The sequence below is a fragment of the Sinohyriopsis cumingii genome, chromosome 2 (assembly GCF_028554795.1).
Source record: "Sinohyriopsis cumingii isolate HCF-2022 chromosome 2, ASM2855479v2, whole genome shotgun sequence".
Taxonomy (NCBI): domain Eukaryota; kingdom Metazoa; phylum Mollusca; class Bivalvia; order Unionida; family Unionidae; genus Sinohyriopsis; species Sinohyriopsis cumingii.
Window position 1 is genome coordinate 58,723,320 of NC_142962.1, and position 72,089 is coordinate 58,795,408.

General features: G+C 38.1%; 14 non-coding genes across 14 annotated transcripts; all 14 read left to right on the plus strand.

The window, feature by feature from the left end:
* Positions 1-2,244: 2,244 nt before the first annotated feature.
* On the plus strand, positions 2,245-2,317 carry Trnar-ucu (transfer RNA arginine (anticodon UCU)). Its single transcript has one exon. It is a non-coding gene; the product is annotated as a tRNA-Arg (tRNA).
* Positions 2,318-3,196: 879 nt separating this feature from the next.
* Positions 3,197-3,269, plus strand: Trnar-ccu (transfer RNA arginine (anticodon CCU)). Its single transcript has one exon. It is a non-coding gene; the product is annotated as a tRNA-Arg (tRNA).
* Positions 3,270-8,782: 5,513 nt separating this feature from the next.
* Trnar-ucu (transfer RNA arginine (anticodon UCU)) lies at positions 8,783-8,855 on the plus strand. Its single transcript has one exon. It is a non-coding gene; the product is annotated as a tRNA-Arg (tRNA).
* An 879-nt stretch (positions 8,856-9,734) lies between these two features.
* On the plus strand, positions 9,735-9,807 carry Trnar-ccu (transfer RNA arginine (anticodon CCU)). The gene has a single exon. It is a non-coding gene; the product is annotated as a tRNA-Arg (tRNA).
* Positions 9,808-14,667: 4,860 nt separating this feature from the next.
* Positions 14,668-14,740, plus strand: Trnar-ucu (transfer RNA arginine (anticodon UCU)). The gene has a single exon. It is a non-coding gene; the product is annotated as a tRNA-Arg (tRNA).
* Positions 14,741-30,408: 15,668 nt separating this feature from the next.
* Positions 30,409-30,481, plus strand: Trnar-ccu (transfer RNA arginine (anticodon CCU)). Its single transcript has one exon. It is a non-coding gene; the product is annotated as a tRNA-Arg (tRNA).
* Positions 30,482-35,990: 5,509 nt separating this feature from the next.
* Trnar-ucu (transfer RNA arginine (anticodon UCU)) lies at positions 35,991-36,063 on the plus strand. Its single transcript has one exon. It is a non-coding gene; the product is annotated as a tRNA-Arg (tRNA).
* An 879-nt stretch (positions 36,064-36,942) lies between these two features.
* Trnar-ccu (transfer RNA arginine (anticodon CCU)) lies at positions 36,943-37,015 on the plus strand. The gene has a single exon. It is a non-coding gene; the product is annotated as a tRNA-Arg (tRNA).
* A 5,571-nt stretch (positions 37,016-42,586) lies between these two features.
* Positions 42,587-42,659, plus strand: Trnar-ccu (transfer RNA arginine (anticodon CCU)). The gene has a single exon. It is a non-coding gene; the product is annotated as a tRNA-Arg (tRNA).
* An 879-nt stretch (positions 42,660-43,538) lies between these two features.
* Trnar-ccu (transfer RNA arginine (anticodon CCU)) lies at positions 43,539-43,611 on the plus strand. The gene has a single exon. It is a non-coding gene; the product is annotated as a tRNA-Arg (tRNA).
* A 5,550-nt stretch (positions 43,612-49,161) lies between these two features.
* Positions 49,162-49,234, plus strand: Trnar-ccu (transfer RNA arginine (anticodon CCU)). Its single transcript has one exon. It is a non-coding gene; the product is annotated as a tRNA-Arg (tRNA).
* Positions 49,235-50,113: 879 nt separating this feature from the next.
* On the plus strand, positions 50,114-50,186 carry Trnar-ccu (transfer RNA arginine (anticodon CCU)). The gene has a single exon. It is a non-coding gene; the product is annotated as a tRNA-Arg (tRNA).
* A 5,566-nt stretch (positions 50,187-55,752) lies between these two features.
* Trnar-ccu (transfer RNA arginine (anticodon CCU)) lies at positions 55,753-55,825 on the plus strand. The gene has a single exon. It is a non-coding gene; the product is annotated as a tRNA-Arg (tRNA).
* An 879-nt stretch (positions 55,826-56,704) lies between these two features.
* Positions 56,705-56,777, plus strand: Trnar-ccu (transfer RNA arginine (anticodon CCU)). The gene has a single exon. It is a non-coding gene; the product is annotated as a tRNA-Arg (tRNA).
* Positions 56,778-72,089: the final 15,312 nt, after the last annotated feature.

The following is a 72,089-nucleotide window of genomic DNA, read 5'->3' on the forward strand; positions in this document are numbered from 1 at the left end:
CATACAATGAGCAGTCAGGTCCTGGATTAGGGCATTTCACTGATCTGGTAATTCTAATGCTGATAAGGGTAACTGTCAATGCTGCCCTGAGGTATATCAATCTCATGAGGTTAACTTTGAAGAAAGGGTTCTATCAACCTTAACTCTGAAGTCTCATTTACAAAATTGGAATGAAGTTAGGCCTAGACTGAACAGGTTATTCATTATGCCGTACTTCTATATGATGTCAAAAAATTTCACCAAGTCGAAAAAGCGGGAACTATATGTTCTTTCTTTATGAAAATATCTCTAATTAATACATTTGTCATGTCTGACAAGTTGGTCAATTGTGCTTCTTTGATTTCTGATTCCACGCCGAACCTCTGGTACTATGCCATTTAATATAAGGTGCTAGTTTAGTTGGTTATTTAGCATCTATTGAATGGTTTTGCAAATAAATACAGCTTCTTAATGATACCGGACGATTGATCCGTGAATAATTCCTAGATTTAACAAGGGTGTAATCAGGCGGACAAATAGTTCTAAAATATCAGCACATATTTGGGGGTGGGGGGTGTCTGACTTATGGGACTAGAAATATTTAATGACTTTCAAAACACTGTCCCTCTAGCTTCAAGTAGGCCATTATATAGAATATTTGGTGGAAACGAATGAATAACGAATATACTTGACTGAGTGGGTGAAATCCTCAGTGATTTCACTAGTGGCGACTAGTGTAGTTTTGCAGCCGCGAGAGGAAATATATCCGTCATTCAGTCGGAAGAAGCAAATTTTCGTTTTAGTTAATGTCCAAACATATAGGCAGCTTTTGGATTGATTGACCCACGAGAAGTTGAAATCAGTACATCCTAGGTATAAACGAAAACGATCTTCACTCAATCTGACAGTTGGGACATGCATGTGTGAACCATGAGTAAGAAATTGGTTTCTCGGAAATTGTGCAGACTTGTCTGCCTCTAAACGTTCTGATTTGGCATGTGTCTAGGAAGAAGCTGGTGACAATTAAGTTGACTTAAAGTTGGGAGGAGAGGTGTCATGAAGATCATGAAAGAAATTTGATCAAGTATACAGAGCAGAGGGATACATGCAAGAGAATGGAAGTCTTGGTTGTTGCGAGTAGAGGTGGGTAGGGCAGGGTTTTGTAATGAATCAGACTGTAAGATGCTGAGCGCTCTGAGGATAACAGGAACAAACTGTCAAGTGTAGATTCAAACATTTGGCAAAACGTCTGATTATGGATGAAGCGTTAGGCCGAAATGCTGGCTGCCTACTTCCAAACAGGTAGTGACTGACCAACACTGTTTTTGTACTATCAGAATGGTGTTCAGGATAAGTGGAGAAAATCAAAGTGATAGATGGTCCCTGCTGAAGATGTTGGTGCTATTGCAGGAGATGTGCTCTAGTATGTACGTACGTACGTATGGATGTATGTATGCATGAGTACATGTATGGATGGATGGATGTGTTTGGAAAATCATGAAAGCTGTAGAAATTTTGAAAGAGATTTTAATTTGAGAAATTCATTTCGATAATAAGACCCCTCCCCACCTAATGAAAAAACGAATGTCTGATTATCTGTCCGTATATAGCAGTGCTTACAAGAAGAGTAACAACTCCTCGGTAAATATTGATACCCGAGGTTAGTTTGACTTCTAAATAGCTGAATATAAAAATGAGAAAGTTTCGGCCTCAGTTACATTTATTGAAAAGGACCATGTTATATCTACCAATTCTTAGATTTCTTCTTCTAATTAAAGTTCAAGGCTCTTCAATAAAATTAGATCGTTCTAATAATATCATCGTTCCTCTTGAATACGAAATAAAATATGGAAATATATGAGGACCTTATAGATTCTCTTTCCAATGTATATATAAAAAGCCAGCAAAACCCAGTTTACTTATTTATTTATATATTTTCGTGAAAGGGGTAGAAATGGCATCTTTGACAATGTTGCTGAGGCTGTTAATTGTTATTTATCGTTGTTATTGTTTTCGTCTTCGAGAATAATAATAATAATAATAATTGTAGTGACAATAGCAACGACTTCAGCAACAGGAATAACAAGGTAAATAACACTAAATTTGCATAGGGCGTATTGCGTGTGCACAGTTATTTATGTTATTGCTTAAGATTAACATTTCATCATAGAATGAATATTTGTCAGATGATAAATCACAGACAGATCAAATTATCTTTAAGCAACCATCACAGACAGATCAAAATGCGTTTAAACAGCCATCAATGTCTCCGTGGCCTAATGGATAAGGCACCGGCCTTCTAAGCCGGGGATTGCGGGTTCGAGTCCCGCCGGAGGTGGGAATGTATTTTGGTGTAGGTGTATTCTAAAGCTTCCTTCAGTGCCAGTTCTGATCACTTCTTAATTGAGATTCTTACCTGTAAATTGGATGAGAGTGGCAGCCACATTCAAGGTACATTCTTGTAGAAAAAAGATTTCTATATTTTTCTTTTAAATGTTAAAAAAGGAGACAGAGGAAGATATAGAAATAACTTAATTTGGTTTTATTTGAACGGACGATTTTAGGCTATAAAGAGCAAACTGAGAAATGTCAAAATCAAATAGGGATTTCCAACCGAGTCATACCAGAGACTTATAAAAATGTAGTCCGAGTTCCCTCTGACACTTGCCGTTCCATTTGTTTGATATTTGGACATTTATGCTGGGGTGTAGGGCCAGAGTCTATTCCGAATCTAAAAGTTGGAATGTGCAGACAGCATTAGGTGTTGGCATTGGGTAGCCGTTTACTAGCCGGCCCAGGAAACTTGTACGACCTTTCATCAAAATATATCTGGTACCTTAGGTTAATCTGACTTGTAAATAGCGGAATAAATAAATGAGAACGTTTCGGCCTCAGTTACATCTATTGAAAAGGACCATCTTATAACTACCATTTCTTAGATTTCTTCTTCTAATTAAAGTTGATGGCTCTTCATTAAAATTATATCGTTCTAGTATCATCGTTGCTCTTGAATACGAAGTAAAATATGAAAATATTTGAGGACCTTATAGATTCTCTTTCCAATGTATATATAAAAAACCCAGTAAATTTGCAACGAGCGTATTTCGTGTACACAGTTGTTTATTATATTGTTAAACATTGACATTTCATCGTAGAATGAATTTTTGCCCGATGATAAGACACAGACAGATCAAAATATGTTTTCAAAGCCTTCAACGCCTCCGTGGCCTAATGGATAAGGCACCGGCCTCCTAAGCCGGGGATTGCGGGTTCGAGTCCCGCCGGAGGTGGGAATATATTTTGGTGCAGGTGTATTTTTAAAGCTTGCTTCAGTGATAGTTCTGATCATTTTCTCCATTAAGATTCATACCTGTAAATTGGAATAGAGCGGCAACCACAGTCAAGGAACATGCTTGTGGAAAATATGTTTCTAAAATTATATTATCCGTACGTAAGATAATCATCGAAATTGTCAATGTTAAAAAAAAAAACAAAAAACAACAGAGAAAGATATACCAACAACTTAATTTGGTTTTATTTCAACGAACGATTCTCGAGCTTTAAAGAGCAAACTAAGAAATAGCCAAATCAAATAGGGATTGTTCACTTGTCCAAAGTCGATGCTAGTACTGGTAATTCGGCATGATCATCAATTTATATTATGCATGCAAACCATACATTTGCAAGCCAAACATTGACGTTTCTGTTTTTGCCACTGGAATCACAGGCTTATTTACAATAAGGTAGCTTTCGAACAACTGTAGTTATATAGGCCACTTGGGCCTCAAAAGCGTTTTTATAGAAATAGTACCCCGAAATGTATGACCTCAAACGGCAAATTAACATGGGTGACGTCACGGAACTGATATGTAAAGCAATTAATAAAAAATCAGCACAAAACATGTTTCTCAAAACGTATGAGAGCATTGTTTTTGTAAAAATATTGGGTATGAACGGCCTGTCAAATTTAAAATTCTGCAGGGCTTTTATTGTGGAAAAGGAATCCGGAAAGATGATATAATTTGTTTTTATTTATTGGTTTCAATATAGCTCAAAACTTCGTACCGCTGCAGTGGCCTAGTGATTAGAGCGGCCGCCTCAGATGCGGGAGGTCGCGGTTTCGATCTGAGTCATTCCAGAGACTTATTAAAATGTTGTTCGAGTTTCCTCTGACCCGTGCCACCCCAATTTTTTGATATTTGGACGTTTATGTTGGGGTGTAGGGTCAGAGTCCATTCCTCCATTCCCTGCCTAAAAGTTGGAATTCGCAGACAGCATTTGGTGTTGTCATGGTGTAGCGGCTTACTAGCCAGCCCAGACTTGAACGATCTTTCATCAAAATATACCTGCCTGAAATCGATAGGAATATGATTTAAGTTCTCATAAATTGCGATCATAGCATTCGTTATGTTTTTAATCCGCTGACAGACGTGACTACACAACTCTTGCACCCTACATGTCAATGATATCAAAGGTCATACAGTCAAGTGATAACAACAATACACCAATTGTAGTGTTGCTGTAGGAAAACAAATCGAACATATAAATGAAAGTCACGTAATATTTATAAAAAAAATGAAAGAAAAAAAGCATAAACATCTCAAAATATTTATTTTGAAAACAACGACCGAAAATCTGTAAATGTTTCAGCAATTTGAAGAAAATCAGATTCTTTACGCAGAGAGCACATGTCACTGTGGTTGTCATGTGACACCAACAAACACATCGCTAACACGTGATCGGCACTTCTTGAGAATGTTAATCTCGTCCCTGCTGCGATACCGACAGGTGTCTGGCTGTTGTTCTCAGAATAAATGTATTGAGAATTAAGTGTGCATTATATTTATTTACACACATTAATTGACTTCTACATAATATGTCCAAGTTCTATGTATAACAACTTCGAAAATTTGCTTATTGTCGAAATCACGTGACTATATGACCGCTGATGTCATTAACATGTAGGTTGCGAGATTTGCATAGTCATATGACTCGGAATGCAAATGGCAGATCCAGGTCAAATTTCAGCAACAACGTACTTTCGTCACGTCTGTCAGCGGATTAAAGACATGACGAATGCTATGTTCACGAGTTTTGAGAAAATTAATCATATTCCTATCGATTTCATGCAGGTATATCTCGACGAAAGGTCGTTCAAGTTTGCTGCTCCGGCTAGTAAGCGGCTACCACATGCCGACCCCAAATTATGTAGGCGAATTCCAACTTTTCGATAGAGAATGGACTCAGACCCTACACCCCAACATAAATGTCCAAATATCAAAAATGGCGTGACAAGGGTCAGAGGAAACTAATAAAAATAGTACTAGCAGCTGCCTCGAATGTCGCTCAGCATTAAGAGGTTATTGTCAGGAATAGTATTCCTGGCGTCAGGATAATGTGACTGGGTGGGACATCATGCTATGTGCATGCGGCATGATGCCCCAGTACTAGACATCATTTAAAGCTGTCACACTACCGATATCGTAACGGTATGACTGAGAAATTATTAAAGCTACGTTAAAATTCCAAATCACACCCACCCACACACTCAAAGCTTCGTGTATGACTGTAGATTCTACACTAATAAGTGTGGCTTTATCCGGTAAGCGGCTATTGATGATGACATTGCTTGTCACTGGCAGCTACAACTTTTGTTTACGTCTTTCTAACTGTCTGAATATATGGACATATGGGTACAATGATAGGCTCTGAATTCGATGAATTTACTCTGAAAAGGATATGAATTGTTGAAGACTTTATGAATTCTCACAAGTCAAAAAAAAAAAGAAAAATTTGAATGTTTTGATAATCTCGGTGCTGATTTGGGAAATTAAGAGTTAAAATTATTTTTCAATGTTGCATTTTGCTGTTTGAAAGAGAAGACGAATCCGTTCGTAAAAAGATGGAACAAAATTTGATTTCGGAACGTAGAAATTTGATATATGGAACTAAATGCTACATATGCGGGTATATCTGGATTGGAAGATAGTTTGGTAGCATACTGAAGGATCAGTTTCATTCGTCTGAGATATAGTGATAGCTCATTTGCCTGATAATAGAGGAATTCGGAAAAGGAAGTTTTAAGTGTATATAGCCAGAGTCAAAGTCCCTGACTGTGTATCGGACCAAGGATTTGAACGTGGGATAAATAACCTGATCCGTACACACACGATCCATAGTCAAGTTTGGTTTTTACTAATGACCTTCTGTAGCTGGAGCAAGACCTTCCTATCAGCTCCCGAGAATGTGAGTTGGCTAAGGTCGTTTTGACATTTGTTCCTGAGATATCTAATATGTAGACAAAATATATTTTACGTCGAATATAAGGCCAATAAATATGTTCTCCACCACAGCAGGAACAAGACAATCTTCAAGATAAAGCTTTGGATCATAAGGAATGCGATGTTATCGGCCGAAATGCCTTCGGTTAGATTTTGATGTCGAACATTTCAACTCTATTTTACTTCCTTCCATTTCTGAACTCAGTTTATGTTCATCTGTGGTTGACGTTCAATCGTATGCATTTTCTTTGGTTTATAGCAGATCAAAAGGTCTTCAACATACAATGAGCAGTCAGGTCCTGGATTAGGGCATTTCACTGATCTGGTAATTCTAATGCTGATAGGGGTAACTGTCAATGCTGCCCTGAGGTATATCAATCTCATGAGGTTAACTTTGAAGAAAGGGTTCTATCAACCTTAACTCTGAAGTCTCATTTACAAAATTGGAATGAAGTTAGGCCTAGACTGAACAGGTTATTCATTATGCCGTACTTCTATATGATGTCAAAAAATTTCACCAAGTCGAAAAAGCGGGAAGTATATGTTCTTTCTTTATGAAAATATCTCTAATTAATACATTTGTCATGTCTGACAAGTTGGTCAATTGTGCTTCTTTGATTTCTGATTCCACGCCGAACCTCTGGTACTATGCCATTTAATATAAGGTGCTAGTTTAGTTGGTTATTTAGCATCTATTGAATGGTTTTGCAAATAAATACAGCTTCTTAATGATACCGGACGATTGATCCGTGAATAATTCCTAGATTTAACAAGGGTGTAATCAGGCGGACAAATAGTTCTAAAATATCAGCACATATTTGGGGGTGGGGGGTGTCTGACTTATGGGACTAGAAATATTTAATGACTTTCAAAACACTGTCCCTCTAGCTTCAAGTAGGCCATTATATAGAATATTTGGTGGAAACGAATGAATAACGAATATACTTGACTGAGTGGGTGAAATCCTCAGTGATTTCACTAGTGGCGACTAGTGTAGTTTTGCAGCCGCGAGAGGAAATATATCCGTCATTCAGTCGGAAGAAGCAAATTTTCGTTTTAGTTAATGTCCAAACATATAGGCAGCTTTTGGATTGATTGACCCACGAGAAGCTGAAATCAGTACATCCTAGGTATAAACGAAAACGATCTTCACTCAATCTGACAGTTGGGACATGCATGTGTGAACCATGAGTAAGAAATTGGTTTCTCGGAAATTGTGCAGACTTGTCTGCCTCTAAACGTTCTGATTTGGCATGTGTCTAGGAAGAAGCTGGTGACAATTAAGTTGACTTAAAGTTGGGAGGAGAGGTGTCATGAAGATCATGAAAGAAATTTGATCAAGTATACAGAGCAGAGGGATACATGCAAGAGAATGGAAGTCTTGGTTGTTGCGAGTAGAGGTGGGTAGGGCAGGGTTTTGTAATGAATCAGACTGTAAGATGCTGAGCGCTCTGAGGATAACAGGAACAAACTGTCAAGTGTAGATTCAAACATTTGGCAAAACGTCTGATTATGGATGAAGCGTTAGGCCGAAATGCTGGCTGCCTACTTCCAAACAGGTAGTGACTGACCAACACTGTTTTTGTACTATCAGAATGGTGTTCAGGATAAGTGGAGAAAATCAAAGTGATAGATGGTCCCTGCTGAAGATGTTGGTGCTATTGCAGGAGATGTACTCTAGTATGTACGTACGTACGTATGTATGTATGTATGCATGAGTACATGTATGGATGGATGGATGTGTTTGGAAAATCATGAAAGCTGTAGAAATTGTGAAAGAGATTTTAATTTGAGAAATTCATTTCGATAATAAGACCCCTCCCCACCTAATGAAAAAACGAATGTCTGATTATCTGTCCGTATATAGCAGTGCTTACAAGAAGAGTAACAACTCCTCGGTAAATATTGATACCCGAGGTTAGTTTGACTTCTAAATAGCTGAATATAAAAATGAGAAAGTTTCGGCCTCAGTTACATTTATTGAAAAGGACCATGTTATATCTACCAATTCTTAGATTTCTTCTTCTAATTAAAGTTCAAGGCTTTTCAATAAAATTAGATCGTTCTAATAATATCATCGTTCCTCTTGAATACGAAATAAAATATGGAAATATATGAGGACCTTATAGATTCTCTTTCCAATGTATATATAAAAAGCCAGCAAAACCCAGTTTACTTATTTATTTATATATTTTCGTGAAAGGGGTAGAAATGGCATCTTTGACAATGTTGCTGAGGCTGTTAATTGTTATTTATCGTTGTTATTGTTTTCGTCTTCGAGAATAATAATAATAATAATAATTGTAGTGACAATAGCAACGACTTCAGCAACAGGAATAACAAGGGAAATAACACTAAATTTGCATAGGGCGTATTGCGTGTGCACAGTTATTTATGTTATTGCTTAAGATTAACATTTCATCATAGAATGAATATTTGTCAGATGATAAATGACAGACAGATCAAATTATCTTTAAGCAACCATCACAGACAGATCAAAATGCGTTTAAACAGCCATCAATGTCTCCGTGGCCTAATGGATAAGGCACCGGCCTTCTAAGCCGGGGATTGCGGGTTCGAGTCCCGCCGGAGGTGGGAATGTATTTTGGTGTAGGTGTATTCTAAAGCTTCCTTCAGTGCCAGTTCTGATCACTTCTTAATTGAGATTCTTACCTGTAAATTGGATGAGAGTGGCAGCCACATTCAAGGTACATTCTTGTAGAAAAAAGGTTTCTATATTTTTCTTTTAAATGTTAAAAAAGGAGACAGAGGAAGATATAGAAATAACTTAATTTGGTTTTATTTGAACGGACGATTTTAGGCTATAAAGAGCAAACTGAGAAATGTCAAAATCAAATAGGGATTTCCAACCGAGTCATACCAGAGACTTATAAAAATGTAGTCCGAGTTTCCTCTGACACTTGCCGTTCCATTTGTTTGATATTTGGACATTTATGCTGGGGTGTAGGGCCAGAGTCTATTCCGAATCTAAAAGTTGGAATGTGCAGACAGCATTAGGTGTTGGCATTGGGTAGCCGTTTACTAGCCGGCCCAGGAAACTTGTACGACCTTTCATCAAAATATATCTGGTACCTTAGGTTAATCTGACTTGTAAATAGCGGAATAAATAAATGAGAACGTTTCGGCCTCAGTTACATCTATTGAAAAGGACCATCTTATAACTACCATTTCTTAGATTTCTTCTTCTAATTAAAGTTGATGGCTCTTCATTAAAATTATATCGTTCTAGTATCATCGTTGCTCTTGAATACGAAGTAAAATATGAAAATATTTGAGGACCTTATAGATTCTCTTTCCAATGTATATATAAAAAACCCAGTAAATTTGCAACGAGCGTATTTCGTGTACACAGTTGTTAATTATAATGTTAAACATTGACATTTCATCGTAGAATGAATTTTTGCCCGATGATAAGACACAGACAGATCAAAATATGTTTTCAAAGCCTTCAACGCCTCCGTGGCCTAATGGATAAGGCACCGGCCTCCTAAGCCGGGGATTGCGGGTTCGAGTCCCGCCGGAGGTGGGAATATATTTTGGTGCAGGTGTATTTTAAAAGCTTGCTTCAGTGATAGTTCTGATCATTTTCTCCATTAAGATTCATACCTGTAAATTGGAATAGAGCTGCAACCACAGTCAAGGGACATTCTTGTGGAAAATATGTTTCTAAAATTATATTATCCGTACGTAAGATAATCATCGAAATTGTCAATGTTGAAAAAAAAAAAAAACAACAGAGAAAGATATACCAACAACTTAATTTGGTTTTATTTCAACGAAAGATTTTTGAGCTTTAAAGAGCAAACTAAGAAATAGCCAAATCAAATAGGGATTGTTCACTTGTCCAAAGTCGATGCTAGTACTGGTAATTCGGCATGATCATCAATTTATATTATGCATGCAAACCATACATTTGCAAGCCAAACATTGACGTTTCTGTTTTTGCCACTGGAATCACAGGCTTATTTACAATAAGGTAGCTTTCGAACAACTGTAGTTATATAGGCCACTTGGGCCTCAAAAGCGTTTTTATAGAAATAGTACCCCGAAATGTATGACCTCAAACGGCAAATTAACATGGGTGACGTCACGGAACTGATATGTAAAGCAATTAATAAAAAATCAGCACAAAACATGTTTCTCAAAACGTATGAGAGCATTGTTTTTGTAAAAATATTGGGTATGAACGGCCTGTCAAATTTAAAATTCTGCAGGGCTTTTATTGTGGAAAAGGAATCCGGAAAGATGATATAATTTGTTTTTATTTATTGGTTTCAATATAGCTCAAAACTTCGTACCGCTGCAGTGGCCTAGTGATTAGAGCGGCCGCCTCAGATGCGGGAGGTCGCGGTTTCGATCTGAGTCATTCCAGAGACTTATTAAAATGTTGTTCGAGTTTCCTCTGACCCGTGCCACCCCAATTTTTTGATATTTGGACGTTTATGTTGGGGTGTAGGGTCAGAGTCCATTCCTCCATTCCCTGCCTAAAAGTTGGAATTCGCAGACAGCACTTGGTGTTGTCATGGTGTAGCGGCTTACTGGCCAGCCCAGACTTGAACGATCTTTCATCAAAATATACCTGCCTGAAATCGATAGGAATATGATTTATGTTCTCATCAATTGCGATCATAGCATTCGTTATGTTTTTAATCCGCTGACAGACGTGACTACACAACTCTTGCACCCTACATGTCAATGATATCAAAGGTCATACAGTCAAGTGATAACAACAATACACCAATTGTAGTGTTGCTGTAGGAAAACAAATCGAACATATAAATGAAAGTCACGTAATATTTATAAAAAAAAATGAAAGAAAAAAAGCATAAACATCTCAAAATATTTATTTTGAAAACAACGACCGAAAATCTGTAAATGTTTCAGCAATTTGAAGAAAATCAGATTCTTTACGCAGAGAGCACATGTCACTGTGGTTGTCATGTGACACCAACAAACACATCGCTAACACGTGATCGGCACTTCTTGAGAATGTTAATCTCGTCCCTGCTGCGATACCGACAGGTGTCTGGCTGTTGTTCTCAGAATAAATGTATTGAGAATTAAGTGTGCATTATATTTATTTACACACATTAATTGACTTCTACATAATATGTCCAAGTTCTATGTATAACAACTTCGAAAATTTGCTTATTGTCGAAATGACGTGACTATATGACCGCTGATGTCATTAACATGTAGGTTGCGAGATTTGCATAGTCATATGACTCGGAATGCAAATGGCAGATCCAGGTCAAATTTCAGCAACAACGTACTTTCGTCACGTCTGTCAGCGGATTAAAGACATGACGAATGCTATGTTCACGAGTTTTGAGAAAATTAATCATATTCCTATCGATTTCATGCAGGTATATCTCGACGAAAGGTCGTTCAAGTTTGCTGCTCCGGCTAGTAAGCGGTTACCACATGCCGACCCCAAATTATGTAGGCGAATTCCAACTTTTCGACAGAGAATGGACTCAGACCCTACACCCCAACATAAATGTCCAAATATCAAAAATGGCGTGACAAGGGTCAGAGGAAACTAATAAAAATAGTACTAGCAGCTGCCTCGGATGTCGCTCAGCATTAAGAGGTTATTGTCAGGAATAGTATTCCTGGCGTCAGGATAATGTGACTGGGTGGGACATCATGCTATGTGCATGCGGCATGATGCCCCAGTACTAGACATCACTATAAGCTGTCACACTACCGATATCGTAACGGTATGACTGAGAAATTATTAAAGCTACGTTAAAATTCCAAATCACACCCACCCACACACTCAAAGCTTCGTGTATGACTGTAGATTCTACACTAATAAGTGTGGCTTTATCCGGTAAGCGGCTATTGATGATGACATTGCTTGTCACTGGCAGCTACAACTTTTGTTTACGTCTTTCTAACTGTCTGAATATATGGACATATGGGTACAATGATAGGCTCTGAATTCGATGAATTTACTCTGAAAAGGATATGAATTGTTGAAGACTTTATGAATTCTCACAAGTCAAAAAAAAAAAAAAAAATTTGAATGTTTTGATAATCTCGGTGCTGATTTGGGAAATTAAGAGTTAACAATATTTTTCAATGTTGCATTTTGCTGTTTGAAAGAGAAGACGAATCCGTTCGTAAAAAGATGGAACAAAATTTGATTTCGGAACGTAGAAATTTGATATATGGAACTAAATGCTACATATGCGGGTATATCTGGATTGGAAGATAGTTTGGTAGCATACTGAAGGATCAGTTTCATTCGTCTGAGATATAGTGATAGCTCATTTGCCTGATAATAGAGGAATTCGGAAAAGGAAGTTTTAAGTGTATATAGCCAGAGTCAAAGTCCCTGACTGTGTATCGGACCAAGGATTTGAACGTGGGATAAATAACCTGATCAGTACACACACGATCCATAGTCAAGTTTGGTTTTTACTAATGACCTTCTGTAGCTGGAGCAAGGCCTTCCTATCAGCTCCCGAGAATGTGAGTTGGCTAAGGTCGTTTTGACATTTGTTCCTGAGATATCTAATATGTAGACAAGATTTATTTTAGGTCGAATATAAGGCCAATAAATATGTTCTCCACCACAGCAGGAACAAGACAATCTTCAAGATAAAGCTTTGGATCATAAGGAATGCGATGTTATCGGCCGAAATGCCTTCGGTTAGATTTTGATGTCGAACATTTCAACTCCATTTTACTTTCTTCCATTTCTGAACTCAGTTTATGTTCATCTGTGGTTGACGTTCAATCGTATGCATTTTCTTTGGTTTATAGCAGATCAAAAGGTCTTCAACATACAATGAGCAGTCAGGTCCTGGATTAGGGCATTTCACTGATCTGGTAATTCTAATGCTGATAAGGGTAACTGTGAATGCTGCCCTGAGGTATATCAATCTCATGAGGTTAACTTTGAAGAAAGGGTTCTATCAACCTTAACTCTGAAGTCTCATTTACAAAATTGGAATGAAGTTAGGCCTAGACTGAACAAGTTATTCATTATGCCGTACTTCTATATGATGTCAAAAAATTTCGCCAAGTCGAAAAAGCGGGAAGTATATGTTCTTTCTTTATGAAAATATCTCTAATTAATACATTTGTCATGTCTGACAAGTTGGTCAATTGTGCTTCTTTGATTTCTGATTCCACGCCGAACCTCTGGTACTATGCCATTTAATATAAGGTGCTAGTTTAGTTGGTTATTTAGCATCTATTGAATGGTTTTGCAAATAAATACAGCTTCTTAATGATACCGGACGATTGATCCGTGAATAATTCCTAGATTTAACAAGGGTGTAATCAGGCGGACAAATAGTTCTAAAATATCAGCACATATTTGGGGGTGGGGGGTGTCTGACTTATGGGACTAGAAATATTTAATGACTTTCAAAACACTGTCCCTCTAGCTTCAAGTAGGCCATTATATAGAATATTTGGTGGAAACGAATGAATAACGAATATACTTGACTGAGTGGGTGAAATCCTCAGTGATTTCACTAGTGGCGACTAGTGTAGTTTTGCAGCCGCGAGAGGAAATATATCCGTCATTCAGTCGGAAGAAGCAAATTTTCGTTTTAGTTAATGTCCAAACATATAGGCAGCTTTTGGATTGATTGACCCACGAGAAGTTGAAATCAGTACATCCTAGGTATAAACGAAAACGATCTTCACTCAATCTGACAGTTGGGACATGCATGTGTGAACCATGAGTAAGAAATTGGTTTCTCGGAAATTGTGCAGACTTGTCTGCCTCTAAACGTTCTGATTTGGCATGTGTCTAGGAAGAAGCTGGTGACAATTAAGTTGACTTAAAGTTGGGAGGAGAGGTGTCATGAAGATCATGAAAGAAATTTGATCAAGTATACAGAGCAGAGGGATACATGCAAGAGAATGGAAGTCTTGGTTGTTGCGAGTAGAGGTGGGTAGGGCAGGGTTTTGTAATGAATCAGACTGTAAGATGCTGAGCGCATCTGTCCGTATATAGCAGTGCTTACAAGAAGAGTAACAACTCCTCGGTAAATATTGATACCCGAGGTTAGTTTGACTTCTGAATAGCTGAATATAAAAATGAGAAAGTTTCGGCATCTTTGACAATGTTGCTGAGGCTGTTAATTGTTATTTATCGTTGTTATTGTTTTCGTCTTCGAGAATAATAATAATAATAATAATTGTAGTGACAATAGCAACGACTTCAGCAACAGGAATAACAAGGTAAATAACACTAAATTTGCATAGGGCGTATTGCGTGTGCACAGTTATTTATGTTATTGCTTAAGATTAACATTTCATCATAGAATGAATATTTGTCAGATGATAAATCACAGACAGATCAAATTATCTTTAAGCAACCATCACAGACAGATCAAAATGCGTTTAAACAGCCATCAATGTCTCCGTGGCCTAATGGATAAGGCACCGGCCTTCTAAGCCGGGGATTGCGGGTTCGAGTCCCGCCGGAGGTGGGAATGTATTTTGGTGTAGGAGCAGCAGAGGGGGCGAATCCGACATTTTGTCGAATCGTTATTTTGCTTTATTAATACTTTCTGCACTCAGCGGATCCGGTGTCGTCAGCGCCCGGTAAAAAAAAACGACGTCGTCGTCGGGGGGTCGTCCAATCGTCATTTGGTTTAATTAATACTTTCTGCGAGCCGATCCCAGCGTCGTCAGCGTCCGGTAAACACAGCGACGACCGCGTCGATGTCATTGCCCCCCTGCTGCTAAGAAGTTATTTACAATGAAAATTATTTACAACTAACCGAATATTTGGTCAAGTCCGATACGATATCGTGTCCTAGGATCATGTAAATTTATCGTTACAAATCCATGTGGGGTCGACTGAGCATGACTAAAAAAGTTTCGAAAACCATTAAAGTCCATGTCACCGCCACACCAAGTTTGCCAAATATTTCGTAGCGTGTGTGTATCAACGCCGTTGAATACAGCAAGAATATTACAGTTGTCTCTGATTACTTTTGGAATCTGAGTGTATCGTTGAGTGACATATATCACGTCGGTGTTTTTATGCCTGCCTCTGGAAAATATCCTAGCTGGGTTTTTTTGATTGTCTAACATAACATCATCGTACACGACTAGATTGTTAACGTCGCCATCAATATCATCAATACCTGGTGCATCATTGATATCTGTAATAAACTCAATAACATTTTTTTCAGCGATCGCTGATGCATTCTCGTTAAAATCTTTCAACACCTCGTAGCATCGTTGATCATCTACGCTAGGGGCGATTAAATACAACTTATCCCACTTCATCCATCTCATTATTAAATTAAGTAACAATTGCGTCTTGCCGGATCCAGATGGTCCGATGATAATCATCCGGATCGAGTTTGGTAACGCTGCAACATGCTTAACTGGTTCTCTCGTTTTAGTCGCCGAAAAATCAATTATATTCATATCTCTATACATAAATTATGGATCTATATTGTGTGAAGTGTAGAGTGCGTACTGGCACAAATGATATGACAACCGTTACAACAAGAAATAACAGATCGGCACTTACTGGTAAGTGTGTACAATGCGGTACAAAGAAATTTAGATTTATTTCTGCTAGACCCGGGGATGCTTTAAAAAAAAGCGAGGAGGTGATATTGCAGCCAAGTTATCAAAACTCCCCGGAACACCGTGGGCAAAGTATCCAGGAGAAAAGCACCTCCCAGGATATAGCTACTGTGGCCCCGGAACACGATTAGATATCAGACTCGATGATCAAAATCAGCCGCGACCCGGTGAGTATCCAATAAACGCTATCGACGAAGCATGTCGGATACATGATATAGCTTATCGTAGCGGTGATCTGCAACAGCGTCATATCGCGGATGTAAAATTAATTCACGCGTTAAATGCTATTCCTGATAAATCCCTCAAAGAAAAATTGGCTTCATGGTTGGTAAAATCGGCTATGAAAGGTAAATTAATGATTGGAAGCGGAGCTTCTCGCGCTGGTAATTGAAAACGCTAGCGTTTATAATAACAACATGGAATCCATCTATTATTCTCCGAGAGGATACTGGAAGGGGAAGGCCGCAATTGGTAAACTCGCAAGCGCTGCAAAGGTAACAAAGGCCAATGCGGCTAATTGGTTATCCAAACAGGCTATATGGCAAATCTATCTACCACCACCTAAACAAATCAACTTTTCGCGCTTTGATGTTACCGTACCCAATGAAGTTCATCAAGCTGATATACTATTTCTGCCGCATGACAACGGTTACAAATACGCGCTAACCGTAGTTGATGTTGCGAGTCGATACAAACAAGCGGAGCCGTTAAAAACAAAGTCAGCAACTGAAGTAGCCGATGCGTTTGAGCGGATTTACCGAAGGGGTCCTCTGCGCTGGCCAAATCTATTACAAGTTGATCCTGGCAATGAATTTCGCGGCGCTGTTTTATCAACGCTGAAACATCATAGCGTCGCGATACGACGAGGTCATACTGCGCTACATCGTGATCAGGCAATTGTTGAACGATTCAATCGGACTCTTGCTGAACGGTTATTTGGGTATCAATACGCGAAGGAATTCATCCAAGAAAAACGATCTCGTGAATGGGTCAAAAGGTTGCCAGGCGTAATTGCAGCGTTAAATAACGAGATTACCCGAGTAATCAACATGAAGCCCAGCGACGCGATTAAATACGAGTATATACCCGGAAAATCAAAAATAAATAGCGTTTCCAAGCCGATTCTCGGCGATGTCACTGTTAGATATCTGTATGAACCAGGAGAGCTTGAAGGCGGTAAAAAAGAGCTACTGATCCTATTTGGAGTGTTACCACGCATAACATATCAACGATAACACGATCAACTGGTAGACCACCGATCTATAGACTGGATTCAACTGCCCCACAGCGCGGATTTACACGCGAGCAACTACAAGTGATACCTGACGATACTCAATTGCCCCCGCGTGGTCTTAACTAGCGCCGTTGCGTCTATTACACTCAAGACATGTCAACCTCACATTGTTTTTAACATGACCGAGACTGTTATCGATTCTGTCCACGGTAAATTGGCGAGCGTCTTTATCCGAATAACGCCAGCGCATTACACAATTACAACTCGCGCAGTGATTATTCTGTTGTTGTCGTAACGCAATTATTAATTCGGCATCAATATCAAAACGCCGCTGTTTTTTTTTATCCTGTTGGCGGTAACCCGAGAGTTTTCTATCAATGACGCTTGCATCGATAATGTCGTTGTCGTTGGTGACTCCGTCACTGACTCTGTCAATAACAATTCTTCGAAGCTGATTTATCCTCCGTACTCGGGACACTGCAAGATAGACTAGATTTGACCATTCGATGCGATTATCAACCATCCAAACAATTGTGTCCGTGATGGTTAGTCCCTGCGAGGAATGTATTGTTGTTGCGTATCCTAGCGTCCACGGGGATTTATCAGCACGTAGCGCGTCCTCGACGACACCGATATCAACGAGCACGATATCATTCAGCACGAGAATTTGTTTTTCTGTCCGGCCTGGAATTTCAACTTCAATGTTCTGCCGCCGTGTGTCCGCGGGTCTATAACATAACGGCACTGGACGCGTTGGAAACTTTTCCTTATGCAACGTAAACAACTTCCGCTGAAGTGTGTCCCTGACTATCTTTCTACTCGCTACAATCAAATCGTTTGGTCTCCATGTTTCCCAGAATTCATTTAACGGCGTTTCCGGAATCACCTCGCGGATTATTTCACACTGAATTCTATCCGGCTGTAATCTGATTAATTTTTTAACCCCGAGCAGTTGTTCATCAAGTGCTCGGTAATCAGTATCGGTTTCTTCATAATAGTCCACAAAACCCTTTAACCAATCATGTGGGCCCTCGCCGACAAATGGTGGTGGTTGACCATGGTCGCCACACATGATCACCGCTGTATTCGCGCGCAGCAACCACTCAAGAAACATTTGTAAAGTATCTAACGAAACAGTACATATCTCATCCCAAATGATAACCCCAGGAATAAATTTTTCACCCATTCGATCAGGAGTCCACTCACCGCCGCTGTATCGAAAAAAGCTGTGATAAGTAACGGCGTCAACATTTCGTTGTTTTATCTCTCGCGCTAGTCTATGGGTCGGTGTAAGCACGATTATACTTGCCCGCGTTCGAAATAATTCAATTGCCCGAGTCGTCTTTCCTGACCCGCCACAGCCGCTTAAATAAACTGTTTTGTATCTACAAATTGGATCAGAACACGGTGGTGCATTAGACCATTCTGATAAATTATCACCGCGTAAGTAATTGTTTTCAACGGTGACATCTGCTGACGGGGAATAATCGCGTCGTATTTCATTTTTAATTCTCCATGTACCCCAACTCTCGTCCGGACTAGTAAACTCGGCTACGTTTTCCTTATACGCTACGTCAACATAAAACGAATCAACGGCTACTCTAACCGCGGTATCGGGAAATTTATTTATCATCGAGAATAAATTGATAGCGGCGTAACCCAGCATAGATGCCCTCAAATGTGGATACGCGGGGCTGTCTCCATCGCTGTAGGAAACAACTGTACCCAACCTCGTTCCATTGGACAAGAAAGCTGTTTTGCAGTTCACGTATCTATTTTTTGCCACTGCGTCCTTGATTACGAAATCATATTCTGCGTCATCTATAATCAGCCGTGAGCAATATCGTTTGTAGTCGTGGTTTTTTCCACCTTGTGTGAACTTACCAATTATTCTTCTACCGAGATCTTTTGCCTCGCGGTTTCGTTGGTTAAATATCCTCCTGGACCATTCGATGATATATTCCTCGTCGGCATCAATGTTTTTTCTGGACTCGTCAATTATGCTATCTAGACGCTCCGGTTCTGGTAACCAGACTTCAGTCTGTGCCCGGTATGATATAATCGCGTCACTGACAATCAACGATACAAGCATGCTACAATCAATCATATACCGTAGCAGCGCTATTGGCAGCCACTTCTTTTCAGCCATGTGTCTACCGATCCAAATATAACAACATCGATGAAGTCCTGCCGCGAATTCAAATGATACTATGCGAGCGAATCCGGTTAAATCAAAATCAGGCAGTGGTCCATTAATAGCAACACGAGTCATTTCATGTCTGGGGTGTCCAAATCGTCTAAAGTACTCAGCGGCGGATCCATACCCGAGAAAACTCGCTGGATAACAGGCAACCATATCAACGGAAATCATAGCGTCGCGGTTGTATTCAGTGTTCCATAGTCCACCGTGATAATATTCCAAACAACTGGATTGTACATCCGGTAGAAATTCCTTGCGCGTTGGTCTCCACGCATTTTTCCTTGCTGCAACATGAGCCGCAACCGATGGAATCGTAAAACAATTTGTTAGCAGTTGTTCATCATGCTCTTCAAATTCCATGGCGGTTTTTTTCATCCTGTTGTGAAACGCTTCAGTGCGATATAATTCACCGTTTGGTCTTACAAACTGATCAAAGGTATCCATGTCGTTTTCAGCGCTGCGAAGTAACCACACTGATACAGGGTCGTTTTTACACAAGCAGGCAATAGCATCAAATAGTTTCCTCTCCGCGAGAAAACCATCCCGGGAGAATTCTTCTCCTAAAAATTCTTCGGGTATATACTTTACTGTTCTATCCCGTGGAAATATTGTGATCGCGGGCGTCCATGCGTGTTCGTTATGATCAATAATTTTGATTGGGGTCCCATTTGATTTGTACTTTGATTCGTATAATACTTCACCGGTTATCGTTGTAACGGTTATTGGAAATCTCAGCGATGTTTCTAATCTCGCTATGTCGCTGATGGTTGCTCCACGCTCTTTTACGGTTAGTTCCCACTGGTTGATTTTGCTACGTCGTAAATCAGTCAATTTGTTTCCTCGACACGCATTTGTAAAATGCTCTATTACTCGTTCTGCTACACAATTTATCCCCGTTGACTGTTTCATTGGTTTCAGTTTTCCGATATCAGGTTTCTTATTTAACGGGTATATTCCATAAACAACTGCTGTTTCAGGATACGCTCGTTCATAGTATGGTCTGTCAATTCCGGTTAACAGCCCCGGCTTGGAGTCGCGGCTGACAGTGACTGTTTTCATGTCGCTGAGAACTGGTTCAAATTTATCACGTATGATCCAATTACCTGATTCCACCCGGACAATGAATTTTACTCTGAAGAAATACCTTTTACCGTCAAGTTGTGATATTATCGTTGCTGCGCGGTTGTCGTTCATGGTAGCATCAACAACGCCATCAATTCGAAATGTTGACCAACTATGAGATGCGCCATCACGCTTGAATTCATCGATACAATCGCGTATTTTACTCAACAGGGTTCTATCGTTTATTAACGCTTTTGGTGTGTCCTTGAGGACTCTATCGAGATTGAACTTAATATTTTTCCGGGGCTTAATTGCTGCCAATCTCTCGAACTCATCCATATAATTAAAACAAGTATTTAAATGAAAGAATATAGTATAATGAATAAATGCAAATGGTTGATGATTGGGTCGACAACCCCGTGCAATAAATCATGTAGAGGTGAATTCTGCGGGTATCATTTACAAAGCGTTCGTAATGGTTCTCTTGGCCCCCTACCGTGCTTGGTTTGTCACGTCGGTGTAAGAGGAAAATCACAGTTATGTATTAATTGTGGCGGAAAGCGATACAGAGAGTTAAAACGCTATTATGACAAGCGAATTAAAAACGCCGTCATTGACCCCACCGCCGACTTTGTCATCAAAACCCCCCAAGACTATGTTGAAAGATTTATAATTAAACCAAATAATAAATTAGACAAATAGTATTATTATACAAATGGACCAAGAATTTCAGCCGCATCCTGTGCTCGTCAGTTACGAGGCATCTCGCGACGGCATTGTTAGAAACCGCAAACTGAAGAAGCCGGTTGGTACCGTAAATAATCACGGGTATTTGCAATTTGGTGCTGGAAAGAAGACATATTTTGTTCACAGAATCATCTATGAATGTTTTCACGGATTAATCGAAAATGGACTTGTGATTGATCATATTAATAATAATAAGACTGATAATTCTCTTATAAACTTGCAAGCTATCTCGCAAAGTCAAAATACCAAAAAAGGCCAAACCGGTAAATACCCAAAGAAAGCAAAACCCGTAAAGTCATTTGATACAACAACTCACGAGGAAAAAATATTTCAGTCGATGAATGAAGCCAGTAGATACTTTGACATTTGTATCGCCTCAATACGAAAAGTAGCAGAACGAGTATATCAAACAGCAATCTCAAAAAAGACCGGGCATAGAATTCGATTTTCATATGTAAATATCAGCGAGTGACGAAGTCACCGGCGCCTATGGCGCTGACGAAGTCGCCATGACAATAAATTGTCCATTCCGGAAGAAAACAAAGTATGAACACCTCGGGATTGATACACGGGGTTTCATTTTTTTTTATTTAAAAACAAGATGTTCTATAAGAATAATGAATATCGAAGACATCAATAATATATTAGCCGAGATTTCAAAATTAAAAAATCAAGGAATTGAATTATCTGATGGTCTCGACAGTGAAAAAATATTATCTGATTATGAAATTATTAACGAACAATCGAAACGGGGGCGTTTTACCCTGGCCCGCGAGTACTTTTTTATAAAACGATTGCAACATACGATTAATGAAAACTTGTACCACAATGACGCAAATGCATTCATTGGACTATTTACTGCCGTTGAAATAATACGAAAAAAACTTGGACGTGTTTATGAACGACGCCGGGAGATTTCTAGTAAGATCAAAAACATTAGAAGGATTATAGACGGAGCCTCCGATGACACACTGGGCGAGAAATTAGAAATTGCTTCGCAATTGCAATAATGGTAGGCGAATCACTTACTACTCGGCTAGCCAGAGAGCGGCTAGCAGCGCTTAAAAAGTTCATACCGTTACGAGACAGGGTCCGAGAACAACTTCAAACGCGACAACAAATGCAAACCGATTTTACTGTTGGAAGCGAACAACTCTTTGCCCCGGTAACTAAAGCGACCAAAGATGTTACGGCGGCAACTGTGCCCGTCCTCGATGCGCTTGAAAAGATAGCGGCAGAGACAAAACAAACAAAAAGGTCTTTAGAAACACTCCCTGCAAAAATAGCGGCTGCTACAACACGGAGGCCACCACCACTCGCTATAACCGAACCACAAGAACCCTATGTTACAATGACCGACGAAGAAGAATTAGGCGCCACCGCAAGAGAACCAGAAGAAGAAATACCAGAAGAAGAAATACCGGAAGAAGAAATACCGGAAGAAAAAGAGGAGAATATACCCCGTATTGTACTCAAGAAGAGCACAATAGATGAAATTAGAGGCTTCAGCCATGAAGAATTAATTAATTTTGCTGCCAACAATTTTGCTAAGAGCATACGAGATAAGAAGCATATCAATAGCGGTTACGAGAAAAATATAAAGTCGTTAAAGGATTGGACAAGAATGGTGTATTTAGCGAGTAAATATAAAGATGCATTACCACTGCGTGATAATAAATATATAATATTCCACAATAAAGTAAAAAGTATAAAACCAAAAAAAGGAAAAGGATACTCTGTTGGTAAAGAATCCTACGGCGTTACCTGTCCTGGTAGTGTTCTCAGTGATATATCACGGCTAGAGGTACTAATTGGAGGAAAACGAGCCGGAAATAACTCTCCGGAAATAATCAATGAGGCCGCTGATATTTGCAAGCGGTTATTTGCAGGCGGTATTATGGACATTAATGCATATCGAACGCTCATAGACGAACTCGTGGATGATTAATTGGAAAACTGGTGTTTTTAATAAGGATGATCATACACTACAACCACGATAAACCAGTACTCGTCTACGTGGTAAACTCGCGATTGCCTGTTTACCGCGCGTACTATGGAGATGGTCTCGGTAGCACCATTGCGGGGTTATTTACAAGAATGGCTCCAAAAGTAGCGCCGTTAGCCAAACAATTAGGAATGAAGGCTATTGATGTTATTCGTGATAAGGGTATTAGTGCCATTGGAGATGTTGCCGGAAAGGCGCTTTCAGCCGCGCGGGACAAACTAATGTCATTGGTAAAATCCAGGAGAAAAAAACAGATGCCATCAACGACAGTGATGCCTGCGAATGTCAGTAAAGTAATAAATAACGCCGTGGAAGAAAAACTAGAGTCGTTGGCGACTTCGCCATCCGCCGATGCGGCAACCAACGCGCTCATGAACGCGATAGCGGGGAGTGGTCTACGACGAAAACGACGTTGATGGATTTCAATTGAAAACACCGACATGAATAATAATAAAATGTTTGCGCGAACCGCTGACCCCGCGTTTGATATGGACGCCCCAGTGCGCAGGGATGATTCTGTCCGTGATTATCAATATTATTCTTATTATGCAGCGCAACCTGACCTACGATCGCGAATTGAACTTCAAGTCCAAGATACCAGTAAATATTTTTTGCCGTGTGAAGCGTTTATCGAAATTGAGGGGGAACTCGTGACAAATGCCGCCGATAATGCACCATACGCAGATGACCATCGTGTTCGAGTTGGCTTCGTCAACAACGGTATCATGGCGTTATTTGAGAGCGCCAGATATCTTATTGACGGGCGAGAAATTGAATCAATAGAACGCGAGGTTGATGTTGCAACGACGATAATTGGGTTGGCGAGATACTCGGATGATTATACAAGATCGGCGGGCCCATCTATAATGTTCGCAAAGGACTCCACCGATAACGCTGACCATCTTCAGTACGTTAACGTGCTGGTGGAAAGAGATACCGCAACTGACCCACAGGCTGAAGCAAATAACCCAGACCGCAGAACAAGACCAGGCGCTAATTTCAATATTATAAAAAGTCTTAACGATAATTACAATATGGGATTCGCAACACGAGTAGGGATGTTGCAAGGACCACGCCGAAAGTTTTCATGCGCGATTCCACTCCATCACATATTTGGATTCTGCAGAAATGTTAGAAAAGTCATCTATGGGGCTAAGCATACAATCGCGCTGACTCGAAGGGGCGATGATAACAATGCAATATGGCATGCTGCTGGCGTCGCTGCCGGTAAAGTCATTTTAACTAAAATGGCATTGTGGATGCCGGTGCTGACTCCATCAGTTACCACGGAAGCACGATTGTTAGCATTTATGGAACAGGGGGGGAAATCGTTGTTGAGTTGGCTAGCGGTAACAACTGATGCTAAAGAGGATAACGTCGCCGATACGTTTACATGGCACTTGGCGTCAAAACAGGGTGTTTCAGCCCCGCGTCATATATTCATAGCGCTACAGAATAGGGAACGATTGGGCAGTCAAGAACGCAGCCATATGATATTTGATCGATTAGGAGTCATGGAGGTTTCGCTGAGAATAAACGGACAACAGGAACCATCCGAGGATATACAGCTTAATTACGGCGACAACCATATCGCACGTGTGTATCATCGATTGCTGTCATACATGGGTCGTGATCAAAACGTCGACACTGGTTTGCAAATATCACAACTTGATTTTAAAAACCTGTATCCGATTTATTACTTTTCGTTGGAACATCTTGATTTAACGAGACAATCCGTCGTTGATATACACTTCCGAGCTCGTATAGCCCCGGCTGGTGCCAATTATAGAGCGGTTGCTGTCATTCTCAGCGATAAATCAATGCTGCTAGAAGGTGTTGGTGGACGAATGAGAATCGTTGATGCGCCAGTGGAAAACATGTAATTGAAAGCATAAACGCGTTTACAATAAAATGTCGTATAGTGTCGTCAGTGTAGAGTTGACTGATGGTCAAGTCAAGAAATTACGATCAAAGTCGGCTAAACAATGCGGGACCACAATAACGCTAAAGCCGTCACAGATGGCAGGTGGTAATCATAAGATATCGTTGACGGCGCGTCAAATAAAACATTTCAATGATGCGATGAAGAATAAAAAGGGTGTTCAAATAGATTTCTCAGCCGCAGCGATTAAAAACATGGAAAAGACCGGTGGGATATTTCCGCTGTTAGCTGCGATTCCAGCGTTGATTGCCGCGGCCGCACCAGCAGTGGCTAAGGCGGCGGCGTTGGGGGCCGTTGGTACCGCGGCGGGAATGGCATTAAAGAAGGCAACCGGGAAAGGCTACAAAAAAAAAACGACCCGTGGCCGGAAAGGGTCTAAGACTACCGGGAACCCCGTATTCATGGTATTCGGGAAAGGGTCTAAGACTACCGGGAACCGTTTAATGACTCCAATGTCTAATTTTGATTTAATAGACGCCGCAAACGCGCTAGCGATAAAAAACTTCAGAGGTGTTTTTATGAGGGATCAATTACCGGCGGCCCCAAGGAATACTGAAACAGGCATAATTAACCTCGATGGGTCCTCCGGAGCGGGAACTCATTGGGTTGCGTACGCGATTGATCCGCGTGCGATCGTCTATTTTGATTCATACGGGTTAGCCCCGCCGAAAGAGTTCATGCGGTATATCCGGGCGTGTTCAACCCGGGCGTGTTCAGCCCGGGCGTGTTCAGCCCGGGTTTTTTATTCCACGCTGCCAACACAGCGATTAAGTGACCCGCCGATATGCGGCCGTGAAGTATTGAAAGTACTTGTGGCGATTTCATCATCGTGAAAACCACCTCATGTGGTTGTAAACGAATACACTAGTGGGGTCGTAGAAGCTCAACGGATTTTAGAGAATAACATTTACAATAATAATGATTGATATTTGGGGACGACCGGTTTCGGCGCTGAAAAAGCCCACGGAAACGGCCGCCACCGATGACATAAAAAAACTAATCGAGGATGAAATCGCTGATACGTTGAATTTAACAAGTGTTGACCCAGGCGAAATAGTTGTATTTCAAGACCGCCAGGGTAAACTGAAATCCAGTAATGTGTCGCTGAATGACGTTTTAACACGAAATAATGATGCCTCCGAGGACACTATCGCGCTGTATACCGGCGACGGACGACTTAAATCAGGTGAATCCATCTTGACGATAAATGGAAAAATCAGTACACTTGGCGACAATTATATAACCATGTCAAATTCGTTAAAGGGTTTACGTAGTGAAATTAAATTATATGAAGAACGGATCGTGTTGACGCTAACGCATTTCGACGATGTGCGACACATTGTCGAAATATTTTTTCGGGGATCCACGACGGCAGACGAACCAAATCTTGTAAAAATAAAAAATGCTATTTCGGATCTTATGGAGATGTCGGCCAATTTACCCCCGTTGCGAAAAAATGTTAACAGGATCGATGACAACTTTGATAAATTCTTTGGTAAAAAAAATACCAAGCCGGATGAGATTACAATAACTATAAATGATATCACTGCGTATGGACAGGAAATAAAAACAATCAAAACTGATGTTGCAACAAACAAAAGGAGTGTAGACGCGCATGAACGGGAAATAGAAATAATCGGCGCTAATGTTGCAACGATCATAAATAATGTAGACTCGCATGGACGGAAAATAGAAACAATCAAAACTGATGTTACAACGATCATAAATAATATGGACACGCATACACAGGAAATAGGAACAATCAAAACTGATATTGAAGCGAACAAAAAAAATATAGACGCGTATTGGCGGGGAATAGGATTAATCAAAACTGATGTTGCAGCGAACAAAAAGGGTATAGACGTGCATACATATGAAATAGGAACAATCAAACTTGATGTTGCAGCAAACAAAAAAAGTATGACCGAGAATACACGGGAAATAGAAACAATCAAAACTAATGTTGCAGCGAACAAGAATAATATAGACGCGCATTGGCAGGAAGTAGGAATAATCAGAACTGATGTTGAAGCGATTAAAGACGGGCTACCGAGAGTAGCAGAGCAATTCGAAAAAATAAAAACCCCTCATGAGAACATCATCAACACAGTATACACAATTCGGCATGGATCATTCGATTGGACTCCTACACAGAATACAGTAAATATTACCGCAACTATTAAGGGTATTTATCGATTGACACTGGTTTCAATGATGCAGTTTAATATATTATCGTCGAGTTCATCCGGGTTTAACAATACAATATCAACAATTATAGACAAGAACGCAACTGAACTGTTTACAATTTATGCCGTTGATAGAAATCTAGCCGGGGCAAACATCACATGGTATGTGGAATTTGTAGCGAATCTAAGTAATTAAAAACACTAGCTCTTTTAAAATAAAAATGACCACCAAGGAAATTGAATCAGAGGTATCACCGACGTCACATCAATATCGATTCGATACCTCAAAAGAATTTTCCGCGAACTTGAAAACGCTTTCCGAACAATACCGTGCAAAAATAAAAAAATACCGCAGAAAAATAACCGCCATCAACGCGGTCGTGTACTCGGTGTCGGGTATAGTGGCCGGTACCGGCGTCGTTTTATCCACGGTGACCACGATAGCCCCGATCGCTGTTCCAATCGCCGTCTCCGCGATGACAACAATTGCTGGAGTCGCCAACGCAATCACTAGGAAGATATCATCGTGTTTTCAGAAAAAACTCAACGAGTATACAGTAAAACATCAAATAGTATCCGACGCGTACTCGAAATTATCCGGGTTGATCTCGTTGTCAATTGATAATTTGTTCGTATCCGATGTTGAATTCTCCACGATGGTCCAGTTGTATAGCTCCGCGATGTCAAAAATCGAGGATTTTCAACTGGAAGCCGGAACCACCTGGTTGTTGAAATTAGACACTAAAGACAACAAATAATAATAATGTCGCTGAACCCCGAAGGGTTTCAATTACTTCAGCGGATCGCGGAGAACACCACTCCGGTACAAACAAATATGATATCGATAACGTCAACGAAACCCGAATTCAGTGTGAACTTCCCATCGCCGGTTCCAGTGAAGGAAATAGCGCTGGCAAAATTGCGAGTATATCACAGTTGGCCTAATATTCGAGCGGACGCATTTAACGGACAACAACCTAATAACTCGCTGGTTTTTGCACGGACAAATAAACCCGATGGGACCCCAGACTGGGAGGAGGTTACAATACCAACTGGGTCATACCAAATAGAACAAATCAATAAAGAATTTCAACGCAGGATAAAATCGATCACAGGAAAGGAATCAAAAATCGCTATTACGGTTCATGAACCGACGTTATCGTCGACGATTGAAATAAGCACACCGTGGTATATGGTTGATATTTATAACAGTTCAATAAGAACCATACTAGGATGGCCTGAGAATCCACCTCATAAAACCCCCGCGGACAAGCAATCGTATCATGATATTAATCCCAATTATCAAAATAAATTGTATAATATGAAAAACGCGTTATTACCCAGTATATTTGCATTTCAAGACAGGAATAACATGCAATGGTATTTTCAGCATGGGGAAACTCCTAAATTGCACACCACATTCGTAATTAGTTTAAAGAATATCACTGATATGTTTGCCGAAATTAATCATTATTACCAATTACAACTAGAACAGCTACGAGAGACAAAAGCACAAAAACACGTTGAGGTGTTAAATCAACTTATATCAGACATGGAATATATCAATGAACGAATCGTTAAAGTAATATCCGATAGCAGCGATGATAATAAACAAAAATTCCTAACCGAGTATAATATCACAGAAGCCGATTTACCCGATTTCAAGTTTCAAGGATACAACGCGCCAGAACAAAGAAAGTCTCTTAATGATTTTATCAGTTCATCAACTTATATCCTCAGACACGATAACGGGGATGATGGTAGGCATATTGCCCCGTACAACGTAAATATCGCATCGGTGATAGCAATCAATCTAGTGTGTGATGTTATCGAAGGGAGTTACCAGGTGGATACCAATCAATCAAATCAAGCTCAACAGGGATATATCCTTTATTCATTTTCACCAACAGCCCCTCCGGGATATTTAATCGTTGAGAATCCGATTAATCCGGTCTATATGCGATGCCATGATCGGTTTTTAACGAGAATTAATTTTAGACTTACCGATCAGTCAAATAACCCAACTGATCTACAGGAGGAGGAGTTAGTGATCACTCTGTTTGTCAGATCATAGCAGCAGGGGGGGCGATGACATCGACGCGGTCGTCGATGTGCTTATCGGACGCTGACGACGCTGGGGATCGACGCGCAGAAGGTATTAATTAAACCAAATGACGATTGGACGATCCCCCAACGACGTTGTCGTTTTTTTTTTACCAGCGCTGACTACACCGGATCCGTTGAGTGAAGAAAGTACTAATTAAGCAAAATAACGATTGGACAAAATGTCGGATTCGCCCCCTCTGCTGCTGTAGGTGTATTCTAAAGCTTCCTTCAGTGCCAGTTCTGATCACTTCTTAATTGAGATTCTTACCTGTAAATTGGATGAGAGTGGCAGCCACATTCAAGGTACATTCTTGTAGAAAAAAGGTTTCTATATTTTTCTTTTAAATGTTAAAAAAGGAGACAGAGGAAGATATAGAAATAACTTAATTTGGTTTTATTTGAACGGACGATTTTAGGCTATAAAGAGCAAACTGAGAAATGTCAAAATCAAATAGGGATTTCCAACCGAGTCATACCAGAGACTTATAAAAATGTAGTCCGAGTTTCCTCTGACACTTGCCGTTCCATTTGTTTGATATTTGGACATTTATGCTGGGGTGTAGGGCCAGAGTCTATTCCGAATCTAAAAGTTGGAATGTGCAGACAGCATTAGGTGTTGGCATTGGGTAGCCGTTTACTAGCCGGCCCAGGAAACTTGTACGACCTTTCATCAAAATATATCTGGTACCTTAGGTTAATCTGACTTGTAAATAGCGGAATAAATAAATGAGAACGTTTCGGCCTCAGTTACATCTATTGAAAAGGACCATCTTATAACTACCATTTCTTAGATTTCTTCTTCTAATTAAAGTTGATGGCTCTTCATTAAAATTATATCGTTCTAGTATCATCGTTGCTCTTGAATACGAAGTAAAATATGAAAATATTTGAGGACCTTATAGATTCTCTTTCCAATGTATATATAAAAAACCCAGTAAATTTGCAACGAGCGTATTTCGTGTACACAGTTGTTAATTATAATGTTAAACATTGACATTTCATCGTAGAATGAATTTTTGCCCGATGATAAGACACAGACAGATCAAAATATGTTTTCAAAGCCTTCAACGCCTCCGTGGCCTAATGGATAAGGCACCGGCCTCCTAAGCCGGGGATTGCGGGTTCGAGTCCCGCCGGAGGTGGGAATATATTTTGGTGCAGGTGTATTTTAGAAGCTTGCTTCAGTGATAGTTCTGATCATTTTCTCCATTAAGATTCATACCTGTAAATTGGAATAGAGCTGCAACCACAGTCAAGGGACATTCTTGTGGAAAATATGTTTCTAAAATTATATTATCCGTACGTAAGATAATCATCGAAATTGTCAATGTTGAAAAAAAAAAAAACAACAGAGAAAGATATACCAACAACTTAATTTGGTTTTATTTCAACGAAAGATTTTTGAGCTTTAAAGAGCAAACTAAGAAATAGCCAAATCAAATAGGGATTGTTCACTTGTCCAAAGTCGATGCTAGTACTGGTAATTCGGCATGATCATCAATTTATATTATGCATGCAAACCATACATTTGCAAGCCAAACATTGACGTTTCTGTTTTTGCCACTGGAATCACAGGCTTATTTACAATAAGGTAGCTTTCGAACAACTGTAGTTATATAGGCCACTTGGGCCTCAAAAGCGTTTTTATAGAAATAGTACCCCGAAATGTATGACCTCAAACGGCAAATTAACATGGGTGACGTCACGGAACTGATATGTAAAGCAATTAATAAAAAATCAGCACAAAACATGTTTCTCAAAACGTATGAGAGCATTGTTTTTGTAAAAATATTGGGTATGAACGGCCTGTCAAATTTAAAATTCTGCAGGGCTTTTATTGTGGAAAAGGAATCTGGAAAGATGATATAATTTGTTTTTATTTATTGGTTTCAATATAGCTCAAAACTTCGTACCGCTGCAGTGGCCTAGTGATTAGAGCGGCCGCCTCAGATGCGGGAGGTCGCGGTTTCGATCTGAGTCATTCCAGAGACTTATTAAAATGTTGTTCGAGTTTCCTCTGACCCGTGCCACCCCAATATTTTGATATTTGGACGTTTATGTTGGGGTGTAGGGTCAGAGTCCATTCCTCCATTCCCTGCCTAAAAGTTGGAATTCGCAGACAGCATTTGGTGTTGTCATGGTGTAGCGGCTTACTAGCCAGCCCAGACTTGAACGATCTTTCATCAAAATATACCTGCCTGAAATCGATAGGAATATGATTTATGTTCTCATAAATTGCGATCATAGCATTCGTTATGTTTTTAATCCGCTGACAGACGTGACTACACAACTCTTGCACCCTACATGTCAATGATATCAAAGGTCATACAGTCAAGTGATAACAACAATACACCAATTGTAGTGTTGCTGTAGGAAAACAAATCGAACATATAAATGAAAGTCACGTAATATTTATAAAAAAAATGAAAGAAAAAAAGCATAAACATCTCAAAATATTTATTTTGAAAACAACGACCGAAAATCTGTAAATGTTTCAGCAATTTGAAGAAAATCAGATTCTTTACGCAGAGAGCACATGTCACTGTGGTTGTCATGTGACACCAACAAACACATCGCTAACACGTGATCGGCACTTCTTGAGAATGTTAATCTCGTCCCTGCTGCGATACCGACAGGTGTCTGGCTGTTGTTCTCAGAATAAATGTATTGAGAATTAAGTGTGCATTATATTTATTTACACACATTAATTGACTTCTACATAATATGTCCAAGTTCTATGTATAACAACTTCGAAAATTTGCTTATTGTCGAAATCACGTGACTATATGACCGCTGATGTCATTAACATGTAGGTTGCGAGATTTGCATAGTCATATGACTCGGAATGCAAATGGCAGATCCAGGTCAAATTTCAGCAACAACGTACTTTCGTCACGTCTGTCAGCGGATTAAAGACATGACGAATGCTATGTTCACGAGTTTTGAGAAAATTAATCATATTCCTATCGATTTCATGCAGGTATATCTCGACGAAAGGTCGTTCAAGTTTGCTGCTCCGGCTAGTAAGCGGTTACCACATGCCGACCCCAAATTATGTAGGCGAATTCCAACTTTTCGACAGAGAATGGACTCAGACCCTACACCCCAACATAAATGTCCAAATATCAAAAATGGCGTGACAAGGGTCAGAGGAAACTAATAAAAATAGTACTAGCAGCTGCCTCGGATGTCGCTCAGCATTAAGAGGTTATTGTCAGGAATAGTATTCCTGGCGTCAGGATAATGTGACTGGGTGGGACATCATGCTATGTGCATGCGGCATGATGCCCCAGTACTAGACATCACTATAAGCTGTCACACTACCGATATCGTAACGGTATGACTGAGAAATTATTAAAGCTACGTTAAAATTCCAAATCACACCCACCCACACACTCAAAGCTTAGTGTATGACTGTAGATTCTACACTAATAAGTGTGGCTTTATCCGGTAAGCGGCTATTGATGATGACATTGCTTGTCACTGGCAGCTACAACTTTTGTTTACGTCTTTCTAACTGTCTGAATATATGGACATATGGGTACAATGATAGGCTCTGAATTCGATGAATTTACTCTGAAAAGGATATGAATTGTTGAAGACTTTATGAATTCTCACAAGTCAAAAAAAAAAAAAAAAATTTGAATGTTTTGATAATCTCGGTGCTGATTTGGGAAATTAAGAGTTAACAATACTTTTCAATGTTGCATTTTGCTGTTTGAAAGAGAAGACGAATCCGTTCGTAAAAAGATGGAACAAAATTTGATTTCGGAACGTAGAAATTTGATATATGGAACTAAATGCTACATATGCGGGTATATCTGGATTGGAAGATAGTTTGGTAGCATACTGAAGGATCAGTTTCATTCGTCTGAGATATAGTGATAGCTCATTTGCCTGATAATAGAGGAATTCGGAAAAGGAAGTTTTAAGTGTATATAGCCAGAGTCAAAGTCCCTGACTGTGTATCGGACCAAGGATTTGAACGTGGGATAAATAACCTGATCCGTACACACACGATCCATAGTCAAGTTTGGTTTTAACTAATGACCTTCTGTAGCTGGAGCAAGGCCTTCCTATCAGCTCCCGAGAATGTGAGTTGGCTAAGGTCGTTTTGACATTTGTTCCTGAGATATCTAATATGTAGACAAGATTTATTTTAGGTCGAATATAAGGCCAATAAATATGTTCTCCACCACAGCAGGAACAAGACAATCTTCAAGATAAAGCTTTGGATCATAAGGAATGCGATGTTATCGGCCGAAATGCCTTCGGTTAGATTTTGATGTCGAACATTTCAACTCCATTTTACTTCCTTCCATTTCTGAACTCAGTTTATGTTCATCTGTGGTTGACGTTCAATCGTATGCATTTTCTTTGGTTTATAGCAGATCAAAAGGTCTTCAACATACAATGAGCAGTCAGGTCCTGGATTAGGGCATTTCACTGATCTGGTAATTCTAATGCTGATAAGGGTAACTGTCAATGCTGCCCTGAGGTATATCAATCTCATGAGGTTAACTTTGAAGAAAGGGTTCTATCAACCTTAACTCTGAAGTCTCATTTACAAAATTGGAATGAAGTTAGGCCTAGACTGAACAGGTTATTCATTATGCCGTACTTCTATATGATGTCAAAAAATTTCACCAAGTCGAAAAAGCGGGAACTATATGTTCTTTCTTTATGAAAATATCTCTAATTAATACATTTGTCATGTCTGACAAGTTGGTCAATTGTGCTTCTTTGATTTCTGATTCCACGCCGAACCTCTGGTACTATGCCATTTAATATAAGGTGCTAGTTTAGTTGGTTATTTAGCATCTATTGAATGGTTTTGCAAATAAATACAGCTTCTTAATGATACCGGACGATTGATCCGTGAATAATTCCTAGATTTAACAAGGGTGTAATCAGGCGGACAAATAGTTCTAAAATATCAGCACATATTTGGGGGTGGGGGGTGTCTGACTTATGGGACTAGAAATATTTAATGACTTTCAAAACACTGTCCCTCTAGCTTCAAGTAGGCCATTATATAGAATATTTGGTGGAAACGAATGAATAACGAATATACTTGACTGAGTGGGTGAAATCCTCAGTGATTTCACTAGTGGCGACTAGTGTAGTTTTGCAGCCGCGAGAGGAAATATATCCGTCATTCAGTCGGAAGAAGCAAATTTTCGTTTTAGTTAATGTCCAAACATATAGGCAGCTTTTGGATTGATTGACCCACGAGAAGTTGAAATCAGTACATCCTAGGTATAAACGAAAACGATCTTCACTCAATCTGACAGTTGGGACATGCATGTGTGAACCATGAGTAAGAAATTGGTTTCTCGGAAATTGTGCAGACTTGTCTGCCTCTAAACGTTCTGATTTGGCATGTGTCTAGGAAGAAGCTGGTGACAATTAAGTTGACTTAAAGTTGGGAGGAGAGGTGTCATGAAGATCATGAAAGAAATTTGATCAAGTATACAGAGCAGAGGGATACATGCAAGAGAATGGAAGTCTTGGTTGTTGCGAGTAGAGGTGGGTAGGGCAGGGTTTTGTAATGAATCAGACTGTAAGATGCTGAGCGCTCTGAGGATAACAGGAACAAACTGTCAAGTGTAGATTCAAACATTTGGCAAAACGTCTGATTATGGATGAAGCGTTAGGCCGAAATGCTGGCTGCCTACTTCCAAACAGGTAGTGACTGACCAACACTGTTTTTGTACTATCAGAATGGTGTTCAGGATAAGTGGAGAAAATCAAAGTGATAGATGGTCCCTGCTGAAGATGTTGGTGCTATTGCAGGAGATGTGCTCTAGTATGTACGTACGTACGTATGGATGTATGTATGCATGAGTACATGTATGGATGGATGGATGTGTTTGGAAAATCATGAAAGCTGTAGAAATTGTGAAAGAGATTTTAATTTGAGAAATTCATTTCGATAATAAGACCCCTCCCCACCTAATGAAAAAACGAATGTCTGATTATCTGTCCGTATATAGCAGTGCTTACAAGAAGAGTAACAACTCCTCGGTAAATATTGATACCCGAGGTTAGTTTGACTTCTAAATAGCTGAATATAAAAATGAGAAAGTTTCGGCCTCAGTTACATTTATTGAAAAGGACCATGTTATATCTACCAATTCTTAGATTTCTTCTTCTAATTAAAGTTCAAGGCTCTTCAATAAAATTAGATCGTTCTAATAATATCATCGTTCCTCTTGAATACGAAATAAAATATGGAAATATATGAGGACCTTATAGATTCTCTTTCCAATGTATATATAAAAAGCCAGCAAAACCCAGTTTACTTATTTATTTATATATTTTCGTGAAAGGGGTAGAAATGGCATCTTTGACAATGTTGCTGAGGCTGTTAATTGTTATTTATCGTTGTTATTGTTTTCGTCTTCGAGAATAATAATAATAATAATAATTGTAGTGACAATAGCAACGACTTCAGCAACAGGAATAACAAGGTAAATAACACTAAATTTGCATAGGGCGTATTGCGTGTGCACAGTTATTTATGTTATTGCTTAAGATTAACATTTCATCATAGAATGAATATTTGTCAGATGATAAATCACAGACAGATCAAATTATCTTTAAGCAACCATCACAGACAGATCAAAATGCGTTTAAACAGCCATCAATGTCTCCGTGGCCTAATGGATAAGGCACCGGCCTTCTAAGCCGGGGATTGCGGGTTCGAGTCCCGCCGGAGGTGGGAATGTATTTTGGTGTAGGTGTATTCTAAAGCTTCCTTCAGTGCCAGTTCTGATCACTTCTTAATTGAGATTCTTACCTGTAAATTGGATGAGAGTGGCAGCCACATTCAAGGTACATTCTTGTAGAAAAAAGATTTCTATATTTTTCTTTTAAATGTTAAAAAAGGAGACAGAGGAAGATATAGAAATAACTTAATTTGGTTTTATTTGAACGGACGATTTTAGGCTATAAAGAGCAAACTGAGAAATGTCAAAATCAAATAGGGATTTCCAACCGAGTCATACCAGAGACTTATAAAAATGTAGTCCGAGTTCCCTCTGACACTTGCCGTTCCATTTGTTTGATATTTGGACATTTATGCTGGGGTGTAGGGCCAGAGTCTATTCCGAATCTAAAAGTTGGAATGTGCAGACAGCATTAGGTGTTGGCATTGGGTAGCCGTTTACTAGCCGGCCCAGGAAACTTGTACGACCTTTCATCAAAATATATCTGGTACCTTAGGTTAATCTGACTTGTAAATAGCGGAATAAATAAATGAGAACGTTTCGGCCTCAGTTACATCTATTGAAAAGGACCATCTTATAACTACCATTTCTTAGATTTCTTCTTCTAATTAAAGTTGATGGCTCTTCATTAAAATTATATCGTTCTAGTATCATCGTTGCTCTTGAATACGAAGTAAAATATGAAAATATTTGAGGACCTTATAGATTCTCTTTCCAATGTATATATAAAAAACCCAGTAAATTTGCAACGAGCGTATTTCGTGTACACAGTTGTTTATTATATTGTTAAACATTGACATTTCATCGTAGAATGAATTTTTGCCCGATGATAAGACACAGACAGATCAAAATATGTTTTCAAAGCCTTCAACGCCTCCGTGGCCTAATGGATAAGGCACCGGCCTCCTAAGCCGGGGATTGCGGGTTCGAGTCCCGCCGGAGGTGGGAATATATTTTGGTGCAGGTGTATTTTTAAAGCTTGCTTCAGTGATAGTTCTGATCATTTTCTCCATTAAGATTCATACCTGTAAATTGGAATAGAGCGGCAACCACAGTCAAGGAACATGCTTGTGGAAAATATGTTTCTAAAATTATATTATCCGTACGTAAGATAATCATCGAAATTGTCAATGTTAAAAAAAAAAACAAAAAACAACAGAGAAAGATATACCAACAACTTAATTTGGTTTTATTTCAACGAACGATTCTCGAGCTTTAAAGAGCAAACTAAGAAATAGCCAAATCAAATAGGGATTGTTCACTTGTCCAAAGTCGATGCTAGTACTGGTAATTCGGCATGATCATCAATTTATATTATGCATGCAAACCATACATTTGCAAGCCAAACATTGACGTTTCTGTTTTTGCCACTGGAATCACAGGCTTATTTACAATAAGGTAGCTTTCGAACAACTGTAGTTATATAGGCCACTTGGGCCTCAAAAGCGTTTTTATAGAAATAGTACCCCGAAATGTATGACCTCAAACGGCAAATTAACATGGGTGACGTCACGGAACTGATATGTAAAGCAATTAATAAAAAATCAGCACAAAACATGTTTCTCAAAACGTATGAGAGCATTGTTTTTGTAAAAATATTGGGTATGAACGGCCTGTCAAATTTAAAATTCTGCAGGGCTTTTATTGTGGAAAAGGAATCCGGAAAGATGATATAATTTGTTTTTATTTATTGGTTTCAATATAGCTCAAAACTTCGTACCGCTGCAGTGGCCTAGTGATTAGAGCGGCCGCCTCAGATGCGGGAGGTCGCGGTTTCGATCTGAGTCATTCCAGAGACTTATTAAAATGTTGTTCGAGTTTCCTCTGACCCGTGCCACCCCAATTTTTTGATATTTGGACGTTTATGTTGGGGTGTAGGGTCAGAGTCCATTCCTCCATTCCCTGCCTAAAAGTTGGAATTCGCAGACAGCATTTGGTGTTGTCATGGTGTAGCGGCTTACTAGCCAGCCCAGACTTGAACGATCTTTCATCAAAATATACCTGCCTGAAATCGATAGGAATATGATTTAAGTTCTCATAAATTGCGATCATAGCATTCGTTATGTTTTTAATCCGCTGACAGACGTGACTACACAACTCTTGCACCCTACATGTCAATGATATCAAAGGTCATACAGTCAAGTGATAACAACAATACACCAATTGTAGTGTTGCTGTAGGAAAACAAATCGAACATATAAATGAAAGTCACGTAATATTTATAAAAAAAATGAAAGAAAAAAAGCATAAACATCTCAAAATATTTATTTTGAAAACAACGACCGAAAATCTGTAAATGTTTCAGCAATTTGAAGAAAATCAGATTCTTTACGCAGAGAGCACATGTCACTGTGGTTGTCATGTGACACCAACAAACACATCGCTAACACGTGATCGGCACTTCTTGAGAATGTTAATCTCGTCCCTGCTGCGATACCGACAGGTGTCTGGCTGTTGTTCTCAGAATAAATGTATTGAGAATTAAGTGTGCATTATATTTATTTACACACATTAATTGACTTCTACATAATATGTCCAAGTTCTATGTATAACAACTTCGAAAATTTGCTTATTGTCGAAATCACGTGACTATATGACCGCTGATGTCATTAACATGTAGGTTGCGAGATTTGCATAGTCATATGACTCGGAATGCAAATGGCAGATCCAGGTCAAATTTCAGCAACAACGTACTTTCGTCACGTCTGTCAGCGGATTAAAGACATGACGAATGCTATGTTCACGAGTTTTGAGAAAATTAATCATATTCCTATCGATTTCATGCAGGTATATCTCGACGAAAGGTCGTTCAAGTTTGCTGCTCCGGCTAGTAAGCGGCTACCACATGCCGACCCCAAATTATGTAGGCGAATTCCAACTTTTCGATAGAGAATGGACTCAGACCCTACACCCCAACATAAATGTCCAAATATCAAAAATGGCGTGACAAGGGTCAGAGGAAACTAATAAAAATAGTACTAGCAGCTGCCTCGAATGTCGCTCAGCATTAAGAGGTTATTGTCAGGAATAGTATTCCTGGCGTCAGGATAATGTGACTGGGTGGGACATCATGCTATGTGCATGCGGCATGATGCCCCAGTACTAGACATCATTTAAAGCTGTCACACTACCGATATCGTAACGGTATGACTGAGAAATTATTAAAGCTACGTTAAAATTCCAAATCACACCCACCCACACACTCAAAGCTTCGTGTATGACTGTAGATTCTACACTAATAAGTGTGGCTTTATCCGGTAAGCGGCTATTGATGATGACATTGCTTGTCACTGGCAGCTACAACTTTTGTTTACGTCTTTCTAACTGTCTGAATATATGGACATATGGGTACAATGATAGGCTCTGAATTCGATGAATTTACTCTGAAAAGGATATGAATTGTTGAAGACTTTATGAATTCTCACAAGTCAAAAAAAAAAAGAAAAATTTGAATGTTTTGATAATCTCGGTGCTGATTTGGGAAATTAAGAGTTAAAATTATTTTTCAATGTTGCATTTTGCTGTTTGAAAGAGAAGACGAATCCGTTCGTAAAAAGATGGAACAAAATTTGATTTCGGAACGTAGAAATTTGATATATGGAACTAAATGCTACATATGCGGGTATATCTGGATTGGAAGATAGTTTGGTAGCATACTGAAGGATCAGTTTCATTCGTCTGAGATATAGTGATAGCTCATTTGCCTGATAATAGAGGAATTCGGAAAAGGAAGTTTTAAGTGTATATAGCCAGAGTCAAAGTCCCTGACTGTGTATCGGACCAAGGATTTGAACGTGGGATAAATAACCTGATCCGTACACACACGATCCATAGTCAAGTTTGGTTTTTACTAATGACCTTCTGTAGCTGGAGCAAGACCTTCCTATCAGCTCCCGAGAATGTGAGTTGGCTAAGGTCGTTTTGACATTTGTTCCTGAGATATCTAATATGTAGACAAAATATATTTTACGTCGAATATAAGGCCAATAAATATGTTCTCCACCACAGCAGGAACAAGACAATCTTCAAGATAAAGCTTTGGATCATAAGGAATGCGATGTTATCGGCCGAAATGCCTTCGGTTAGATTTTGATGTCGAACATTTCAACTCTATTTTACTTCCTTCCATTTCTGAACTCAGTTTATGTTCATCTGTGGTTGACGTTCAATCGTATGCATTTTCTTTGGTTTATAGCAGATCAAAAGGTCTTCAACATACAATGAGCAGTCAGGTCCTGGATTAGGGCATTTCACTGATCTGGTAATTCTAATGCTGATAGGGGTAACTGTCAATGCTGCCCTGAGGTATATCAATCTCATGAGGTTAACTTTGAAGAAAGGGTTCTATCAACCTTAACTCTGAAGTCTCATTTACAAAATTGGAATGAAGTTAGGCCTAGACTGAACAGGTTATTCATTATGCCGTACTTCTATATGATGTCAAAAAATTTCACCAAGTCGAAAAAGCGGGAAGTATATGTTCTTTCTTTATGAAAATATCTCTAATTAATACATTTGTCATGTCTGACAAGTTGGTCAATTGTGCTTCTTTGATTTCTGATTCCACGCCGAACCTCTGGTACTATGCCATTTAATATAAGGTGCTAGTTTAGTTGGTTATTTAGCATCTATTGAATGGTTTTGCAAATAAATACAGCTTCTTAATGATACCGGACGATTGATCCGTGAATAATTCCTAGATTTAACAAGGGTGTAATCAGGCGGACAAATAGTTCTAAAATATCAGCACATATTTGTGGGTGGGGGGTGTCTGACTTATGGGACTAGAAATATTTAATGACTTTCAAAACACTGTCCCTCTAGCTTCAAGTAGGCCATTATATAGAATATTTGGTGGAAACGAATGAATAACGAATATACTTGACTGAGTGGGTGAAATCCTCAGTGATTTCACTAGTGGCGACTAGTGTAGTTTTGCAGCCGCGAGAGGAAATATATCCGTCATTCAGTCGGAAGAAGCAAATTTTCGTTTTAGTTAATGTCCAAACATATAGGCAGCTTTTGGATTGATTGACCCACGAGAAGTTGAAATCAGTACATCCTAGGTATAAACGAAAACGATCTTCACTCAATCTGACAGTTGGGACATGCATGTGTGAACCATGAGTAAGAAATTGGTTTCTCGGAAATTGTGCAGACTTGTCTGCCTCTAAACGTTCTGATTTGGCATGTGTCTAGGAAGAAGCTGGTGACAATTAAGTTGACTTAAAGTTGGGAGGAGAGGTGTCATGAAGATCATGAAAGAAATTTGATCAAGTATACAGAGCAGAGGGATACATGCAAGAGAATGGAAGTCTTGGTTGTTGCGAGTAGAGGTGGGTAGGGCAGGGTTTTGTAATGAATCAGACTGTAAGATGCTGAGCGCTCTGAGGATAACAGGAACAAACTGTCAAGTGTAGATTCAAACATTTGGCAAAACGTCTGATTATGGATGAAGCGTTAGGCCGAAATGCTGGCTGCCTACTTCCAAACAGGTAGTGACTGACCAACACTGTTTTTGTACTATCAGAATGGTGTTCAGGATAAGTGGAGAAAATCAAAGTGATAGATGGTCCCTGCTGAAGATGTTGGTGCTATTGCAGGAGATGTACTCTAGTATGTACGTACGTACGTACGTACGTACGTATGTATGTATGTATGTATGTATGTATGCATGTATGTATGTATGCATGAGTGCATGTATGGATGGATGGATGTGTTTGGAAAATCATGAAAGCTGTAGAAATTTTGAAAGAGATTTTAATTTGAGAAATTCATTTCGATAATAAGACCCCTCCCCACCTAATGAAAAAACGAATGTCTGATTATCTGTCCGTATATGGCAGTGCTTACAAGAAGAGTAAGAACTCCTCGGTAAATATTGATACCCGAGGTTAGTTTGACTTCTAAATAGCTGAATATAAAAATGAGAAAGTTTCGGCCTCAGTTACATTTATTGAAAAGGACCATGTTATAACTACAAATTCTTAGATTTCTTCTTCTAATTAAAGTTCAAGGCTCTTCAATAAAATTAGATCGTTCTAATAATATCATCGTTCCTTTTGAATATGAAATAAAATATGGAAATATATGAGGACTTTATAGATTCTCTTTCCAATGTATATATAAAAAGCCAGCAAAACCCAGTTTACTTATTTATTTATATATTTTCGTGAAAGGGGTAGAAATGGCATCTTTGACAATGTTGCTGAGGCTGTTAATTGTTATTTATCGTTGTTATTGTTTTCGTCCTCGAAAATAATAATAATAATAATAATAATAATAATAATAATAATTGTAGTGACAATAGTAACGATTTCAGCAACAGGAATAACAAGGGAAAAAACACTAAATTTGCATAGGGCGTATTACGTGTGCACAGTTATTTATGTTATTGCTTAAGATTAACATTTCATCATAGAATGAATATTTGTCCGATGATAAATCACAGACAGATCAAATTATCTTTAAACAACCATCACAGACAGATCAAAATGCGTTTAAACAGCCATCAATGTCTCCGTGGCCTAATGGATAAGGCACCGGCCTCCTAAGCCGGGGATTGCGGGTTCGAGTCCCGCCGGAGGTGGGAATGTATTTTGGTGTAGGTGTATTCTAAAGCTTCCTTCAGTGCCAGTTCTGATCACTTCTCAATTGAGATTCTTACCTGTAAATTGGATGAGAGCGGCAGCCACATTCAAGGTACATTCTTGTAGAAAATAGGTTTCTATATTTTTCTTTTAAATGTTAAAAAAGGAGACAGAGGAAGATATAGAAATAACTTAATTTGGTTTTATTTGAACGGACGATTTTAGGCTATAAAGAGCAAACTGAGAAATGTCAAAATCAAATAGGGATTTCCAACCGAGTCATACCAGAGACTTATAAAAATGTAGTCCGAGTTTCCTCTGACACTTGCCGTTCCATTTGTTTGATATTTGGACATTTATGCTGGGGTGTAGGGCCAGAGTCTATTCCGAATCTAAAAGTTGGAATGTGCAGACAGCATTAGGTGTTGGCATTGGGTAGCCGTTTACTAGCCGGCCCAGGAAACTTGTACGACCTTTCATCAAAATATATCTGGTACCTTAGGTTAATCTGACTTGTAAATAGCGGAATAAATAAATGAGAACGTTTCGGCCTCAGTTACATCTATTGAAAAGGACCATCTTATAACTACCATTTCTTAGATTTCTTCTTCTAATTAAAGTTGATGGCTCTTCATTAAAATTATATCGTTCTAGTATCATCGTTGCTCTTGAATACGAAGTAAAATATGAAAATATTTGAGGACCTTATAGATTCTCTTTCCAATGTATATATAAAAAACCCAGTAAATTTGCAACGAGCGTATTTCGTGTACACAGTTGTTTATTATATTGTTAAACATTGACATTTCATCGTAGAATGAATTTTTGCCCGATGATAAGACACAGACAGATCAAAATATGTTTTCAAAGCCTTCAACGCCTCCGTGGCCTAATGGATAAGGCACCGGCCTCCTAAGCCGGGGATTGCGGGTTCGAGTCCCGCCGGAGGTGGGAATATATTTTGGTGCAGGTGTATTTTTAAAGCTTGCTTCAGTGATAGTTCTGATCATTTTCTCCATTAAGATTCATACCTGTAAATTGGAATAGAGCGGCAACCACAGTCAAGGGACATTCTTGTGGAAAATATGTTTCTAAAATTATATTATCCGTACGTAAGATAATCATCGAAATTGTCAATGTAAAAAAAAAACAACAGAGAAAGATATACCAACAACTTAATTTGGTTTTATTTCAATGAACGATTTTTGAGCTTTAAAGAGCAAACTAAGAAATAGCCAAATCAAATAGGGATTGTTCACTTGTCCAAAGTCGATGCTAGTACTGGTAATTCGGCATGATCATCAATTTATATTATGCATGCAAACCATACATTTGCAAGCCAAACATTGACGTTTCTGTTTTTGCCACTGGAATCACAGGCTTATTTACAATAAGGTAGCTTTCGAACAACTGTAGTTATATAGGCCACTTGGGCCTCAAAAGCGTTTTTATAGAAATAGTACCCCGAAATGTATGACCTCAAACGGCAAATTAACATGGGTGACGTCACGGAACTGATATGTAAAGCAATTAATAAAAAATCAGCACAAAACATGTTTCTCAAAACGTATGAGAGCATTGTTTTTGTAAAAATATTGGGTATGAACGGCCTGTCAAATTTAAAATTCTGCAGGGCTTTTATTGTGGAAAAGGAATCCGGAAAGATGATATAATTTGTTTTTATTTATTGGTTTCAATATAGCTCAAAACTTCGTACCGCTGCAGTGGCCTAGTGATTAGAGCGGCCGCCTCAGATGCGGGAGGTCGCGGTTTCGATCTGAGTCATTCCAGAGACTTATTAAAATGTTGTTCGAGTTTCCTCTGACCCGTGCCACCCCAATTTTTGATATTTGGACGTTTATGTTGGGGTGTAGGGTCAGAGTCAATTCCCTGCCTAAAAGTTGTAATTCGCAGACAGCATTTGGTGTTGGCATGGTGTAGCCGCTTACTAGCCAGCCCAGACTTGAACGATCTTTCATCAGAATATACCTGCCTGAAATCGATAGGAATATGATTTATGTTCTCATAAATTGCGATCATAGCATTCGTTATGTTTTTAATCCGCTGACAGACGTGACTACACAACTCTTGCACCCTACATGTCAATGATATCAAAGGTTATACAGTCAAGTGATAACAACAATACACCAATTTTAGTGTTGCTGTAGGAAAACAAATCGAACATATAAATGAAAGTCACGTAATATTTATAAAAAAAATGAAAGAAAAAAAGCATAAACATCTCAAAATATTTATTTTGAAAACAACGACCGAAAATCTGTAAATGTTTCAGCAATTTGAAGAAAATCAGATTCTTTACGCAGAGAGCACATGTCACTGTGGTTGTCATGTGACACCAACAAACACATCGCTAACACGTGATCGGTACTTCTTGAGAATGTTAATCTCGTCCCTGCTGCGATACCGACAGGTGTCTGGCTGTTGTTCTCAGAATAAATGTATTGAGAATTAAGTGTGCATTATATTTATTTACACACATTAATTGACTTCTACATAATATGTCCAAGTTCTATGTACAACAACTTCGAAAATTTGCTTATTGTCGAAATGACGTGACTATATGACCGCTGATGTCATTAACATGTAGGTTGCGAGATTTGCATAGTCATATGACTCGGAATGCAAATGGCAGATCCAGGTCAAATTTCAGCAACAACGTACTTTCGTCACGTCTGTCAGCGGATTAAAGACATGACGAATGCTATGTTCACGAGTTTTGAGAAAATTAATCATATTCCTATCGATTTCATGCAGGTATATCTCGACGAAAGGTCGTTCAAGTTTGCTACTCCGGCTAGTAAGCGGCTACCACATGCCGACCCCAAATTATGTAGGCGAATTCCAACTTTTCGATAGAGAATGGACTCAGACCCTACACCCCAACATAAATGTCCAAATATCAAAAATGGCGTGACGAGGGTCAGAGGAAACTAATAAAAATAGTACTAGCAGCTGCCTCGGATGTCGCTCAGCATTAAGAGGTTATTGTCAGGAATAGTATTCCTGGCGTCAGGATAATGTGACTGGGTGGGACATCATGCTATGTGCATGCGGCATGATGCCCCAGTACTAGACATCATTTAAAGCTGTCACACTACCGATATCGTAACGGTATGACTGAGAAATTATTAAAGCTACGTTAAAATTCCAAATCACACCCACCCACACACTCAAAGCTTCGTGTATGACTGTAGATTCTACACTAATAAGTGTGGCTTTATCCGGTAAGCCTCTATTGATGATGACATTGGTTGTCACTGGCAGCTACAACTTTTGTTTACGTCTTTCTAACTGTCTGAATATATGGACATATGGGTACAATGATAGGCTCTGAATTCGATGAATTTACTCTGAAAAGGATATGAATTGTTGAAGACTTTATGAATTCTCACAAGTCAAAAAAAAAAAAAAAAAAAAAATGAATGTTTTGATAATCTCGGTGCTGATTTGGGAAAGTAAGAGTTAACAATATTTTTCAATGTTGCATTTTGCTGCTTGAAAGAGAAGACGAATCCGTTCGCAAAAAGATGGAACAAAATTTGATTTCGGAACGTAGAAATTTGATATATGGAACTAAATGCTACATATGCGGGTATATCTGGATTGGAAGATAGTTTGGTAGCATACTGAAGGATCAGTTTCATTCGTCTGAGATATAGTGATAGCTCATTTGCCTGATAATAGAGGAATTCGGAAAAGGAAGTTTTAAGTGTATATAGCCAGAGTCAAAGTCCCTGACTGTGTATCGGACCAAGGATTTGAACGTGGGATAAATAACCTGATCCGTACACACACGATCCATAGTCAAGTTTGCTTTTTACTAATGACCTTCTGTAGCTGGAGCAAGGCCTTCCTATCAGCTCCCGAGAATGTGAGTTGGCTAAGGTCATTTTGACATTTGTTCCTGAGATATCTAATATGTAGACAAGATTTATTTTAGGTCGAATATAAGGCCAATAAATATGTTCTCCACCACAACAGGAACAAGACAATCTTCAAGATAAAGCTTTGGATCATAACGAATGCGATGTTATCGGCCGAAATGCCTTCGGTTAGATTTTGATGTCGAACATTTCAACTCCATTTTACTTCCTTCCATTTCTGAACTCAGTTTATGTTCATCTGTGGTTGACGTTCAATCGTATGCATTTTCTTTGGTTTATAGCAGATCAAAAGGTCTTCAACATACAATGAGCAGTCAGGTCCTGGATTAGGGCATTTCACTGATCTGGTAATTCTAATGCTGATAAGGGTAACTGTCAATGCTGCCCTGAGGTATATCAATCTCATGAGGTTAACTTTGAAGAAAGGGTTCTATCAACCTTAACTCTGAAGTCTCATTTACAAAATTAGAATGAAGTTAGGCCTAGACTGAACAGGTTATTCATTATGCCGTACTTCTATATGATGTCAAAAAATTTCACCAAGTCGAAAAAGCGGGAACTATATGTTCTTTCTTTATGAAAATATCTCTAACTAATACATTCGTCATGTCTGACAAGTTGGTCAATTGTGCTTCTTTGATTTCTGATTCCACGCCGAACCTCTGGTACTATGCCATTTAATATAAGGTGCTAGTTTAGTTGGTTATTTAGCATCTATTGAATGGTTTTGCAAATAAATACAGCTTCTTAATGATACCGGACGATTGATCCGTGAATAATTCCTAGATTTAACAAGGGTGTAATCAGGCGGACAAATAGTTCTAAAATATCAGCACATATTTGTGGGTGGGGGGTGTCTGACTTATGGGACTAGAAATATTTAATGACTTTCAAAACACTGTCCCTCTAGCTTCAAGTAGGCCATTATATAGAATATTTGGTGGAAACGAATGAATAACGAATATACTTGACTGAGTGGGTGAAATCCTCAGTGATTTCACTAGTGGGGACTAGTGTAGTTTTGCAGCCGCGAGAGGAAATATATCCGTCATTCAGTCGGAAGAAGCAAATTTTCGTTTTAGTTAATGTCCAAACATATAGGCAGCTTTTGGATTGATTGACCCACGAGAAGTTGAAATCAGTACATCCTAGGTATAAACGAAAACGATCTTCACTCAATCTGACAGTTGGGACATGCATGTGTGAACCATGAGTAAGAAATTGGTTTCTCGGAAATTGTGCAGACTTGTCTGCCTCCAAACGTTCTGATTTGGCATGTGTCTAGGAAGAAGCTGGTGACAATTAAGTTGACTTAAAGTTGGGAGGAGAGGTGTCATGAAGATCATGAAAGAAATCTGATCAAGTATACAGAGCAGAGGGATACATGCAAGAAAATGGAAGTCTTGGTTGTTGCGAGTAGAAGTGGGTAGGGCAGGGTTTTGTAATGGATCAGACTGTAAGATGCTGAGCGCTCTGAGGATAACAGGAACAAACTGTCAAGTGTAGATTCAAACATTTGGCAAAACGTCTGATTATGGATGAAGCGTTAGGCCGAAATGCTGGCTGCCTACTTCCAAACAGGTAGTGACTGACCAACACTGTTTTTGTACTATCAGAATGGTGTTCAGGATAAGTGGAGAAAATCAAAGTGATAGATGGTCCCTGCTGAAGATGTTGGTGCTATTGCAGGAGATGTACTCTAGTATGTACGTACGTACGTACGTACGTACGTATGTATGTATGTATGTATGTATGTATGTATGTATGTATGTATGCATGAGTGCATGTATGGATGGATGGATGTGTTTGGAAAATCATGAAAGCTGTAGAAATTTTGAAAGAGATTTTAATTTGAGAAATTCATTTCGATAATAAGACCCCTCCGCACCTAATGAAAAAACGAATGTCTGATTATCTGTCCGTATATGGCACTGCTTACAAGAAGAGTAACAACTCCTCGGTAAATATTGATACCCGAGGTTAGTTTGACTTCTAAATAGCTGAATATAAAAATGAGAAAGTTTCGGCCTCAGTTACATTTATGGAAAAGGACCATGTTATAACTACAAATTCTTAGATTTCTTCTTCTAATTAAAGTTCAAGGCTCTTCAATAAAATTAGATCGTTCTAATAATATCATCGTTCCTTTTGAATATGAAATAAAATATGGAAATATATGAGGACTTTATAGATTCTCTTTCCAATGTATATATAAAAAGCCAGCAAAACCCAGTTTACTTATTTATTTATATATTTTCGTGAAAGGGGTAGAAATGGCATCTTTGACAATGTTGCTGAGGCTGTTAATTGTTATTTATCGTTGTTATTGTTTTCGTCCTCGAAAATAATAATAATAATAATAATAATAATAATAATTGTAGTGACAATAGTAACGACTTCAGCAACAGGAATAACAAGGGAAATAACACTAAATTTGCATAGGGCGTATTACGTGTGCACAGTTATTTATGTTATTGCTTAAGATTAACATTTCATCATAGAATGAATATTTGTCCGATGATAAATCACAGACAGATCAAATTATCTTTAAACAACCATCACAGACAGATCAAAATGCGTTTAAACAGCCATCAATGTCTCCGTGGCCTAATGGATAAGGCACCGGCCTCCTAAGCCGGGGATTGCGGGTTCGAGTCCCGCCGGAGGTGGGAATGTATTTTGGTGTAGGTGTATTCTAAAGCTTCCTTCAGTGCCAGTTCTGATCACTTCTCAGTTGAGATTCTTACCTGTAAATTGGATGAGAGCGGCAGCCACATTCAAGGTACATTCTTGTAGAAAAAAGGTTTCTATATTTTTCTTTTAAATGTTAAAAAAGGAGACAGAGGAAGATATAGAAATAACTTAATTTGGTTTTATTTGAACGGACGATTTTAGGCTATAAAGAGCAAACTGAGAAATGTCAAAATCAAATAGGGATTTCCAACCGAGTCATACCAGAGACTTATAAAAATGTAGTCCGAGTTTCCTCTGACACTTGCCGTTCCATTTGTTTGATATTTGGACATTTATGCTGGGGTGTAGGGCCAGAGTCTATTCCGAATCTAAAAGTTGGAATGTGCAGACAGCATTAGGTGTTGGCATTGGGTAGCCGTTTACTAGCCGGCCCAGGAAACTTGTACGACCTTTCATCAAAATATATCTGGTACCTTAGGTTAATCTGACTTGTAAATAGCGGAATAAATAAATGAGAACGTTTCGGCCTCAGTTACATCTATTGAAAAGGACCATCTTATAACTACCATTTCTTAGATTTCTTCTTCTAATTAAAGTTGATGGCTCTTCATTAAAATTATATCGTTCTAGTATCATCGTTGCTCTTGAATACGAAGTAAAATATGAAAATATTTGAGGACCTTATAGATTCTCTTTCCAATGTATATATAAAAAACCCAGTAAATTTGCAACGAGCGTATTTCGTGTACACAGTTGTTTATTATATTGTTAAACATTGACATTTCATCGTAGAATGAATTTTTGCCCGATGATAAGACACAGACAGATCAAAATATGTTTTCAAAGCCTTCAACGCCTCCGTGGCCTAATGGATAAGGCACCGGCCTCCTAAGCCGGGGATTGCGGGTTCGAGTCCCGCCGGAGGTGGGAATATATTTTGGTGCAGGTGTATTTTTAAAGCTTGCTTCAGTGATAGTTCTGATCATTTTCTCCATTAAGATTCATACCTGTAAATTGGAATAGAGCGGCAACCACAGTCAAGGGACATTCTTGTGGAAAATATGTTTCTAAAATTATATTATCCGTACGTAAGATAATCATCAAAATTGTCAATGTAAAAAAAAAACAACAGAGAAAGATATACCAACAACTTAATTTGGTTTTATTTCAATGAACGATTTTTGAGCTTTAAAGAGCAAACTAAGAAATAGCCAAATCAAATAGGGATTGTTCACTTGTCCAAAGTCGATGCTAGTACTGGTAATTCGGCATGATCATCAATTTATATTATGCATGCAAACCATACATTTGCAAGCCAAACATTGACGTTTCTGTTTTTGCCACTGGAATCACAGGCTTATTTACAATAAGGTAGCTTTCGAACAACTGTAGTTATATAGGCCACTTGGGCCTCAAAAGCGTTTTTATAGAAATAGTACCCCGAAATGTATGACCTCAAACGGCAAATTAACATGGGTGACGTCACGGAACTGATATGTAAAGCAATTAATAAAAAATCAGCACAAAACATGTTTCTCAAAACGTATGAGAGCATTGTTTTTGTAAAAATATTGGGTATGAACGGCCTGTCAAATTTAAAATTCTGCAGGGCTTTTATTGTGGAAAAGGAATCCGGAAAGATGATATAATTTGTTTTTATTTATTGGTTTCAATATAGCTCAAAACTTCGTACCGCTGCAGTGGCCTAGTGATTAGAGCGGCCGCCTCAGATGCGGGAGGTCGCGGTTTCGATCTGAGTCATTACAGAGACTTATTAAAATGTTCGAGTTTCCTCTGACCCGTGCCACCCCAATTTTTTGATATTTGGACGTTTATGTTGGGGTGTAGGGTCAGAGTCCATTCCCTGCTTTAAAGTTGTAATTCGCAGACAGCATTTGGTGTTGGCATGGTGTAGCCGCTTACTAGCCAGCCCAGACTTGAACGATCTTTCATCAGAATATACCTGCCTGAAATCGATAGGAATATGATTTATGTTCTCATAAATTGCGATCATAGCATTCGTTATGTTTTTAATCCGCTGACAGACGTGACTACACAACTCTTGCACCCTACATGTCAATGATATCAAAGGTTATACAGTCAAGTGATAACAACAATACACCAATTTTAGTGTTGCTGTAGGAAAACAAATCGAACATATAAATGAAAGTCACGTAATATTTATAAAAAAAATGAAAGAAAAAAAGCATAAACATCTCAAAATATTTATTTTGAAAACAACGACCGAAAATCTGTAAATGTTTCAGCAATTTGAAGAAAATCAGATTCTTTACGCAGAGAGCACATGTCACTGTGGTTGTCATGTGACACCAACAAACACATCGCTAACACGTGATCGGTACTTCTTGAGAATGTTAATCTCGTCCCTGCTGCGATACCGACAGGTGTCTGGCTGTTGTTCTCAGAATAAATGTATTGAGAATTAAGTGTGCATTATATTTATTTACACACATTAATTGACTTCTACATAATATGTCCAAGTTCTATGTATAACAACTTCGAAAATTTGCTTATTGTCGAAATGACGTGACTATATGACCGCTGATGTCATTAACATGTAGGTTGCGAGATTTGCATAGTCATATGACTCGGAATGCAAATGGCAGATCCAGGTCAAATTTCAGCAACAACGAACTTTCGTCACGTCTGTCAGCGGATTAAAGACATGACGAATGCTATGTTCACGAGTTTTGAGAAAATTAATCATATTCCTATCGATTTCATGCAGGTATATCTCGACGAAAGGTCGTTCAAGTTTGCTACTCCGGCTAGTAAGCGGCTACCACATGCCGACCCCAAATTATGTAGGCGAATTCCAACTTTTCGATAGAGAATGGACTCAGACCCTACACCCCAACATAAATGTCCAAATATCAAAAATGGCGTGACAAGGGTCAGAGGAAACTAATAAAAATAGTACTAGCAGCTGCCTCGGATGTCGCTCAGCATTAAGAGGTTATTGTCAGGAATAGTATTCCTGGCGTCAGGATAATGTGACTGGGTGGGACATCATGCTATGTGCATGCGGCATGATGCCCCAGTACTAGACATCACTATAAGCTGTCACACTACCGATATCGTAACGGTATGACTGAGAAATTATTAAAGCTACGTTAAAATTCCAAATCACACCCACCCACACACTCAAAGCTTCGTGTATGACTGTAGATTCTACACTAATAAGTGTGGCTTTATCCGGTAAGCGGCTATTGATGATGGCATTGGTTGTCACTGGCAGCTACAACTTTTGTCTACGTCTTTGTAACCGTCTGAATATATGGACATATGGGTACAATGATAGGCTCTGATTTCGATGAATTTACTTTGAAAAGGATATGAATTGTTGAAAACTTTATGAATTCTCAAAAGTCAAAGAAAAAAAAAATTCAGAATGTTTTGATAATCTCGGTGCTGATTTGGGAAAGTAAGAGTTAACAATATTTTTCAATGTTGCATTTTGCTGTTTGAAAGAGAAGACGAATCCGTTCGCAAAAAGATGGAACAAAATTTGATTTCGGAACGTAGAAATTTGATATATGGAACTAAATGCTACATATGCGGGTATATCTGGATTGGAAGATAGTTTGGTAGCATACTGAAGGATCAGTTTCATTCGTCTGAGATATAGTGATAGCTCATTTGCCTGATAATAGAGGAATTCGGAAAAGGAAGTTTTAAGTGTATATAGCCAGAGTCAAAGTCCCTGACTGTGTATCGGACCAAGGATTTGAACGTGATATAAATAACCTGATCCGTACACACACGATCCATAGTCAAGTTTGCTTTTTACTAATGACCTTATGTAGCTGGAGCAAGGCCTTCCTATCAGCTCCCGAGAATGTGAGTTGGCTAAGGTCATTTTGACATTTGTTCCTGAGATATCTAATATGTAGACAAGATTTATTTTAGGTCGAATATAAGGCCAATAAATATGTTCTCCACCACAACAGGAACAAGACAATCTTCAAGATAAAGCTTTGGATCATAACGAATGCGATGTTATCGGCCGAAATGCCTTCGGTTAGATTTTGATGTCGAACATTTCAACTCCATTTTACTTCCTTCCATTTCTGAACTCAGTTTATGTTCATCTGTGGTTGACGTTCAATCGTATGCATTTTCTTTGGTTTATAGCAGATCAAAAGGTCTTCAACATACAATGAGCAGTCAGGTCCTGGATTAGGGCATTTCACTGATCTGGTAATTCTAATGCTGATATGGGTAACTGTCAATGCTGCCCTGAGGTATATCAATCTCATGAGGTTAACTTTGAAGAAAGGGTTCTATCAACCTTAACTCTGAAGTCTCATTTACAAAATTGGAATGAAGTTAGGCCTAGACTTGACAGGTTATTCATTATGCCGTACTTCTATATGATGTCAAAAGATTTCACCAAGTCGAAAAAGCGGGAACTATATGTTCTTTCTTTATGAAAATATCTCTAATTAATACATTCGTCATGTCTGACAAGTTGGTCAATTGTGCTTCTTTGATTTCTGATTCCACGCCGAACCTCTGGTACTATGCCATTTAATATAAGGTGCTAGTTTAGTTGGTTATTTAGCATCTATTGAATGGTTTTGCAAATAAATACAGCTTCTTAATGATACCGGACGATTGATCCGTGAATAATTCCTAGATTTAACAAGGGTGTAATCAGGCGGACAAATAGTTCTAAAATATCAGCACATATTTGTGGGTGGGGGGTGTCTGACTTATGGGACTAGAAATATTTAATGACTTTCAAAACACTGTCCCTCTAGCTTCAAGTAGGCCATTATATAGAATATTTGGTGGAAACGAATGAATAACGAATATACTTGAATTGAGTGGGTGAAATCCTCAGTGATTTCACTAGTGGCGACTAGTGTAGTTTTGCAGCCGCGAGAGGAAATATATCCGTCATTCAGTCGGAAGAAGCAAATTTTCGTTTTAGTTAATGTCCAAACATATAGGCAGCTTTTGGATTGATTGACCCACGAGAAGTTGAAATCAGTACATCCTAGGTATAAACGAAAACGATCTTCACTCAATCTGACAGTTGGGACATGCATGTGTGAACCATGAGTAAGAAATTGGTTTCTCGGAAATTGTGCAGACTTGTCTGCCTCCAAACGTTCTGATTTGGCATGTGTCTAGGAAGAAGCTGGTGACAATTAAGTTGACTTAAAGTTGGGAGGAGAGGTGTCATGAAGATCATGAAAGAAATCTGATCAAGTATACAGAGCAGAGGGATACATGCAAGAAAATGGAAGTCTTTTTTGTTGCGAGTAGAGGTGGGTAGGGCAGGGTTTTGTAATGAATCAGACTGTAAGATGCTGAGCGCTCTGAGGATAACAGGAACAAACTGTCAAGTGTAGATTCAAACATTTGGCAAAACGTCTGATTATGGATGAAGCGTTAGGCCGAAATGCTGGCTGCCTACTTTCAAACAGGTAGTGACTGACCAACACTGTTTTTGTACTATCAGAATGGTGTTCAGGATAAGTGGAGAAAATTAAAGTGACAGATGGTCCCTGCTGAAGATGTTGGTGCTATTGCAGGAGATGTACTCTAGTATGTACGTACGTACGTACGTACGTACGTATGTATGTATGTATGTATGTATGTATGTATGTATGTATGTATGTATGCATGAGTGCATGTATGGATGGATGGATGTGTTTGGAAAATCATGAAAGCTGTAGAAATTTTGAAAGAGATTTTAATTTGAGAAATTCATTTCGATAATAAGACCCCTCCCCACCTAATGATAAAACGAATGTCTGATTATCTGTCCGTATATAGCAGTGCTTACAAGAAGAGTAACAACTCCTCGGTAAATATTGATACCCGAGGTTAGTTTGACTTCTAAATAGCTGAATATAAAAATGAGAAAGTTTCGGCCTCAGTTACATTTATTGAAAAGGACCATGTTATAACTACAAATTCTTAGATTTCTTCTTCTAATTAAAGTTCAAGGCTCTTCAATAAAATTAGATCGTTCTAATAATATCATCGTTCCTTTTGAATATGAAATAAAATATGGAAATATATGAGGACTTTATAGATTCTCTTTCCAATGTATATATAAAAAGCCAGCAAAACCCAGTTTACTTATTTATTTATATATTTTCGTGAAAGGGGTAGAAATGGCATCTTTGACAATGTTGCTGAGGCTGTTAATTGTTATTTATCGTTGTTATTGTTTTCGTCCCCGAAAATAATAATAATAATAATAATAATAATAATAATAATAATAATAATAATAATTGTAGTGACAATAGTAACGACTTCAGCAACAGGAATAACAAGGGAAATAACACTAAATTTGCATAGGGCGTATTACGTGTGCACAGTTATTTATGTTATTGTTTAAGATTAACATTTCATCATAGAATGAATATTTGTCCGATGATAAATCACAGACAGATCAAATTATCTTTAAACAACCATCACAGACAGATCAAAATGCGTTTAAACAGCCATCAATGTCTCCGTGGCCTAATGGATAAGGCACCGGCCTCCTAAGCCGGGGATTGCGGGTTCGAGTCCCGCCGGAGGTGGGAATGTATTTTGGTGTAGGTGTATTCTAAAGCTTCCTTCAGTGCCAGTTCTGATCACTTCTCAATTGAGATTCTTACCTGTAAATTGGATGAGAGCGGCAGCCACATTCAAGGTACATTCTTGTAGAAAATAGGTTTCTATATTTTTCTTTTAAATGTTAAAAAAGGAGACAGAGGAAGATATAGAAATAACTTAATTTGGTTTTATTTGAACGGACGATTTTAGGCTATAAAGAGCAAACTGAGAAATGTCAAAATCAAATAGGGATTTCCAACCGAGTCATACCAGAGACTTATAAAAATGTAGTCCGAGTTTCCTCTGACACTTGCCGTTCCATTTGTTTGATATTTGGACATTTATGCTGGGGTGTAGGGCCAGAGTCTATTCCGAATCTAAAAGTTGGAATGTGCAGACAGCATTAGGTGTTGGCATTGGGTAGCCGTTTACTAGCCGGCCCAGGAAACTTGTACGACCTTTCATCAAAATATATCTGGTACCTTAGGTTAATCTGACTTGTAAATAGCGGAATAAATAAATGAGAACGTTTCGGCCTCAGTTACATCTATTGAAAAGGACCATCTTATAACTACCATTTCTTAGATTTCTTCTTCTAATTAAAGTTGATGGCTCTTCATTAAAATTATATCGTTCTAGTATCATCGTTGCTCTTGAATACGAAGTAAAATATGAAAATATTTGAGGACCTTATAGATTCTCTTTCCAATGTATATATAAAAAACCCAGTAAATTTGCAACGAGCGTATTTCGTGTACACAGTTGTTTATTATATTGTTAAACATTGACATTTCATCGTAGAATGAATTTTTGCCCGATGATAAGACACAGACAGATCAAAATATGTTTTCAAAGCCTTCAACGCCTCCGTGGCCTAATGGATAAGGCACCGGCCTCCTAAGCCGGGGATTGCGGGTTCGAGTCCCGCCGGAGGTGGGAATATATTTTGGTGCAGGTGTATTTTTAAAGCTTGCTTCAGTGATAGTTCTGATCATTTTCTCCATTAAGATTCATACCTGTAAATTGGAATAGAGCGGCAACCACAGTCAAGGGACATTCTTGTGGAAAATATGTTTCTAAAATTATATTATCCGTACGTAAGATAATCATCGAAATTGTCAATGTTAAAAAAAAACAAAACAACAGAGAAAGATATACCAACAACTTAATTTGGTTTTATTTCAACGAACGATTTTTGAGCTTTAAAGAGCAAACTAAGAAATAGCCAAATCAAATAGGGATTGTTCACTTGTCCAAAGTCGATGCTAGTACTGGTAATTCGGCATGATCATCAATTTATATTATGCATGCAAACCATACATTTGGAGGCCAAACATTGACGTTTCTGTTTTTGCCACTGGAATCACAGGCTTATTTACAATAAGGTAGCTTTCGAACAACTGTAGTTATATAGGCCACTTGGGCCTCAAAAGCGTTTTTATAGAAATAGTACCCCGAAATGTATGACCACAAACGGCAAATTAACATGGGTGACGTCACGGAACTGATATGTAAAGCAATTAATAAAAAATCAGTACAAAACATGTTTCTCAAAAAGTATGAGAGCATTGTTTTTGTAAAAATATTGGGTATGAACGGCCTGTCAAATTTAAAATTCTGCAGGGCTTTTATTGTGGAAAAGGAATCCGGAAAGATGATATAATTTGTTTTTATTTATTGGTTTCAATATAGCTCAAAACTTCGTACCGCTGCAGTGGCCTAGTGATTAGAGCGGCCGCCTCAGATGCGGGAGGTCGCGGTTTCGATCTGAGTCATTCCAGAGACTTATTAAAATGTTGTTCGAGTTTCCTCTGACCCGTGCCACCCCAATTTTTTGATATTTGGACGTTTATGTTGGGGTGTAGGGTCAGAGTCCATTCCCTGCCTAAAAGTTGGAATTCGCAGACAGCATTTGTTGTTGGCATGGTGTAGCCGCTTACTAGTCAGCCCAGACTTGAACGATCTTTCATCAAAATATACCTGCCTGAAATCGATAGGAATATGATTTATGTTCTCATAAATTGCGATCATAGCATTCGTTATGTTTTTAATCCGCTGACAGACGTGACTACACAACTCTTGCACCCTACATGTCAATGATATCAAAGGTTATACAGTCAAGTGATAACAACAATACACCAATTTTAGTGTTGCTGTAGGAAAACAAATCGAACATATAAATGAAAGTCACGTAATATTTATAAAAAAAATGAAAGAAAAAAAGCATAAACATCTCAAAATATTTATTTTGAAAACAACGACCGAAAATCTGTAAATGTTTCAGCAATTTGAAGAAAATCAGATTCTTTACGCAGAGAGCACATGTCACTGTGGTTGTCATGTGACACCAACAAACACATCGCTAACACGTGATCGGTACTTCTTGAGAATGTTAATCTCGTCCCTGCTGCGATACCGACAGGTGTCTGGCTGTTGTTCTCAGAATAAATGTATTGAGAATTAAGTGTGCATTATATTTATTTACACACATTAATTGACTTCTACATAATATGTCCAAGTTCTATGTACAACAACTTCGAAAATTTGCTTATTGTCGAAATGACGTGACTATATGACCGCTGATGTCATTAACATGTAGGTTGCGAGATTTGCATAGTCATATGACTCGGAATGGAAATGGCAGATAGAGGTCAAATTTCAGCAACAACGTACTTTCGTCACGTCTGTCAGCGGATTAAAGACATGACGAATGCTATGCTCACGAGTTTTGAGAAAATAAATTATATTCCTATCGATTTCATGCAGGTATATCTCGACGAAAGGTCGTTCAAGTTTGCTGGTCCGGCTAGTAAGCGGCTGCCACGTGCCGACGCGAAATGATGTAGGCGAATTCCAACTTTTCGATAGAGAATGGACTCAGAACCTACACCCCAACATAAATGTCCAAATATCAAAATTGGAGTGACAAAGGTCAGAGGAAACTAATAAAAATAGTACTAGCAGCTGCCTCGGGTGTCGCTCAGCATTAAGAGGTTATTGTTAGGACTAGTATTCCTGGCGTCAGGATAATGTGACTGGGTGGGACATCATGCTATGTGTATGCGGCATGATGCCCCAGTACTAGACATCACTATAAGCTGTCACACTACCGATATCGTAACGGTATGACTGAGAAATTATTAAAGATACGTTAAAATTCCAAATCACACCCACCCACACACTCAAAGCTTCGTGTATGACTGTAGATTCTACACTAATAAGTGTGGCTTTATCCGGTAAGCGGCTATTGATGATGGCATTGGTTGTCACTGGCAGCTACAACTTTTGTCTACGTCTTTGTAACCGTCTGAATATATGGACATATGGGTACAATGATAGGCTCTGATTTCGATGAATTTACTTTGAAAAGGATATGAATTGTTGAAAACTTTATGAATTCTCAAAAGTCAAAGAAAAAAAAAATTCAGAATGTTTTGATAATCTCGGTGCTGATTTGGGAAATTAAGAGTTAACAATATTTTTCAATGTTGCATTTTGCTGTTTGAAAGAGAAGACTAATCCGTTCGCAAAAAGATGGAACAAAATTTGATTTCGGAACGTAGAAATTTGATATATGGAACTAAATGCTACATATGCGGGTATATCTGGATTGGAAGATAGTTTGGTAGCATACTGAAGGATCAGTTTCATTCGTCTGAGATATAGTGATGGTTCATTTGCCTGATAATAGAGGAATTCGGAAAAGGAAGTTTTAAGTGTATATAGCCAGAGTCAAAGTCCCTGACTGTGTATCGGACCAAGGATTTGAACGTGGGATAAATAACCTGATCCGTACACACACGATCCATAGTCAAGTTTGGTTTTTACTAATGACCTTCTGTAGCTGGAGCAAGGCCTTCCTATCAGCTCCCGAGAATGTGAGTTGGCTAAGGTCGTTTTGACATTTGTTCCTGAGATATCTAATATGTAGACAAGATTTATTTTAGGTCGAATATAAGGCCAATAAATGTGTTCTCCTCCACAACAGGAACAAGACAATTTTCAAGATAAAGCTTTGGATCATAACAAATGCGATGTTATCGGCCGAAATTCCTTCGGTTAGTTGTTGATGTCGAACATTTCAACTCTATTTTACTTCCTTCCATTTCTTAACTCAGTTTATGTTCATCTGTGGTTGACGTTCAATCGTATGCATTTTCTTTGGTTTATAGCAGATCAAAAGGTCTTCAACATACAATGAGCAGTCAGGTCCTGGATTAGGGCATTTCACTGATCTGGTAATTCTAATGCTGATAAGGGTAACTGTGAATGCTGCCCTGAGGTATATCAATCTCATGAGGTTAACTTTGAAGAAAGGGTTCTATCAACCTTAACTCTGAAGTCTCATTTACAAAATTGGAATGAAGTTAGGCCTAGACTGAACAGGTTATTCATTATGCCGTACTTCTATATGATGTCAAAAAATTTCACCAAGTCGAAAAAGCGGGAAGTATATGTTCTTTCTTTATGAAAATATCTCTAATTAATACATTTGTCATGTCTGACAAGTTGGTCAATTGTGCTTCTTTACTACTGATTCCACATTGAACGTCAGGTAGTATTCTATTTACTTTAAGGTGCCAGTGAAGCCGTTTATTTATCAACTATGAATGCTTTTGAAAATACAACTTCTTACTGGACGATTTGTCACTGATTTTATCAATAGGTCCAATCAGGCGGACAAATTGTTCGTCCCTATCAGCATGTATTTGGGGGTTCTGACTTGTGATATAGATATATTTAATGACTTTCAAAATACTGTTCCTCTAGCTTCAAATATACCATTATAGAGAATATTTGGTTGAAATGAGTGAATAATGAATATACTTGATTGAGTGGGTGAGATCTTCAGTGATTTCACTAGTGGCGACTACTATAGTTTTGCAATAGATGAAATATATTCGTCATTCAGTCGGAAGAAGCAAGTTTTTTGGTTAGTTAGGGTTCAAACATATATTGAGCTTTTGGACTGATTTTAACCCACGAGAAGTTGAAAAATCCGCATAATATTATTGTAAATGATGAAAGTTAACTAAACTTGATCAAGCGATGTCGAAGATTTTTCTGATATCGGTGTCTATCTTATAACTGAGTTTTGCTACAGATATGATCATTTTGTGGTTTTTCAACATTTATGCTCATATGACTTGCGGAGGGGAAAAGGTCTGTGGAAATTTAATAATAGTCTGTTATTTGATATAAAATTTGTAGAATGGAATAATAGAGTAAAATATCAGTATTACAAAGGCGATCAGGGTTATCCGGAAGCTCTATATTATCAAAAGGATCAATGTGAGCCTCTATATCATGAAGAGATCTTTGTGAATTCGTAGCTTCATATTATCAAGGGGATCAGGGTGATCTGGAAGAACATTTACCCACTACTGAAATAAGTTTTATTGTCGAATGATAGTCTACTTTTGATAGAAGTACAAGATAAAAGTATATATAACAGGATGTTTATAATAAAAGGAATAGGTGGAAAAAGATTTTCGTATGGAATCTGGAGAGAGTCTACGAGTAGGACAAATCTGCATTACTTGAGGAAAACAAACATATCTTAAATATTAGAAAACATACATTATAATGAGGTATTGTAAGGGCTAGAACAGAATGGGTTGTAGAAAGACAGAAATCAGTTAAGTACTTCTGTTATTTTGAAAAGCAAAATTTATGTAAACGATAACAATGTTGATATTGAAACCGAATTATACGAATTATTGAAAGAACATTAAAGATTATTATGAAAATGTGTATTCATGTATTTAAGAGAAACACTATCACAATTTTAAAAAATGTAATCTTCATCTAGATCAGTTAGAAGGCACAATTACATATGAATAAACACTTGCAGAAGATTAAACGTAATAAATATCCTTTGGAATGTTGGAATTGCTAACTACTTCAAATTTGTTTCGAAATATGTTATGGATTTTAGTACTGACTATTATTGATGCATACGGGAATGAAAGATTTACTACAGTACACACTAAGAAATAATTACATGCATAGCTAAAGAATACAAACGGTAAAAGCATTTTAAAATTTTGTGTCCAGTATTCCTTCTAAATGTAATATATGAATTTGCTTCATTTTGCATTCCAAATAGAATCAAAAGTAAAATCGATTTTCTGGCTTGTGAGGATGAAACATGAGTTTTAAAAGGAAGTTGTGTTGTAGAAATCAAGATTTGTATCTGATATAATGAATTATACTGAATAAAACACACTTGAACTACTATTTACTTATTGACTTTGAAAAGGCTTTAAATTCTATTTATTGGAGATCTTTTGCATTGAGTCCTTTTCTCTTTTAATTTATGCCCATTGTTGCAACATTGGAATAAAACCTTTTCTTCAACATATCGCTGCATCAGTTGTTCAAAATAGATTTCGTTCCGAAACTTTAAATATCGATAGAGTATGTAAGCAACGTGACTCATTCTTTCCATGCTCATTTTGTAATCGCAGAACTTATAGTTATCAAAATAATACGTATATTAAATGGTTAAGTATTCACAATACGGACTATTTTATATCACAGTTTACGGATGCCACGACATTAATCATTGATGGTACCGTTTCTTCGGTAAATGTGGCTGAACAAGAATTCAAAACCCTTGCTATTCCCTCTGGCCTTATGTCAAACATTACTGAGACTTAACTATCTTGATCAGTCGTAGTACGTACAGTGGTGAAACACTTTCATCAGATAGCGTAATAAGTCCAATACCAGCAGGAAGAATAACAGGACTAAAAGACTTGGTAACCTCAGTTTTAAACGATTAAATAAATTATTTTTCGAATTTATTTGAACTCAGATAGAGTCACATTGAACATGAAACTTTATCATAAGATATTCTTTTAGGTGCACCAAGGAATTTATATTTGTAAATTCATCACAACCTTGAAAAGAAATGCACTTATTATATGCTCATTTTGTTCTCTGCTAACTTTATATTGTTAGAATTGTGCAGTATATTTCCATACTGCACGGTTTCATCTTTCTTGACACGTGTGTCTAAAATAGCTCGTGTGATAAAAACTAATTTTTAAACAAATAATGTACGTTCATGTAGTAGACGATTTAGCTTTTGGATTAACAGATTTGTTAGTGGTGTTAAAGTTAACTATGTGGACGAGTACACCGAGTCACAAAAAGAAACTATCAAACAAACGAAAGAATGAACGTGATATTCGCAATGTCCACCACAACAGTTCAGACTATGACCAGAGCTCTCTAGGGTCTATAACAGTATTATAGGAAAGCATATTGTGGTCAAAGGCTATCACATATCTTTCAAAGATATGTACCATTGTACAAGTCAGTCAAGATACCAAAATCAAGAAAAAAGGAATTGAAGGTTTTGGTAGAAAGCTAAGAGCATCAGGGCCAATAACGACGAAGAAGCCTTATATCCGCTAGCTGTCACACAATATCTGCTTTACAAATTTAAATTTTCTGATACGAAGAGTGGATTTAGAGTAGTGATAGAAGCCATACTGGTCATGTACGTAGCAGAGGTCCCTACAACAGCTAGCATGCAAGTGACAGGCATAAACATATATCTTCTTTAACTGGAATATAAGATTGGCAATACAATTTACTTACATTTTTAGATCTTGAATGTCCTTTGAATGTACTTTATTAGTTAGTTCTGCAAATCCGAATTACAAGACCCATCTCATGGGTTCCAAAACTTGATAAACACTACAAAATTGTACTGTAATTTCGACTACATTTCCAACAGACATCACAGTCTCCTACGTGCACTCAAAGGAAATGATTGTGATATTTCGTAGCGTCTTTTGATTATTTCAATTTAAGATTTAATATTTTCGCACATTACGACTTCAAATAATTAATGACGGAACAGCGGTGCGGCTGATTCAGTGCCATTCAACTGTTCAAATCACATGTACATCGAACGGCTTTGACTTGGCTAATAAATCTAGTCCATCACAAACAGAAAGAAACAGTGAGTTGAATCAGCAGAAAAACCATCCATTCCAGACCAAATGGAAACGTTTTTCAACGCGCATTCATTCAAAATATTACTCTAAATTTAAATTTTAAGTAGACCGAACAAGAATTTTTTAAAACATATCGAGGCGGTGCTATGTGCCCATTAATATTGTAACCGTGCATTGATGTATATATTTTGGGATACAGCATAAATTGAGTTAATTTGTTTCTTGAAGTGTATTTTTTCATTATTAAGCCTTAGGTAGGAAAACGAAATGAGTCTATAATAAAAAAATGTTACCGATTTTTATGGGAAAATATGAATTCGTTCTTTTGCACTAATACTGCACTTCCAAGGTTGTGCAGTATTACTCAGAAAATCTCGTTCATATTTTACCATATAAATGCAGTGAGCTATAAGTATTTCTCAAAATTTGTTTTAGAAACAGATTGCGAAAGAAATCCATAGATAGTGCTTGATAATGAATATAATGAAAATCTGATAATAAAAACGAAAATCTTGTTTTGGTTGGATGTACTGAAAGCACGTAAGCATGTCCACCAAAGAAAAACATTTATTATATGCTCATTTTTTTCCCCGTCAACTTTACGTTGTCAGAATCGTTCAATATTCCCCGATACTGAACGCGCGCGACAATACACATATAGCATTCACGTGAATAAAGGAACTACTTTCTATTGTAAACAAACTATGATGCAGACACCAGCACTTTTGATTTGTAAACAAATCATATACACTCGCGTAAGAGGCTCTTTACGTTGTGGTTATTTAAATTTGTTTCTGAATGAACTAAAACATGTTTCGTGGACTGCAAACAAGCCCCAGCTGTTTTGGCACATTCCGCGTTGATACAATGTTACGGATTTAGGCTAGCTACATTATAAAAAAACGGACGATTATGTCCTTACAAATAACATACAAGTGACAAGGAATATACTGTCTTCTTTATCTGGTGATAAGAATGGCAAAATAAAACATACTTACAGTTTTACATCCTGAATTTCCTCAAAATGTTTTTTCTTAATTCTGCAAATCAGAATTACATGAGCCATGTCATAGGTTTTCAATATGGATTACACATTTCGAAAGTGTGCTGTAATTTCGATGACAAGTGCAATTGCATCCTCCTTACTGGACTCAAAATGAAATACACATTAAATTCCATAGCGTCGTTTTGAATATTGCAATTGAAAGACTTCATATTTTTTCCAATTTATGATTTCAAACATTCAATGACAGAAACAGAAACACATTTGCAGACGTAAACACGCTTCTCCCGTGCCACTTCAATCCGATATATTTCATGCATAATTTGCACAGATGAATCCAGTCCAAAATCACAAACTTTCGTCGAATCGAAACAAAATACCAAAATATATTCACTCCAGATCAAATGGAAAAGTTGTTGCAATGCGCATTCATTCACAATATGACTGCAAATTTCAATTTTAACTAGACACGCCATTTTCTTTCGAAAGTTATGTCGACCGCGCGACTAAGTTCAGATTTATCTGGGCGGAGCTATGTGCGCATTAATAATGATGTCATTTTGTAATGTCAAATCTGCGCTTGTGTATTTAGTTTGGAATACGGCATTCATTCATTTACGTTGTTTCTTGTAGTGTATTTTGTTTATATAATTAAACCTTAGGTAGAATTTAAAAAATGAGCATATAATAAAAAGGTTACTGCATTTGTATGGGAAAATATGAACTCGTTTTATCGGAAGGATATACTGCACTCACAAGTTCGTGCAGTATTCCATCCGAAAACTCGTTCATATTTTCCCATACAAATGCAGTAACCTATAAATACTATCTACTAAAATTATAGATAACAAAGACACAAGAATGAATAATAAGTCAATAGTTTATGGGGGATGGAAAAAATAAAAATGTGAACTATATCTGTGATTTTATTGATAAGGACTGCTCATATTTGGATTTTAAACCTTTTAGACCAGAATATAATATCAATACAAAGTATTTAATATATCGGAGCAAAGTTTGTGAAATTATAATAAAATATCGATGTTAAAATTTTTGGATCCAGTCTTCCATGTAAGTCTTCTATTCCTTATAAGTTAAAAGTTATACTTAAGACTGAGAGAGATTTAAAAAATCTTTATAAGGTATGAATAAATCAAACAGTAAGACAAAATTGGAAAAGTAAACAGTGTTTTATCCTAACAGAAAGACAAGATGGGAAAGTTTACAGGTTTAATAGTGAGCCAAAATGGGAAACAGGTCTTAATCCCAACAGTGAGACAAAATGGGAAAGTAAACAGGGCCTAATCCCATCAGTGAGACAAAATGGGAAAGTAAACAGGTCTTAATCCCAACAGTGAGACAAAATGGGAAAGTAAACATGGCCTAATCCCAACAGTGAGACAAAATAGGAAAATAAACATGGCCTAGTCTCAACAGTGAGACAAAATGGGAAATTAAACACTGTTTAGATTCCGAAACAAATGAATGGCAGAGAATTTACTCAAGAATTTATCAAGTTACTAGAAGTACTAAGCTTCTTTGGTTTCAGTTTAGACTCACACACATAATTCTGACATCAAGCACTTTATTAAAAACTACTGTGATAGATCCTAATGAGATTTGTTGTTTTTGCTGTTCTATTAAACCATACAGCACTTGTTTTGGGAATGTGACAGTTAAGCAAATTTGGAAAGCAGTATTATCTTGGATTGACGCAATTGTAAAACTTATTGTACCAGATTTAAACACAGTTTTTGTGGAATTACATTGAATTAGTAATATACTATTTAACAATATCTCTTTGATAGCAAAATGTTATATTATTCAAAAAGTTAAAATTTGCGTTTAAGGGGATTTGTTTAATTGCTTTTATGAGTATTAAGAAAGCTGATTTTGAGAATCAGTGTTGAAAATAGAAACCATTAATTGCTGATGAATGACTGGTTATGTTTCTCATATGTATCAATGTTTGCAAACAAAGTTTTCCGCATAGGTTTTGTTTATACTGAGTAATATTGCTGTTATGTTACTTTCTTTCAAATGTTTGCCACATCTTAAGCGTTTTTTGATGTTTCCTCTCACATATTTTGTGTGCTTTGTTCTGTTTTCACGGCGGTTTCCTTGATCTACAGAATATGTTGTTGCCAGTCCATTCCTTTGATCGTCCTCTTCATGCTTCCAGAATATGTTGTGGCATGTCTATTCCTTTGATGGTCCTCTTCATGCATCCAGAATAAGTTGTAGCCTGTCTATTCCTTTGATCATCTTCTTCATGCATCCAGAATATGTTGTGGCCAGTCCATTCCTTTGATCGTCCTCTTCATGCATCCAGAATAAGTTGTAGCCAGTCTATTCCTTTGATGGTCCTCTTCATGCATCCAGAATATGTTGTAGCCAGTCTATTCCTTTGATCGTCCTCTTCATGCATCCAGAATATGTTGTAGCCAGTCTATTCCTTTGATCGTCCTCTTCATGCATCCAGAATATGTTGTAACCAGTCTATTCCTTTGATGGTCCTCTTCATGCATCCAGAATATGTTGTAGCCAGTCTATTCCTTTGATGGTCCTCTTCATGCATCCAGAATAAGTTGTAGCCTGTCTATTCCTTTGATCGTCCTCTTCATGCATCCAGAATATGTTGTAGCCAGTCTATTTAGTTTCGTGTCCTCTTTGAGTATCCGGAGTATTATTTCAGCATATATATGAATACATACCTATACGTGTATACTGTCAATGATAATTTTTTGTCAAGTGAGCAATTCAAGGCATCACTATGGAAACAAGTGTTATTTATTAGGGTAAGTAAACTCTATGAATAGAAACACATGTTTACCATTTAACTGTGTCTCACACAGGACCTGATCAGGTCATGTGATGTGGAGTGAGGTGGGTTTCTAAAATTAAAAAAAGTCCCTGACTTTACTCTAAAGGGCTCCGAAGCAAAAGTCTATGTATATTTACTCAAAATACATAATAAACGTGCGCAAGAATAAAAGAATTGTAAAATTTCAAGTGACCAGTGACGTGCATTTTCTTTAAGCAGTGTGGGGGCTGGAGGTCCGGAACCCCTGGTCCCCCCCTCCAGATCCAGCAATGTATCATCTGTATTACTCTTTCTCTCTCTATCTTGATCCAAATCTCGAAATGTTGTGCCATTCAGGCGTCTAAATAAAGCGTGGTAGAAGCAATAGTCACAAAGCAAGCGATGGCATATATAGCCCCATCGACATTAGTAACTTTCTTAGGAAGCGAAACGGCAATATTCAGCCATAAGAAGTACGGCAGCAGTACAAGAAAATGTGGCAGTTGTGGAAGTGATACTAATCATAATATCCACTAATGTCAATTTCATCATCATCATCATCATCATCATCATCAATAATGTCAGCGGTAGTAGCAGAAGCAAAAGAAGAATAAAAAAGAGATCGTATCGTTGCCAGTGTATGTGCGTGGCAGAGTTATGTCTTGTCAATGTAGGAAATTGAGGGGGGTGGGGGGCTTAGCAAACTAATTGTCTTAGGTACATTATAGTCTTTTAGAAAGGAATCCATGCAGAAATTTCATTGTAGTAAGTTTAAAATTAGCAGTTCGTATTAATTTAATTGAATAACTCCTTAGTTTCACCAGTCTCTAAGCTGATGTACTGATATTTTATGAAGGAATGGCGGCCTAACTTGAATATAAAGCTCCACAGGCGAAGAAAACAAAATATGTATCGATTTATCTTTGAAGGCAGCATGAGAAAAGAAATTGAATTTTACATAAGAAGAGGGAGCATGCATTTGACAACTGAGCGAAATAATTTATTACACACGGGGCATGTGAAAACTATAATCGAATCCATTTTATCCTTAAAGTACGTGACAGCAATTACTGTAATAGTATTTGACGGGTACGAAAATGTGCCGTGGGATCTAAATTTTGCTAAAGCTTGATTCTCATTCAAATTCAAATTTTTGCAGTCCATTTCAACCAAATGTTTACGCAAGAACTGCATTTAAAAAAAATTAAATCACAACTTTCCAAAACTATAAACGACTTCCGCAAAGAGCAAATAAATATTAAATTGCAGGATTCTAGCATCAGGACTACAATTTTAATTGACAAACATTGCCATTTATTCAGACTTTGGCAAACATAGCCATTACTTTTGAGTGGCTCATTCTGGAGTGTTTTAGCACTTGTGATTATAATGGAAAATGGGTAAGATAATAGTGCAAGACATAGATCTGTTAGTTAATTGAAGAAGTGCCCATCAAGTTAATTACATATCATATTGTTTTGCTCGCGAGGCCTGGTCACCCGTCCAAAATTTTTACTTGAATGCAAATTGCACTCAAATATGACCTGATCAGTCGAAATCCTGCACTGTTGTCATCGAATGAAATATAAAAGTTATGGGGAACATTTATTACTCGAAATATTGAGTACAGATTTATGACTGGCTCTGGCCCCGCACAGAAATTGTACGTTATATGCAATTTATCTGTCTTGTTGTTGTTGTTGAGTTTAATTATAGTAGCGTTCGCACAATTGTGCATGTGCCACTTTTTTCTGACTGCACCGCAGCTTGCTAGTTGTTCCTGGGGAAGGGGATGGTGCCACCTCCCCCAGGCTTTTATGGATTCAAGGAACCCTGATAGTTTGGCCTCAATCTGTGGGTCCATAAAGGTCCCTACAGTTGAATGATTGGCTGTCATTAGTGGGAAGGAGAGCTCGGGAATGGTCCTGCTTGCTTTACATCGCTGGTTTCTTGTTGCATTTGCCTGTTGTTTTTTTTGTTGTTTTTTTTCGAGATTTTTTTCTTCTTCTTCAAAATGTTCTAAAAGGAGGGGGGATGTTCTATGCTGTTTATAGAGGTTCTTAGTAGATATCATGTATGAAGAGAGATTTTCAAGGTTATTATGGTATTACTAGTCGAGGTAATTAGGGTGTGTTTCCTACGTTATGTTATTTATAAGTTTTTAGATATTACCTCTTTAAGTTATTTATTAATTGATGTTTTTAGAGATTGAATGTTATTTATACTTTATTTAGCAAGAGACCAGAGTCCTAGCCGATTACACGGTTCGTTAAGGACATCTAGGACAGGAGTCCTAGCTGATTACTCGGTTCGTTAAGGACATCTAGGACATCCGATTTTGCGGTTTCCTTAGTTTTTTATAGGTGCTTCGTAAGTGAATTATTTATTAATACTTTTATAAAATTGAATGATATGTTATGGTTTTTTATGTGGTGGCTTCTAAATTTATTTAGCTAGTTACTGGGTCTTTTGGTTTTGTGGGGATAGTAATTATATTTTGTTCCTAAGTCCTGCTGAGACTATGAATTGATTTATATTTTTATATGCTGATTTTTTATTTTTATTAGAGTCCATAAGTAACTCTGGGCACGTGTGTGGTGATCCAATCTCTTTTTGGTTTTTGATAAATATTTTCCGAGCGGGTTGATATTTTGGGCATATATTGAATACGTGGTGTAGATCTTCGGTGGTGTGGCAGTTAAAGCAGTTAATGGTTGCTGGTTTGGGTCCTATAAACCTTCCAAAACTGCTTGCTAGTTTAGTTTTTCCAGTTATTATCCTGTTTATGGTTTTCTGTTCTAAATAGGTACCCTTAGGTAGCGATATGTTCCTATCTAAGTTTTTTTTTGGTTTCATGGTGCTTTTTACCTTTTGTGGAGGAGTTCCAAAAATCTTGCCATGTTTGGTCTAAATATGTTTGTGCGAAGCTTATTGTTTCTGTAGAGCTATAGTTAAGCTTGATAGAGTTTTGATCTCCTAGTTTGGTTTTTGCAACTTTGTCTGCTGTTTCGTTGCCAGAGATTCCAATGTGCGACGGTATCCACATGAGCTCGACTAATTGATATGCTGTGGTGATATCGTCGATTAATTGGCATGCTCTGTCGAGGAATTGTTCCCTAGAGTGTGTATTGCGATTTTGGATCGATTTGATAACGCTTAGGGAATCGCTTATAATGACTGCATTAGGTATTTGGTTGTCTTTGATCCATTGTAGTGATTCAAGTATAGCCCAGAATTCAGTGGTGTAAATGGAGCAATAGTCAGGTAATCTGGATCCCGTTTGTATATTGAATTCAGGGATGACTATTGCCGCTGCTGTTCTTGGTGGGTTGTTTGTTTTTGATCCATCGGTATATATTTTAACATAGTCCGGGTAGTTTTGGTTGATTTCGTTTTACCAGTACAGGTTTTAGTAAGTTTTCTTGTCCTTCTTTATTGCCTAATTTGGTAGCTTCAGTGTTAATCCTTGGTGGTTTTTGTAACCATGGTGATTTGTTCTGGTCTGTATTGTTTGTTACCTGTTTTTAGTAGAGGCATCTTTTCTCTTAGTTCAAGGATTACTTTGCCACTTGGTGTGATAGGTATGATTTTGGGTTTGAAGACAACTTTACACTTATTTATAGCTATTTTGGTGGGATGGTTGTCTGGGTGGGTATCTAATCGAATGGAGTATAGGAGGAGCAGTTCTTGCCTACGTAATTTTAAGGGTAGTTCTCCTGTTAGTGTTTGTAGTTCTTCTAATGATGTTGACGGGAGTGTTCCTGTGCATAATAGCAAGGCTTTTCTCTGGATAGTGTCAAGTTTTTGTAATACAGGCTGCTTAGCCGAGTTATTTGCTTGGCAACCGTAATCCAGTTTTGATCTAATTAGGCTTTTATATATCGTGAGGAGGGTTTCCTGGTTGGATCCCCAGTCAGTCCCTGTGATGTTCCTGAGTAAATTGAGATCTTTGTTACAATTCTGGGTGAGTTGTTCAATGTGCTGTTTCCATGTGAGGTGGTTGTCAAAGAACATTCCTAGGAATTTTACTACTGTTAAGTATTTGATTAATTGATTTTGTGTATAGAAGATTGGATAGACTAGGTTGTTATTTCGTTTGGGGGTGAATATGATTGCCACAGTTTTTTCATGAGATATTTTGAAACCCTATTTGTCCGCCCATCTCCCTATGTTGTCTAGGCTCTGCTGGATTTCTTTAACTACTGTGTTATTGGCAGGATTTCCATTCCTCCATATGCCACTATCATCTGCAAATTGTGACAAGTTTATTTTTGTGGAGGCTACATTGAGGTCAAGGTCGTTTACCATTAGGTTAAATAGCAACGGACTTATTACACTGCCTTGCGGTGTTCCATTTTCAAGTGAAAATTCTTCCGAATGGGTGTTGCCTATTCTTGTGGCAATTTTCCGGCCTGTGAGGAAATCGCCAATCCAGTTGAACAAGCGTCAGTTATTCAAAATTGGTTTAA